Source organism: Hordeum vulgare, chromosome 4H, assembly GCF_904849725.1.
Source record: "Hordeum vulgare subsp. vulgare chromosome 4H, MorexV3_pseudomolecules_assembly, whole genome shotgun sequence".
NCBI classification, from domain to species: Eukaryota; Viridiplantae; Streptophyta; class Magnoliopsida; order Poales; family Poaceae; genus Hordeum; species Hordeum vulgare.
This window is the reverse complement of record NC_058521.1, coordinates 162798043-162870131: the sequence shown is the minus strand read 5'-3', so window position 1 is coordinate 162870131 and position 72089 is coordinate 162798043.

Sequence of the window (72089 nt, the reverse complement as noted above, 5' to 3'; positions counted from 1 at the left end):
CCGGTAAGGCTCCTGAGGCTCGATGCTCAGGACACCCCTTTGACGTTCAAGCGATTCCCCATTCCGTCCCTTGGTCATCGCCCCAGGGCACGCTCAGGCCTCCCAAGAATGTTTGTGGTTGTATCGTCCTTCGATCCGGGGCTCCGAGCGGGGGTCGACCACTGAAAATGTTTGCCCCTGGGACAGCAAGTCCTTGCTTTCACGCTCCTTTGCGCCTAGGGGCGGTGCGGAGCATTCAGCTCCTCAGAAAATGTCATCCAGAAATGGAGGCTTCAAAGCCGGCGAAACAAGAAAGCGCAAGAGAACATCCCCCCATTTTGTTTTTCAAACATCAACTTTTGAAATCGACAAATTTAAGTCCAGAAAAGGATAATTCAAGCTCCACGAAGAAGCAAACAAACGTCATGTCCGGCACCTAGGCCAATCTCCGCCGCCAACTCCCCCCAACACGGAGCATAGGGCTTCCACTAGGCGTGGGAGGGACCCCTCCGCGTCCTCGGGGGGCCCCGGGCGTATACAGCCGTAGATCATTATTACGTGAGTGTGTCATAGGGGGTATCTGGGAGGTCGCGGGGACGCTTTGGCCTTCCGAGTGTCCCTACACCCGAGGCATAGGCGCCTGATTCCTTTTGAGGCTTTGGGACTGAGTTGATTGCCTCCGTCTTCTCCCCAGCGCAGAGTGTAGGGGTGCCACTAGGCGTGGCAGGGACCCCTCTCGGGGGGGGGGGTGTATACAGTCGCAACTCGTTATTACATGAGAGTGTCACGGGATGAAGTAGGTTCCAGAACGATTGAAGGACGATGTAGAGGTGACACGGGTTGATGCCGGTCCCACGGGGACTGTAGGGCGAACGCGAGGGCGCTCCAGCCTCGCGACGTTTCCTCCTTGGGGGCGGTTTGCCCTTGTTTCCTTTTGTAGATGTCGCCCTTCAAGGCCATGCCCGCTCCTTCTCCTGAGAATGGTAGAGGTCTTTTCTACTACTCTACGTTGGCAGATTCCAGTCCCGCGCTTTTCCCGAACGACGTTGCATACGGCTGAATGATGGATGCAGCTACGGGGTCAAGCCCTGCCACCACTGATAACGATCGAATGTCCATGGACGACATCAAGGGTGGCAGGTGGTCTTATGACCGGTAAGGCTCCCGAGGCTCGATGCTCAGGAGCCCCCTTTGATGTTCGAGCGGCTCTGTGTTGCCAAGACCCGGTCCCGCACATTTCCCAACCGCCGTTGCTTGAGACCGAATGGACGAACAAAGCTACGGGGTCAAGCCATGCCACCCCTGATAACAACCGAATGTCCGTGGACAACATCAAGGGTGGCAGGTGGCCTTATGATCGGTAAGGCCCCTGAGGCTCGATGCTCAGAAGCCCCCTTTTGACGCTCAAGCGGCCCCCATTTCATCCTGTTGATTGTGGCCTTGGGAAGCCGCGGGGACTTCCCAGGTCCCTCGAAGGGGTGACGCGCACCAGCTGGAGCCTCCGAGCGGGGGGGGGGGGGGGGGAGGGGGTAGATCGCCCAAAGATGCAAGCAAGGCAAGATGTCAGATTGCCGAATGGATGCAACAGAAGTTATGGAAGCATGCGTAAATGATATGATGGGCAGAGGTGTGGCCTGAACACTTGAAGTTCATGCGGCAAGCCGACACCCCTAGAGCAGTGAACCAAGAAAATTACCTCGCCTAGCTTTATCGCGCCTGAGGGGGCGCCTCGTGAGGCCTCGCCCTCGGCGGCCACACTAGCACCATAGTCGCCGTGGGTGACCCGCGCCACATGTGTCTCGTTGCTTTATCTGACTCGTCCTCCTTAGGCCGGGGACCCGGTTCTTCGCAGTTTCTCCACGGGGGCGGTGGCTGGCGTCATGCGCCACGGCTTGGGGGCGCCTCCCTGCCTGTGCCTCTTGGGCCCAGTGCTCCGCTAGTGGGAGCCCTAGGGTCCGGCTCAAGAGGGGACCCCCGGAGCGTTCTTTACTCCCCAGGAGGGCTAGCGCCTGGGATGGATGCTTGAGGCTCTTCCTCGACGGGAGGGTCAGTAGTGTTACATAACACAGTACGTAAGGCTCCACGTAGGTGTTCGATCGACCTCCAAGGCCGTTTAGCAGCGCGACGGTGGAGGTCCCCCCAGTCGCGTTGCTCGAAGATCTTCTTGCGATGAGCCTCCGCACGAAGTCGCTTGCTCCTACTGCCGCCGTTGGGTGGTCCCGGCATTGCCCGGTGAAGACTCCCCCTTGGTACCCTCCCGTGTCTCCATCGTCGTAGTTCGCCCGTGCCGACCCCACCGCCGCCCGCTAGCTGCGCCTGAGAGAGCGCTTGCGCATCGCCGCGCCGAGTTGTCAGGGGCCGACCTGGTCTTGGTGATGTGCGCCGGTATGTGTGATACGTCTCCATCGTAACTACTTTTCCAAACTCTTTTACCCTTGTTTTGGCCTCTAATTTGCATGATTTGAATGGAACTAACCCGGACTAACGCTGTTTTCGGCAGAATTGCCATGGTGTTGTTATTGTGCAGAAATAAAAGTTCTCGGAATGACCTGGAAACTTACGAGGATTTTTTGTGGAATATATCAAAAATACTGGCGCAAGAATTACCAGAAGACACGGAGCCATGATCCCACAAGCCCAGGAGGCGCGGCCCCCCTAGGCTGCGCCTGGCAGGCTTGTGGGGCCCACGTGGCTCCGCAGCTTCCAACTCCAACTCTATATAGTCTCTTTCGTCCCAGAAAAAAAATCAGGGGAGAGCTTTTGGGAAGAAACGCCGCCGCCATTAGGCGGAACTTGAGCAAACCAATCTAGAGCTCCGGCAGGGCCGTCCTGCCGGGGAAACTTCCCTCCCGGAGGGGTAAATCGTCGCCATCGTCATCACCAGCACTCCTCTCATCAGATGGTACTCATCTCCATCAACATCTTCATCAGCACCATCTCATCTCCAAACCATAGTTCATCTCTAGTAACCAATCTCCATCTCGCGTCTCCGATTGGTACTTGTAAGGTTGCTAATAGTGTTAATTACTCCTTGTAGTTGATGCTAGTTCGTTTACTCGGTGGAAGATCATATGTTCAGATCCCTAATGCTATTCAATACCTATCTGACCATGAACATAATTATTCTTTGTGAGTAGTTACGTTTGTTCCTGAGGACCTGGGATAAGTCTTGCTATAAGTAGTCATGTGAATTTGGTATTCGTTCAATATTTTGATGCGTTGTATGTTGTCTTTCCTCTAGTGGTGTTATGTGAACGTCGACTACATAACAATTCACCATTATTTGGGCCTAGAGGAAGGCATTGGGAAGTAATAAGTAGATGATGGGTTGATAGAGTGACAGAAACTTAAACCCTAGTTTATGCGTTGCTTCGTAAGGGCCTGATTTGGATCCACTAGTTTAATGCTATGCTTAGACTTTGTCTTTATTCTTCTTTCGTAGTTGCGGATGCTTGCGAGAGGGGTTAATCATAAGTGGGATGTTTGTCCAAGTAAGGACAGCACCCAAGCACTGGTCCACCGACATATCAAAATATCAAAGTAGCGAACGCGAATCATATGAACATGATGAAAACTAGCTTGACAGAATTCCCATGTGTCCTCGGGAGCGCTTTACCTTATATAAGAGTACGTCCAGGCTTGTCCCTTGCTACAAAAGGGATTGGCTATAGGATGGTAATTGATTTTAGGTAATTAAATAAAGCCACTAAGAAATATCATTACCCTTTTCCATTTATTGACCAAGTGCTAGAAAGATTGTCAAAACACACACACTTTTCCTTTCTAGATGGTTATTCTGGTTTCTCCCAAATACCTGTTGCACAATCTGATCAGGAGAAAACCACTTTTACCTGCCCTTTCGGTACCTTTGCTTATAGACGTATGCGTTTTGGTTTATGTAATGCACCTGCTACCTTTGAAAGATGTATGATGGCTATATTCTTTGACTTTTGTGAAAAGATTGTTGAGGTTTTCATGGATGATTTTTCCATTTACGGATCTTCTTTTGATGATTGCTTGATCAACCTTGATCGAGTTTTGCAGAGATGTAAAGATACCAACCTTGTCTTAAATTGGGAGAAGTGCCACTTTATGGTTAATGAAGGCATCATCTTAGGACATAAAATTTCTGAAAGAGGTATTGAAGTCGATAAGGCTAAAGTTGATGCGATCGAGAAAATGCCATGCCCTAGAGACATTAAAGGTATAAGAAGTTTCCTTGGTCATGTTGGTTTCTATAGAAGGTTCATTAAGGCCTTCTCTAAGATTTCTAGGCCTCTTTCCAATCTTTTGCAAAAAGATATTCCATTTATTTTTTATGATGATTGTGAGGAAGCATTTGAAATACTTAAGAAGGCCTTGATAACTGCACCTATTGTTCAACCACCAGATTGGAACCTACCTTTTGAAATTATGTGTGATGCTAGTGATTTTGCTGTTGGTGTTGTTCTAGGACAAAGAGTTGATAAGAAATGAAATGTCATGCACTATGCTAGTAAAACTCTAGACAATGCCCAAAGAAACTATGCTGCTACTGAAAAAGCATTTTTAGCAGTCGTGTTTGCATGTGATAAGTTCACATATTGTATTGTTGATTCCAAAGTTACTATTCACACTGGTCATGGTTCTATTAAGTATCTCATGGAAAAGAAAGATGTTAAACCTAGACTTATCAGATGGGTTCTCTTGCTACAAGAATTTGATTTGCATGATATTTATAGGAAGGGTGTTGAGAACCCCGTAGCAGATAACTTGTCTAGGTTGGAGAATGTTCTTGATGACCCACAACCTATCGATGATAGCTTTCCTGATGAACAATTGAATGTCATCAATACTTCACGTAGTACACCTTGGTATGCTGATTATGCAAATTATATTGTTGCTAAATACATACTGATGACCCACAAGTATAAGGGATATATCGTAGTCCTTTCGATAAGTAAGAGTGTCGAACCCAACAAAGAGCAGAAGGATCTAACAAGTGGTTTTCAGCAAGGCAATATCTGCAAGCACTGAAATTATCGGTAGCAAGTATTTGTGTAGTGAGATGATTCGCAGCAAGTAGCAAGTAACAAAAGTAACAACGGTGCAGCAAAGTGGCCAAGCAAGGACAACGGTGCCCAATCGCTTTTGTAGCAAGGGACAAGCGTGGACAAACTCTTATAGGAGGTAAAGCGCTCCCGAGGACACATGGGAATTTCTGTCAAGCTAGTTTTCATCATGTTCATATGATTCGCGTTTGTTACTTTGATAGTTTGATATGTGGGTGGACCGGTGCTTGGGTACTGCCCTTACTTGGACAAGCATCCCACTTATGATTGAACCCTCTCGCAAGCATCCGGAACTACGAAAGAAGAATTAAGACAAAGTCTAACCATATCATTAAACTAGTGGATCCAAATCAGCCCCTTACGAAGCAACGCATAAACTAGGGTTTAAGCTTCTGTCACTCTAGCAACCCATCATCTACTTACTACCTCCCAGTGCCTTCCTCTAGGCCCAAATAATGGTGAAGTGTTATGTAGTCGAAGTTCACATAACACCACTAGAGGAAAAACAACATACAACCGATCAAAATATCGAACGAATACCAAATTCACATGACTACTTATAGCATGACGTATCCCATGTCCTCAGCAACAAAAGTAACTACTCACAAAGCATAATCATATTCATGACTAGAGAGGTAATGAGTAGCATTAAAGATATGAACATAAACTCTTCCACCAAGTAATCCAACTAGCATCAACTACAAAGAGTAATTAACACTACTAGCAACCTTACAGTCCCAATCGGAGTCGCGAGACGGAGATTGGTTACAAGAGATGAACTAGAGTTTGGAGATGAGATGGTGCTGATGAAGATGTTGATGGTGATGAGTCCCCTCCGATGAGAGGAGTGTTGCTGATGATGATGGCAACGATTTCTCCCTCCGGGAGGGAAGTTCCCCGGCACGATCGTCGCGCCGGAGCTCTAGATTGGTTCTGCTCAAGTTCCGCCTCGTGGTGGCGTCGAATCCTTCAAAAAGCCTCCTCTCGATTTTTTCTGGAACGAAACCCTTCTTGTAGCGAAAGAGGGGGAGCCAGAGAGCCAAGTGGGAGCCCACAAGCCCCCTAGGCGCGGCCAGGGGGGAGGCTGCGCCAAGCAGGCTTGTGGCCTCCCGCTGGCGCCCCTCTGGTACTTCTTCGGCCCAGTATTTTTTATAAATCCCAAAAAAAATCCTTGTTGATTTTCACGGCTTTTGGAGTTGCGCAGAATAGGTATCTCAAACTTGCTCCTTTTTCAGGCCAGAATTCTAGCTGCCGGAATTCTCCCTCTTCGTGTAAACCTTGCAAAATAAGAGAGAAAAGGCATAAGTATTGTACCCTGAAGTGTATAACAGCCCATAAAGCTATAAATAACAACATGAAAGCATCATGCAAAATGGACGTATCAACTCCCCCAAGCTTAGACCTCGCTTGTCCTCAAGCGAAAGCCGAGATCAATAAATATGCCCACATGTTTAGGGAGAGAGGTGTCGACAAAACAAGATACAAACATGCATGCATCATGATCATAGTCAGAATAGCAATACCATCATATCATCTCTTATGCTAAAGTGATAATTCCTTCACAAAGTAAAGCATGGATCAAGAACCTTACCGATAATTAACAACCGATAGCCTTTAGTCATTGAAGCAATTGGAATTTATCACAACATCGTAAAGAGTCAAATAAGAGCTTGTAAAGCAAATCCACGTACTCAATCATCCTTTTGTCTTCTACAATTGCTACAACTCACGTGGTACTCATGAGATCAAAGTTTCAGTCGGACACAGAGAAAGATAGGGGCTTATAGTTTTGCCTCCCAACCACTTACCTCAAGGGTAATGTCAACAACAATAATTCATGAATACTTACCTCCAGGTTGACATATGAATATAGATCTTTCCCTAGCATATGACGTTAGCCAAGATAAAGGCGAAATAAGGAATTGGTGTGGATCACCATGACTCTTTCAAGGGAAAAAAGTAAAGGTACAAGATAGGCCCTTCGTAGAGGGAAGCAGAGGTTGTCATGCACTTTTGAGGTTTGGATGCGTGTCCTCTTAGTGTGGAGGAACGTCACTTTATATTGCCTCCTTTGATAAAGAACTTTATTATGCAGTCTGTCGCTTTTATGTCTTCCTCATCACAGGTTCGTACAAAGCTTATTTTCCACACACTAATAGATCATACATATTTAGGGACCAATTTTTATTGCTTGCACCGATGACAACTTACTTGAAGGATCTTAGTCAATCCATACGTAGGTGTGGTGGACTCTCATGCCAAACTGGGTTGAAGGTTTATGGATGCACAAGTAGTATCTCTAGTTGGTGCAGGAGGTTTGGCCAATATGAGGTGGAAGCAATCGTCACATGCTAAGGGATCTCTAGTCAGATAACATTGTTTGGAACCAAGCAAACACAATTCATTATGTTGTCTTCCTTGTCCAACATCTACTTCTAAGCATGCAATAGTTTAGTGAGTGTTCGCAATCATAGATGGTGTCAAAGATGATATATTTATATGTGAACCTCTCCTTATTTATCACTTCCTATTAATTGCAGCAATGACCAAGGTCTACGTTTGTCTACCCTCAACAAGTTTCAATCAACATTCTTTTTATATGTGAAGCCATCACTTCCCATAAGATCATTACATGATCTTTCATGCTTTTGTTCTTTTCTCATTCTCTTGATCATGGCATGAGGCAAGGCCCTTAACTAAGACACTCTTTATTATATGGCTCACGAGCTCGAATACATCGGGGGTGACACAAAGCAAAACTCAAGCCTAAAACACTAAGACCTTTAATCTACTAGAGGAAGATAAAACCAAAAAGGAACAAAATAAGAAAAGGTAAAGGCAAAAGATGTGATGGTGATACGATACCGGGGCAACTCCCCCAAGCTTGGCACAAGCCAAGGGGATTGCCCATACCCATGCTTAGTTGTCTTCCTTTGGAGGTGATGGTGGTGGAGTTGTTGCTGCATGGGTTTGATCCTCCATCTTCCAAGGCATAGGTGCTCCATCATGGAAAGATGACCGAGTCTCCAGAATCCTCAAATCTGCAGCCAACCGTATTGATTTAAATCTATAGTCATACTCACAGTTTTGGTTCTGCAGGTCATAGATTTGGGCTTGGAGGTGATCAATCCTGTCATGGTGCCTGGAGAGGTGCTTCCCAATGTCATTGGTATCGATCTTGTGCTTGTTGGTGAACTCTGTGATCATCATGTGGTTGGCGTTGAGTCCACGCTCCACCATCCCTTGGCACTTGAAGACTTGTTGCTCCATTGCTTCGAGCCTCGCCTCCACGCTTCCGGTCTTCTTCGGCCCCTCAACATCAAGGATGTGCAACATCCCCTCCCGCATCTCGATAGATTGAGGGTGTATCAACACTCCCGCGAGGTAGGGATTCATGACCTTCTCGAAGATCTTGTCCTTCGGAGCTTTTGGGGACGCCATAGTGATACATCTCCATTGTATCTACTTTTCCAAACTCTTTTGCCCTTGTTTTGGACTCTAATTTTCATGATTTGAATGGAACTAACCCGGACTAACGCTGTTTTCAGCAGAATTGCCATGGTGTTGTTTTTGCGCAGAAATAAAATTTCTCGGAATGACCTGGAAATTTACGGGGATTTTTTGTGGAATATATAAAAAAACCGGCGCAAGAATCAACGGAGGAAGTGGAGCGTGGAGCCCACAAGCCCACCAGGCGCGGGCCCCCTGCCGCGCCTGGCAGGCATGTGGGGCCCACGAAGCTCCACCGCCTCCAATCTCAGCTCTATTTAGTCCCTTTCGTCCGAAAAAAATAAGGAGAAGAGTGCATCGCGTTTACGATACGGCGGCGCCGCCACCTCCTATTCTTCCTCTGGAGGGAAGATCTGGAGTCCATTCTGGGCTCCGGAGAGGGGAGAACGTCGCCACCGTCATCACCAAGCTTCCTTCATCGCCAATTCCATGATGCTCTTCATCGTTCGTGAGTAATCACACCGTAGGCTTGCTAGACGGTGATGGGTTGGATGAGATCTATAATGTAATCGAGTTAGTTTTGACGGGGATTGATCCCTAGTATCCATTATGTTCTGAGATTGATGTTGCTACTACTTTGCCATGCTTAATGCTTGTCACTAGGGCCCGAGTGCCATGATTTCAGATATGAACCTATTATGTTCTCGTTAATATATGTGTGTTCTTGATCCTATCTTGCAAGTTGTAGTCACCTACTATGTGTTATGACCCGGCAACCCCGGAGTGACAATAGCCGGAACCACTCCTAGAGATGACCATAGTATGAGGAGTTCATGTATTCACTAAGTGTTAATGCGTTGGTCCGGTTCTTTATTAAAAGGAGAACCTTAATATCGCGTAGTTTCCGTTAGGACCCCGCTTCCACGGGAGGGATGGAAAATAGATGTCCTGCAAGTTCTTTTCCCTAAGCACGTATGACTACATACGGAATACATGCCTACATTACATTGACGAAATGGAGCTAGTTACATATCTCTCCGTGTTATAACTGTTGCATGATGAATAACATCCGGCATAATCATCCATCACCGATCCAATGCCTACGAGTTTTTCCTACTGGTCCTTGCTATGTTACTTTGTTGCTACTGCTGTCACTGCTGCTACTGTTACTCTGTTGCTACTGCTGTTACATTGCTGCTACTGCTGTCACTTTGTTGCTACTGGTTACCGTTGCTACTGTTGCTATCACACTACCTTGCTACTGATACTTTGCTGCAGATACTAAATCTTTGAGGTGTGGTTGAATTGACAACTCAACTACTAATACTTGAGAATATTCTTTGGATTCCCCTTGTGTCGAATCAATAAATTTGGGTTATATACTCTACCCTCGAAAACTGTTGCGATCACCTATACTTGTGGGTTATCAAGACCTTTTTCTGGCGCCGTTGCCGGGGAAGCCAAAGTCAAGAATAGTCTGTCGTCAACATGCCTTTTTCTGGCGTCGTTGCCGGGGAGGCACAACCATATTCTCTGAGTCAGTTGGGATTTACGTCTGCTGGTCGCTATGAGGAGTCCGAAAGATCCAAGAACTAAAGTCTTGCCCTCAACTACGAGGACAGGTAAGGAACTGCCATCTAGCTCTGCACTTGATTCACCTTCAGTTATGAGTAAGTTTGCGACACCACCTCTTGCTAGAAATCTTGATGTGTCGCCTATGCTTGATGATGCTACTTCTGCTGCCCATGATGCTTATGATGATGCTATGCTTGATATTGCTTTTCCACTAGGTGCATTCCTTAATGCACAAATTGCTAGAGTTGCTACTAGATGTTATGATACTTCTAAAACTTTTGATACTATTGAAGTAGAACCTGCTATTTTGCCTGTTAGAACTAGCTCTCCTAGATATGAATTGCGTGTTATGCCTGAGTGTTATGTTATGGAGGTAGAGATAGCTGAGGACTTTCTTGCTTGTAAGGATAGCTATGATGTTGATAAATACTGCGCAAGTGGAAAGAAAAATCTTTGAACGCTAGAATGAAATACGACCCGAAGTTTGCTAGAATGAAATCTTTGATAGCTATGAATTCTGTGTCGACCCTGAGTGAATCACTCTCGTCGAATATGATCCTTTTCATGGTTATGAGTCTGAAATGGTTGTAGCCCATCTTACCAAACTGCATGATATAGCCACCCTATTCACTAGTGAGGAAAAGATCTGCCACTACTCTATCCTTAAGTTGTTTCCTTTCTTGCTAAAGGATGATGCTAAGACTTGGTTCACTTCTCTAGCTCCTGGTTGTGTGCGTAGCCCCCAGGATATGATCTACTACTTCTCTGAGAAATATTTCCCTGCCGATAAGAAGCAAGCTGCCTTGCAGGAAATATACAACTTTGCGCAAGTTGAAGAAGAGAGTCTCCCACAAGCTTGGGGGAGGCTCGTCCAGCTACTGAATGCTTTGCCTGATCACCCTCTTGAGAAGAATGAAATACATGATATCTTCTATAATGGACTATCCGATGCTTCTACAGACCACCTCGATAGTTGTGCCGGTTGTGTTTTTAGGGAACAAACCGTAGAACAAGCTGAGATCCTATTAAATAACATCTTGTGCAATGAGAATGCTTGGACTATTCCCGAACCACCTCCTAAGCCAACTCCGAAGAAAAGAGGTATTCTATTCCTCAGTCCTGAAGATATGCAAGAAGATAAGAAATCTATGAAAGAGAAAGGCATTAAATCTGAAGATGTCAAAAATCTACCACCTATCGAAGAGATCCATGGTCTTGATAACGCGATACAGGTAGTAGAGGTAAATTCTCTGCGTAGATTCAATGAGAGTGATATTCCTTTTGATAAACCTGCTAGCTTATGCCTGGATGAGTTTGATAACTTTGTTGCCAAACAACAAAGTTTCAATGATTATGTTAGCAGACAATTGGAATAGAATGCTCGTATGCTTAGTCATTTAAGTGCTTGTGTGGACAGAAATGTCAATGATCTTAAGCTCTTGAGTAACCATGCCTCCATGGTTACCACTCAAGTAGAACAAGTACTTAAGGCTCAAAATGACTTGCTCAATGAGTTGAATGACAATTCTGTCAGAGTCGTCACTAGAGGCGGTAGAATGACCCATGAACCTTTGTATCCTGAGGGTCATCCTAAGAGAATTGAACAAGATTCTCAAGGAGTTAGTACTGATGCACCTAGTCAACCTAGAAATAAAAAGAAAGATGATAGGAACTTGCACGCTAGCAACCTTGTTACACCTGAGAATCCAAATGACGTCTCTGCTTCTGATGCTGAAACACAATCTGGTGATGAACATGAGCCTAATGATAATATAGATAGTGGTGTTCATGTTGATGCTCAACCTAGGAGTGATAAGGATGTGGAGATTGAACCTGTTGATCTTGATAACCCACAGCCTAAGAATAGGAGATACGATAAGAATGACTTTGCTGCTAGGAAGCATGGTAAAGAAAGGGAACCATGGGTTCAGAAACCCATACCCTTTCCTCCCAAACCATCCAAGAAAAAGGATGATGAGGATTTTGAGCGATTTGTTGAAATGATTAGACCTGTCTTTCTGCAAATGCGTTTGACAGATATGCTCAAAATGTTTCCGTATGCTAAGTACATGAAAGATATTGTGACTAATAAGAGGAGGATACCTGAGGTTGATATTTCCACCATGCTCGCTAATATACCTTCAAGGGTGGAACTCCTAAGAAACTAGGTGATCCCGGAGTGCCCACTATACCTTGCTCCATTAAAGGAAACTACGTTAGAACTGCTATATGCGACCTTGGAGCCGGTGTTAGTGTTATGCCTCTCTCTCTCTTTATCGTAGGCTTGAACTGGATAAGTTGACACCCACTGAAATCTCTCTGCAAATGGCCAACAAATCAACTACTTTCCCTATCGGCATTTGCGAGGATGTGCCTATTGTGGTTGCAAACGTCACTATCTTAACAGACTTTGTTGTTCTAGATATTCTCAAGGACGATGCCATGGAGGTCATCCTTGGAAGACCCTTTTTAAACACTGCATGGGCTGTTATTGATTGCAACAAAGGCAATGTCACTTTCCATGTCAACGGTAATGAGCATATGGTGCACTTTTCGAAGAAGCAATATCGAGTACATTGTATCAATGCTATCGAAAAAACTTCATCGATTCTTATTGGGAGCTTTGAATGCCCTATACCTCCTGTCAAGATGAAGTATGATTTGCTTGTTGGGGAGATACACATCCCAATTGAGGTAACCTAGTGACTATTCGGAAATTCTCCGTTTCGTTTTGCGATTCGAAAAAGTTTGTCAAGGAGACTTGATCAACCTCATTGACGGATTTCTTTCGATGACCATGAGATGGATGAATCAAGGAGTCCCAAACCTCTGTTCCAAGCTTTCACCTTCGGTTGCTTAGAAGAAAAATGATAGATTTAGTTTAGTTTTTCCCTGTTTTCTGCTTTTAGCGTCTCGTAGAAAAGTACACCGAAAATAAAAGTTCTCCGAATGCCGTGAAAATCAAGTATGATTTTTTCTAGAATTTTTGAAAAATATTGAGACGAAGAGCTAGTCAGGGGGCTGCACCAGTTGGCCAGAATCCCTGGAGGTGTGGGCACCCCCCCCCGGTTGCGCCTACCAGGCTTGTGGGGCCCACGTGTCCCCCCTCCACTTATTCTAGCTCCCATCTGCTTCTCCTACCTCCAGAAAAAATCATCCCGCAGCTCAAACCCGTGTTCTTGCTCTTCTTGTTGCGAAACAGCAAGATCGAGCATTGTCACCTCTGCGCACCTGACCTTAGTATTCTTAAGAGTGAAGTAACGGGTGATAGAAGTTTCAACATGGGAGCTATAATAGCAAGGAGGCTGAAAAATAATGCTAATGAAGGGGATTTCTTTGGTGGGATCTATGCCATCCGCGAAGGAGATCCCACGCTCCATACAGCTTTCCTTGATCGCGCCGCTATGACACGCTATCAGTTCCTTGAGAGGGATAATGAATCCCTCCTATACCGGTTAATATTAATCGATAGCGTGTTTTCCATATTACACTTCCTGCTCCTGCCTTCTTTGACTTTCAGGTAAAACGGAGATATTACATAACCAGAGGAGAGGCACAGGAGTATGAGAGGGAGGCAAAGGTTGCTCGCCTTCGTGAGGCAGCTATTCACGCAGGGGCTCCGGCGCTCACGTACAACCCCATTTATGATTTTGGGTATCGCCCGGACCATCCATGGGAGTAGACCAACTTAGGCCAAAAGCCTAATCTTGGGGGAGTACCGTGTTTCTCACCGACTTTATATTCTTTCTTACGTTTTCACTTTGTTAGTCGGTGTTCACACTTTGCCACTGTATCATCCATGCTAGTTTATTTTCTTTTTTCTCGTTTTCTTTTCATGTGTTTGTCTAGTTTGAGAAAACCCAAAAAGATTTTCCTGTTCTTCTTTTGCTTGTTGGGAGCTTTCCCGTGTAAATAGTTTTCTTTTTCTTTGGGTTAAGGTAGAAGACCATGGTTACAATGTTTAGTGGATCTCGCATGCGTATATGTTTATCTGTCAAAGAGCCATATTACTTTGTCTTCTCCTTTGTGTTTGCCTGTAGATTCCAGCTTAGTCCCTTGCACGAGCACTCTTATTATTGTTCACATCATTCCGTCGTGCAAGTGAAAGGCAATAATAACGATATACGATGAAGTGACTGAGCCTGGAAAAGATGGTATGAACTTGATCTATTTTGTTTTTGTAAATATGACTAGCTCATCGTTCCTGATTCAACTTTTTTGTGAGAGAAACATGTTTGTAATGACAACTTACAGATCATAGTTTCTGATGCCATGCTTAATTAGCTAGGAGCTTATAATGGTTTGTCTTGGATGCCAACATGAATTTTGAGATGACTATGATGTAGTATGATCGGATGGTATCCTCCTTCGAATGATTCAAGTAGCTTGACTTGGCGCATGTTCACGCATGTAGTTGAAACAAAATCAACATAGCCTCTATGATATTCATGTTCATGGTGATTTATGTCCTACTCATGCTTGCACTCAATGTTGGTTAATCTCAATGCATCTTGATGACTGTTGTCGCTCTCTAGTTGGTCACTTCCGAGTCTTTTGCTAGCCTTCTCTTGTACTAAGCAGGAATACTGCTTGTGCATCCACTTCCATAAACCCAAAGTTGTTCCATATGAGTCCACCATACCTACCTATATGCGGTATCTACCTGCCGTTCCAAGTAAATTTGCATGTGCCACTCTCAAAATCTTCAAGAAATAATCTGTTTTGCATGCCCGAACCGCTCATGTGGTGACAGGGGGCTATCAGTATCTTCCATGCTAGGCATGTTATCCTTGATATGTGTTTATTCACTATCATTCACGAGAAAGGGGTTGGTAATTGGAATGCCCAGTTCCGTGCTCAAGTCGAAAAGATAATTGCAAACAAAACTCCCCCTGGATTGATGTTGGTATGGACGGCACCCGAGTATCCGGCTAGTCGTGGAGTGTGATTGATCGTAGGTGGGGGAGTCAAAACTTTACTTTTCTGTTTGGGAACCGCTTATAGCATGAGTAGTGTGGAAGATGGTGAGAACTGATGGTCATTGCATAGACAATGAAAGCATGCCACCCAAAATTATTATCTTTGTTTTCAAAGCTTGAGCTCTGGCACCTCTGCAAATCAATGCTTCCCTCAGCGAAGGGTCTGTCAATTTATGTTCCTCTTGAGTCATCCTCTTCTTATAAAAGCACCAATTAGATGGCACCTCTGTCATTTTTATGCTTTGCTTTTAACTGTGATTGAGTATGACTGTGACTGGATATTCTTTGCCATGAATTACAATGTTTAGTCAGCCCTTTCTCTTTGAAGGTGCTCTGCATTTATGTTTTGCGGTCTCAGAAAGAGTTAGCAAGATACCATCTGTTCGTACTGCTTCATGATTGTTTTGATTGAAGTGTTGACGTTTAAAACTTGTTATTATTGCTCGCTAGTTGATTATGCCATTGATATGAGTTTACCGTGAGACCTAGATGTATTTTGCTTATGTAGTTTGCTTGTGATCTTGCTGAAATTCTGGATATGAGTTAGACATAGTTGCAACAACAAGATCAAATAGAGTTCGTAAAAGTTTTTCTTTTGTCTCTTTCAGTTTGTCAACTGAATTGCTTGAGGACAAGTAAGGTTTTAAGCTTGGGCGAGTTGATACGTCTCCATCGTATCTAATTTTCAAAACTCTTTTGCCCTTGTTTTGGACTCTAATTTGCATGATTTGAATAGAACTAACCCGGACTAACGCTGTTTTCAGCAGAATTGCCATGGTGTTGTTTTTGCGCAGAAATAAAAGTTCTCGGAATGACCTAGAAATTTACGGGGATTTTTGTGGAATATATAAAAAATACTGGCGCAAGAATCAACGGAGGAAGTGGAGCATGGAGCCCACAAGTCCACCAGGCGCGGGCCCCCCTCGCCGCGCGTGGCAGGCTTGTGGGGCCCACGAAGCTCCACCGCCTCCAATCTCAACTTTATTTAGTCCCTTTCGTCTAGAAAAAAATGAAGGAGAAGAGTTCATCGCGTTTTACGATACGGAGGCGCCGCCACCTCCTGTTCTTCCTCTGGAGGGCACATCCGGAGTTTGTTCTGGGCTCCGGAGAGGGGAGATCGTCGCCATCATCATCACCAACCTTCCTTCATCGCCAATTCCATGATTCTCTTCACCGTTCATGGGTAATCTCATCGTAGGCTTGCTGGACAGTGATGGGTTGGATGAGATCTATCATGTAATCGAGTTAGTTTTGACGGGGATTGATCCCTAGTATCCACTATGTTCTGAGATTGATGTTGCTACTACTTTGCCATGCTTAATGCTTGTCACCAGGGCCTGAGTGCCATGATTTAAGATCTGAACCTATTATGTTCTCGTCAATATATGTGTGTTCTTGATCCTATCTTGCAAGTTGTAGTCACCTACTATGTGTTATGACCATGCAACCCCGGAGTGACAATAGCCGAAACCACTCCCGGAGATGACCATAGTATGAGGAGTTCATGTATTCACTAAGTGTTGATGCATTGGTCCGGTTCTTTATTAAAAGGAGAACCTTAATATCCCGTAGTTTCCATTAGGACCCCGCTACCACGGGCGGGATGGACAATAGATGTCATGCAAGTTCTTTTCCCTAAGCACGTATGACTACATATGGAATACATGCCTACATTACATTGACGAACTGGAGCTAGTTACATATCTCTCCGTGTTATAACTGTTGCATGATGAATAACATCCGGAATAATCATCCATCACCGATCCAATGCCTACGAGTTTTTCCTACTGGTCCTTACTATGTTACCTTGCTGCTACTGCTGTCACTGCTGCTACTGTTACTTTTTTGCTACTGTTGTTACTTTGCTGCTACTGCTGTCACTTTGTTGCTACTGGTTACCGTTGCTACTGTTGCTATCACACTACCTTGCTACTGATACTTTGCTGCAGGTACTAAATCTTTCAGGTGTGGTTGAATTGACAACTCAACTACTAATAGTTGAGAATATTCTTTGGCTTCCCCTTGTGTCGAATCAATAAATTTGGGTTGAATACTCTACCCTCGAAAACTGTTGCGATCCCCTATACTTTGTGGGTTATCACATAGCAATCTAGATCTGCAGCAGAAACAAGCTCGAAACAAAAACGGAGGAAATTTGCGCGATATGAGGGTCAGACATTACGGGAGAATATATAATGATGTTTTCCAGACCAGAAGGAGTACTCCGCAAGAAAACAGAGTCCGGGAGGCACACGAGGTGGCCACAAGCCCCCCAGGAGCGGCCAGGGGGTGGCCCGCACCTGGCAGGCCTGTCGCCTCCTCGAGCGCTTTCCAGACTACTTCAAAATTTTCTATTTTTTCAAAAATTCTAAAACGGAGAAAAATTCCTACTGGCAAAGTTTTGGAGTCTGTTTACTTACTGGATCATATACCTCTTCGTTTTCGGAGTCTGAAACAGGCTGATAAATATCCCTTAGGTCTTCTTCCGGAGTTATGGTATTGATAATATTGCTTTCAACATTTATGGGAGTACCTGAGATATAATGCTTGATTCTCTGCCCATTTACCACTCTCGGACAATTACCTTCCGTGTTGTTGATATTGATGGCAGCAGAAAGATATACTTCCGCAACAATATAGGGACCTTCCCATTTAGTGAGAAGCTTGCCTGCAAAAAATCTTAAACGAGAATTATATAGCAAGACATAATCACCTACATTGAACTCACGCTTTTGTATCCTTTTATCATGCCACCTCTTAACCTTTTTTTTGAACAACTTGGCATTCTCATATGCGTGAGCTCTCCATTCATCAAGCGACCTAATATCAAATAAACTCTTCTCACCAGCAAGTTTGAAATCAAAGTTGAGCTCTTTGATTGCCCAATAAGCTTTATGCTCTAGCTCAAGAGGTAAATCACATGCATTACCATACACCATTTTGTACGGGGACATGCCCAGGTGATTCTTATAGGCTGTTCTATAAGCCCACAGTGCATCATCGAGCTTCTTAGACCAATTCTGTCCAGACCTGTTGATAGTCTTTTGCAGAATTAGTTCAATCTCTCTATTGCTTAGCTCTACTTGACCACTGGACTGAGGGTGATAGGGAGACGCAATTCTATGGTTGACATCATACTTAGCAAGCGTTTTACGGAAAGCACCATGAATGAAATGTGAACCACCATCGGTCATTAGATATCTAGGGACTCCAAATCTAGGGAAAATAACTTCTTTAAGCGTCCTGATAGAGGTGTTGTGATCAGCACTACTAGTTGGGATAGCTTCTACCCACTTAGTGACGTAATCAACAGTAACTAGGATATGATTATACCCGTTGGATTTTGGAAAAGGTCCCATATAATCAAAGTCCCAAGCATCAAATGGTTCAATAACAAGTGAATAGTTCATAGGCATTTCCTGATGTTTACTAATATTACCTATTCTTTGACATTCGTCACAAGACAAGACAAACCTACGGGCATCCTTGAAGAGAGTGGGCCAATAGAAACCTGATTGCAATACCTTGTGTGCTGTTCTATCTCCCGCATGGTGTCCTCCGTAGGCCTCGGAGTGACACTTCTGTAGGATCTGTCCATGTTCATGTTCAGGTACACAATGTCTAATAGCACCATCTACAACTTCCTTATAAAGGTGAGGATCATCCCAAAAGTAATGTCCTAAATCAAAGAAGAATTTCTTCTTTTGCTGGTATGTGAAACTAGGTGGTATATATTTGGCAACGATATAGTTAGCATAATCAGCATACCACGATGCACTACGTGAAGTATTGATGAAATTCAATTGCTCATCAGGAAAGCTATCATCAATAGGTTGTGGGTCATCAAGAACATTCGCTAACCTAGACAAGTTATCTGCTACGAGGTTATCAGCACCCTTCCTGTCGACAACGTGCAAATCAAATTCTTGTAGCAAGAGAACCCATCTGATAAGTCTAGGTTTAGCGTCTTTCTTCTCCATGAGGTACTTAATAGCAGCGTGATCAGTGTGAATAGTGACTTTGGAATCAACTATGTAAGACCTGAACTTTTCACATGCAAACACGACTGCTAAAAATTCCTTTCCCGTAGTAGCATAGTTTCTTTGGGCACTGTCTAGAGCTTTACTAGCATAGTGAATAACATTCAACTTCTTATCAACTCTTTGCCCTAGGATAGCACCAACAGCATAATCACTAGCATCACACATGATTTCAAAAGGTAAGTTCCAATCAGGTGGTTGAACAATAGGTGCAGTTATCAAAGCCTTCTTAAGTATTTCGAAGGCTTCCTCAAAATCATCGTAAAAAACAAAAGGAATATCCTTTTGCAAGAGATTGGTAAGAGGCCTAGTAATCTTAGAGAAGTCTTTGATGAACCTTCTATAGAAACCAGCATGACCAAGGAAAATTCTTATACCTTTGATATCTGTAGGGTATGGCATTTTCTTGATTGCATCAACCTTAGTCTTATCGACTTCAATACCTCTTTCAGAAACTTTATGTCCTAAGACGATGCCTTCATTAACCATAAAGTGGCACTTCTCCCAATTCAAGACAAGATTGGTGTCTTTACATCTCTGCAAGACTTGATCAAGGTTGCTGAGGTAATCATCAAAATAAGACCCGTAAACGGAGAAGTCATCCATGAAAACCACAATATTTTCACAAAAGTCAGAGAATATAGCCATCATACATATTTGAAAGGTGGCAGGTACATTACATAATCCAAAAGGCATACGTCTATAAGCAAAGGTACTGAAAGGGAAGGTGAAAGTGGTTTTCTCCTGATCAGCTTCTGCAACTGGTATTTGGGAGAAACCAGAATAATCGTCTAGAAAGCAGAAGTGTGTGTGTTTAGACAGTCTTTCTAGCATTTGGTCGATAAAAGGCAAAGGGTAATGATCTGTCCTAGTGTCTTTATTCAATTTCCTAAAATCGATCACCATCCTATAGCCAGTAATAATCCTCTGTGGGATCAATTCATCCTTATCATTAGGGACAACGGTAATACCTCCCTTCTTAGGGACGCAATGCACCGGATTCACCCAATCACTATGAGCAACATGATAGATAATACCTGCTTCTAGGAGCTTTAGTATTTGTTTTCTTACTACCTCTTTCATCTTAGGATTTATTCTCCGTTGATGATCATCAACTGGCTTGGAATCAGGATCAATTTTAATCTTGTGCTCGCATAGAGTGGGACTAATGCCCTTAAGATCATCGAGAGTATATCCAATAGCAGCACGGTGCTTTCTTAGAGTTTTTAGTAACTTTTTTTCTTCATGCTCTGAGAGGCTAGCACTAATAATAACAGGATATATCTCTTTTTCATGAAGATAAGCATACTTAAGAGTATCCGGCAACTGTTTAAGCTTGAACACATGATCACCCTTTGGTGGGGGTGGATCCCCAAGCAGTTCAACATGCAAATTATTCTTAAGGATAGGATATTGTTCTAATAAAACTCTATCTATCTCATCCCTTCCATCCATATGCATATCATTTTCATGCTCAAGCAAGTATTGCTCTAAGGGATCAGTAGGAGGCACGGCAATAGAAGTTAAGGCAATAGTTTTATCCTTACTAGGCAACTCTTTTTCATGAGGTTGTCTACCAAACTTGGAGAACTTGACAGTTTGCTTCTCACACTCAATATGAGCATTGACAGTATTGAGAAAATGTATACCAAATATGATGGCACACAAGCTATCTTGTGTGGTAGCAAGAACGAGGAAATCAGTAGGATACTTCGTTTTACCACACAAGACTTCAACATCACTAACAATTCCCACAAGGCAGATAGTATCTCTATTGGCAAGCTGAATAGTGACATCAATTGGTTCTATCTCGATAGGTGCAATCTCGTATTTAATTTCATCATATAAGGATTGAGGTATTGCACTAAAACTAGCACAAACATCACATAAACCATGAAACAACAGGCGTGCCAACAACAGGCCTATATTCATCTCTAGCATGTGGTTTAGCAATTCTAGAAGCATCTTCACAGAAGTGAATATCATGGTCATCAACATTGTCGGACAGGATATCTTTGATAATAGAAATGCTAGGTTCAACTCTAATTTTCTCAGGGGGTGTAGGTGTTCTAATGTAGCCCCTACGTATCACAGTTGAAGCTTTTGAATGATCCTTTATCCTAACAGGGAAAGGTGGTTTCTCAATGTAAGCACTGGGAACAATAGGATCATTATAGGCAATGACTTTCTCTTCAACTGGATTGGGTTTAACTACATTGACTTCTAAGGGAGGATGATATTTAAACCACTTCTCTTTGGGGGGATCAATACAGCAGCAAATGATTCACACAATGAAGCTACTATCTTAGAGTCAAGTCCATACTTAGCGCTAAAATCACAAAAGGTATTTGTTTCAACAAAGGATTTGACACAATCAAACATGAAATTCATACCTGACTCCTTACCTTCATCAAGCTCCCAATCTTCAGAGTTGCGTTTAATTCTTTCCAATAAATTCCATCTGAAGTCAATATCTCTCTTCATAAAAGAACCGGTACAAGAAGTGTCAAGCATGGTGTAATCATCATGAGAAAGACGAGCATAGAAGTTCTGAATGATAATTTCTCTCGAGAGCTCATGGTTGGGACATAAATATAACATTGATTTAAGCCTCCCCCAAGCTTGATCGTTGCTTTCTCTGTCACGAGGCCAAAAATTATAAATATAATTCCAATCACGATGTACTAAATGCATAGGATAAAACTTTTGATGAAATTCCAATTTCAACCGATTGTAGTTCCATGATCTAGTATCATCACATAGCCTATACCATGTCAACGCATTATCCCTCAAAGATAAGGGAAAGACCTTCTTCTTGATCTCACCCTCGGGCAAACCTGCAAGCTTAAATAAAGCACAAACTTCATCTACATAAATTAGAAGCAAGTCTGGATGTGATGTTCCATCTCCTGTAAAAGGATTAGCGAGCAGTTTCTCAAGCATACCGAAAGGAAATTCATAGAAAATATTTTCTGTAGGTGCAGCAGGTTGAGGAGCATCTCTTTGTGCTTCCGTTTGAGGTGAAGATACCCCAAACAAGCCCCTCAAAGGATTAGTTTCCATAGTGACAAGTGACAATATATTTCAGCATAATATATAAATGTTTCCTTAGCAATTTCCACTTACCAAAGGCGCTTCACTCCCCGGCAACGGCGCCAGCAAAGAGTCTTGATGACCCGCAAGTATAGGGGATCTATCATAGTCCTTTCGATAAGTAAGAGTGTCGAACCCAACGAGGAGCAGAAGGATCTGACAAGTGGTTTTCAGCAAGGTAATATCTGCAAGCACTGAAATTATCGGTAGCAAGTAGTTGTGTGGTGAGATGATTCGCAGCAAGTAGCAAGTAACAAAATTAACAACGGTGCAGCAAAGTGGCCCAATCCCTTTTGTAGCAAGGGACAAGCCTGGACAAACTCTTATAGGAGGTAAAGCGCTCCCGAGGACACATGGGAATTTCTGTCAAGCTAGTTTTCATCATGTTCATATGATTCGTGTTCGTTACTTTGATAGTTTGATATGTGGCTGGACCGGTGCTTGGGTACTGCCCTTACTTGCACAAGCATCCCACTTATGATTAACCCCTCTCGCAAGCATCCGCAACTACAAAATAAGAATTAAGACAAAGTCTAACCATAGAATTAAACTAGTGGATCCAAATCAGCCCCTTACGAAGCAACGCATAAACTAGGGTTTAAGCTTCTGTAACTCTAGCAACCCATCATCTGCTTACTACTTACCAATGCCTTCCTCTAGGCCCAAATAATGGTGAAGTGTTATGTAGTCGACGTTCACATAACACCACTAGAGGAAAAACAAAATACAACACATCAAAATATCGAACGAATACCAAATTCACATGACTACTTATAGCATGACTTATCCCATGTCCTCAGGAACAAAAGTAACTACTCACAAAGCATAATCATATTCATGACCAGAGAGGTAATGAGGAGAATCAAAGATCTGAACATAAACTCTTCCACCAAGTAATCCAACTAGCATCAACTACAAAGAGTAATCAACACTACTAGCAACCTTACAAGTACCAATCAGAGTCGCGAGACGGAGATTGGTTACAAGAGATGAACTAGGGTTTGGAGATGAGATGGTGCTGATGAAGATGTTGATGGTGATGAGTCCCCTCCGATGAGAGGAGTGTTGGTCATGACGATGGCGACGATTTCCCCCTCCGGGACTGAAGTTTCCCCGGCAGGATCGTCCTGCCGGAGCTCTAGATTGGTTCTGCTCAAGTTCCGCCTCGTGGCGGCGACGAATCCTCCGAAAAGTGTCCTCTCAATTGTTTCTGGAACGAAACCCTTATTGTAGCAAAAGGGGGGAGCCAGATAGCCAAGTGGGATCCCACAAGCCCCCTAGGCGCGGCCAGGGGGAGGCCGCGCCTAGCAGGCTTGTGCCCCCCTGCTGGCGCCCCTCTGGTACTTCTTCGGCCCAGTATTTTTATAAATCCCAAAAAAAATCATCGTTGATTTTCATGGCTTTTGGAGTTGCGCAGAATAGGTATATCAAACTTTCTCCTTTTTTAGGCCAGAATTCCAGCTATCCGCATTCTCCCTCTTCATGTAAACCTTGCAAAATAAGAGAGAAAAGGCATAAGTATTGTACCGTGAAGTGTAAGAACAGCCCATAAAGTGATAAATAACAACATGAAAGCATGATGCAAAATGGACGTATCATATACCACCTAGTTTCACATACGAACAAAAGAAAAAATACTTCTTTGATTTGAGACATTACTTTTGGGATGATCCTCACCTTTATAAAGAAGGAGTAGATGGTGTTATTAGACGTTGTGTACCGGAGCATGAACAGGGACAGATCCTACGGAAGTGTCACTCCGAGGCTTACGGAGGACACCATGCGGGAGATAGAACTGCACACAAGGTATTGCAATTGGTCTAAGAAATTTGATGATGCACTGTGGGCTTATAGAACTACTTATAAGAATCCCATGGGCATGTCTCCGTAAAAAATGGTTTACGGTAAAGCATGTCATTTACCTCTTGAGCAAGAGCATGAGGCTTATTGGGCAATCAAAGAGCTCAACTTTGATTTCAAACTTGCTGGTGAGAAGAGGTTATTTTACATTAGCTCACTTCATGAATGGAGATCTCAGGCATATGAAAATGCCAAGTTGTTTAAACAACAAGTCAAGAGGTGGCATGATAAAAGGATACAAAAACGTGAATTAAATGTACGTGATTATGTCTTGCTATACAATTCTCGTTTAAGATTTTTTGCAGGCAAGCTTCTCTCTAAATGGGAAGGTCCTTATATTGTTGAGGAAGTATATCGTTCCGGTGCCATAAAAATCAACAACGCGGAAGGTAATTTTGCGAGAGTTTTAAATGGGCAAATAATCAAGCATTATATCTCAGTTACTCCCATAAACCGAAAAAGATTTCCCGTTCTTGTTTTTCTTGTTGGGAGCTTTCCCGTGTAAATAGTTTTCTTTTTCTTCGGGTCGAGGTAGAAGACCATGATTAAAATGATTAGTGGCTCTCATATGCATTATTGTTTATCCGTCAAAGAGCCATATTACTTTGTCTTCTCCTCTGAATTGGCTTGCAGATTCCATCTTAGTTCAATGCACGAACACTCTTATTATTATTCACATCATTCGGTCGTGCAAGTGAAAGGCAATAATGACGATATATGATGAAGTGACTGAGCCTGGAAAAGTTGGTATGAACTCGACCTATTTTGTTATTGTAAATATGACTAGCTCATCGTTCCTAATTCAACATTATTATTAGAGAAACATGTTTGCAATGATAGCTTAGAGATCATAGTTTTTGATGCCATGCTTAGTTACCTAGGAGCTTATAATGGTTTGTCTTGGATGCCAACATGAATTTCAAGATGATTATGATGTAGTATGATAGGATGGTATCCACCTTTGAATGATACAAGTGGCTTGACTTGGCACATGTTCACGCATGTAGTTGAAACAAAATCAACATGGCCTCTAGGATATTCATGTTTATGGTGATTTATATCCTACTCATGCTTGCACCCAACATTGGTTAATTTCAATGCATATTGATGACTGTTGTCGTTATCTAGTTGGTCGCTTCCTAGTCTTTTGCTAGCCTTCACTTGTACTAAGCGGGAATATTGCTTGTGCATCCACTTCCATAAACCCAAAGTTGTTCCATATGAGTCCACCATACCTACCTATACGTGGTATCTACCTGTCGTTCCAAGTAAATTTGCATGTGCCACTCTCTAAATCTTCAAATAATAATCTGTTTTGTATGCCCGAACCGCTCATGTGGTGACAAGGGGCGGTCAGTATCTTCCATGCTAGGCGTGTTATCCTCGATACATTTTTATTCACTATCACTCACGAGAAAGGGGCCGGTAATCGGAATGCCCAGCTCCATGGTCAAATCAAATCGAAAATATAATGGCAAACAAAACTCCCCCTGGATTGTTTTTGGTATGGACGACACCCAAGGATTCGGCTAGTCGTGGAGTGTGATTGATCGGTGGTGGCGGAGTCAAAATTTTACTATTCTATTTGGGAACCGCCTATAATATGTGTAGCATGGAATATGGTGAAAACTCTTGGTCATCCCATTGACAATGAAAGCATGCCACCCAAAATAATTTATCTCTGTTTTAAAAGTTTGAGCTCTCGCACCTCTGCAAATCAATGCTTCCCTCTGCGAAGGGCCTATCTATTTACATTAATGTTGAGTCATCCTCTTCTTATAAAAGGCACCAATTAGAGAGCGCCTCCATCATTTTTATGCTTTGCAATTAATTGATGTTGAGTATGACTGTGACTGGATCTTGTTTGCCATGAATTACAATGTTCAGTCAGCCCTTGGTCTATGAAGGTGCTCTGCATTTATGTTTTGCGGTCTCACAAAGGGCTAGCGAGATACCATTTGTTCATATTGTATCATGATTTTTTTGATTGAAGTGTTGACGTTTGAAACTTATTATTATTGCTCGCTAGTTGATTATGCCATTGATATGAGTACACCTTGAGATCTAAATGTTATTTCTTATGTGGTTAGCTTATGATCTTGCTGAAAATCCGAATATGAGTTAGACATAATTACAACAACAAGATCAAACAGAGGTCGTAAAAGTTTTTCTTTTGTCTCTTTCAGTTTGTCAACTGAATTGCTTGAGGACAAGCAAGGCTTTAAGCTTGGGGGAGTTGATACGTCTCCATCGTATCTTCTTTTCCAAACTCTTTTGCCCTTGTTTTGGACTCTAATTTGCATGATTTGAATGGAACTAACCCGGACTGATGTTGTTTTCAGCAGAATTGACATGCTGTTATTTTTGTGTGGAAATAAAAGTTCTCGGAATGACCTAGAAACTTCCGAGGATTTTTTGTGGAATATATAAAAAATACTGGCGCAAGAATTACGAGAAGAAACGGAGCCATGAGCCCACAAGCCCAGGAGGCGCCCCCTAGGCCCCACCTGGTAGGCTTATGGGGCCCATGTGGCTCCGCAGCCTCCAACTCAACCTCTATATAGTCTCTTTCGTCCTAGAAAAAATCAGGGGAGATTTTTTGGGAAGAAACGCCGCCGCCACGAGGTGGAACTTGAGTTAAACCAATCTAGAGCTCCCGCAGGGCCGTCCTGGCAGGGAAACTTCCCTCCCGGAGGGGGAAATCGTCGCCATCGTCATCACCAACACTCCTCTCATCGGAGGGGACTCATATCCATAAACATCTTCATCAGCACCATCTCATCTCCAAACACTAGTTCATCTCTTGTAACCAATCTCCGTCTCGCGACTCCGATTGGTACTTGTAAGGTTGCTAGTAGAGTTAATTACTCCTTGTAGTTGATGCTAGTTGGTTTACTCGGTGGAAGATCATATGTTCAGATCCCTAATGCTATTCAATACCTCTCTGATGATGGACATAATTATGCTTTGTGAGTAGTTACGTTTGTTCCTCAGGACATGGGATAAGTCTTGCTATAAGTAGTCATGTGAATTTGGTATTCGTTCGATATTTTGATGCGTTGTATGTTTTCTTTCCTCTAGTGGTGTTATATTAATGTCGACTACATAACACTTCACCACTATTTGGGCCTAGAGGAATGCATTGGGAAGTAATAAGTAGATCATGGGTTTCTACAGTGACAGAGGCTTAAACCCTAGTTTATGTGTTGCTTCGTAAGGGGCTGATTTGGATCCACTAGTTTAATGCTATGGTTAGACTTTGTCTTACATCTTCTTTCGTAGTTGCGGATGCTTGCGAGAGGGGTTAATCATAAGTGGGATGTTCGTCAAACTAAGGACAACACCCAAGCACCGGTCCACCCACATTTCAAAATATCAAAGTAGCGAACGCGAATCATATGAACATGATGAAAACTAGCTTGACAGAATTCCCATGTGTCCTCGAGAGCGCTTTACCTTATATAAGAGTTCGTCCAGGCTTGTCACTTGCTACAAAAGGGATTGGTCATCTTGCTGCACCTTTGTTACTATTGTTACTTGCTACTCGTTACGAAATTATCTTATCACACAACCATCTGTTACTGATAATTTCAGTGCCTGCAGAGAATACCTTGCTGAACACCACTTGTCATTTCCTTCTGCTCCACATTGGGTTCGACACTCTTACTTATCGAACGGACTACGATAGATCCCCTACACTTGTGGGTCATCAACGTGCGTCGAACGTCCTGCCGTTCCCTTCGCGCCCCTGGTGGCTGCCCGCACGCTGCGCCTCGAGGCCAACCACTTGAATCTGGAGGAGGAGGAGGGCAGCATGCGACGCGTCTCTCTCGGCCCCGCCCAGCGCAGGAAGGGCCACGATGCTTGTAGGCCCGGCGACCGGCACGAGGCGCGAGCCCCCGTCGCCCGGTGTCTGCTGCCTTAAAGAAGAGTGGGGTCGGATGGCCTTCTGGGCGATGAGGATCAGCTCCGTGATGTGGTCCGCCCAGGCGTCGAGGCCCCCTTATGTCGGTCGATGGCGGAACATCTCGCTTTCCACGTGCAGTGCGTCGTGTGCGCCAAGGTCCCCCAAGTTGATGCGGCGCATCGTGGATGCCGAGGGCGCCGCCCAGCTGCCGTACGCCTGGGTGGCGCGGGTGGTTACGACGGTGGAGACGATGTTGACGGTCTGGTACGAGCCGCCTGGTACCATAACGCCGATACACGTGCTTCCGACCGTTGTGGTTTGATGGTGGGAAGCCAGCTCGACGAGGCTCGAAGAAGTTTGTTGGGCACCGGCCATCGGAGCAACGGGGCTTAGGGAAGATGAAGCCCGGAGAAGACCTTGATATGCCCCCTACTTGGCGCGCCAAATGTTGGACTTAGGTCTCCATAAAACCGTAAAAATTCAAACTCAGGGGCATGTACGAAGATCTCTTGCGGGCTAGCCTCACCTAACTCGCTAGGATGGCAGGGAACTCACTAGACGGTGAGGAAGACACAGAACACGACAGTTTACCCAGGTTCGGGCCGCTAAGAAGCATAATACCCTACTCCTGCTTTGGTGGATTGCCTCTCGTGGAGGTTGGTGGATGAACTAGTACAGTGTTCGAGGGCCTCCGGAGGCTGGGTGGCCTTTGTATGGTGCGAGTGGGTGAATGAATGGATCGTCAACTATGAAGTAACCTACTCTCTCTATATGTAGCGGCAGCCCCGGTCCTCTTGCCTTATCGTTTCGGTTGGAAGGGATCCCACAACGGCAAATTTTCGGGGACAGGGGAACATGCTTCCCCTGTCCAAAAGTAGTCTTCGCCTGCAAACTGGTTGTCAACGCAGCAGGGATGGGTCCAGGGATGATGTCCGTCCTGTTGGTGGGAGGTGGTGGCCTTGTTGCACCAGAATGGAAACCTTTGGGAGATGCCTTGGAGACCTGCGTGCCTCCTCGCCCCCTTTACACTAAAAGGGGGAACTGCATCATCCTGCTGTCTACTACTCGTGTATCCTTCCCCCACGTCATTCTCGACTCCTGAGGTCGGGTCTCGGCACGGAATATCCACCGCTCTGGAGGGGTCCTCAGGAGGCCTCCTGCGGGTCTTGATGTTGTTCCTCCTCGCGAGGCTTGGCCCCTCGCGAGGGCCTTGCCTTGGGTGGTGCCGGGCCTATTGGTTTTTGGTCGATGAAGTGGGCCAACCCTGGGCCACAGGCAAGCAGGTCTGGGTAACCCCATTCCGAGAATGCCGACAGGGTTCATCATGGAAGTTTTCCACCTGGACTAGCTAGCCAACCCAGTCCTGATACTCAGGAAGAAGAAAATCTAGTGCATGTGCATCGACTACACTAGACTGAATAAGGCGTGACCCAAGGGTCCATTCGCCCTATCACGGATCGACCAGGTGATCTACTCCACCGTCGGCTGCAACTTCTTGTCCTTCCTGGACGCATACTCTGGCTACCACCAAATCAAACTTGACCCCGCCAACCGGCTCAAGGCCTCCTTCATCACCCCATTCGGGGCCTGCTGCTACATCACCATGTCGTTCAGCTTGAAGAACGCTGATGCCTCCTTCTAGTGCTGCATGTAGAAGTGCCTCTTGCCCGAGATCGACAAGAACATGCATGTATACATTGACGATATGGTCATGAAGACCAAGAAGCATTTTCGCCTCCTTGACGATCTCTGGGAAACCTTCACCAACCTGCGCGAGTAGAAGGTGTGTCTCAACTCGGAGAAATGCATGTCAGGTGTGCCAGCCAGCTAGCTCCTTGGTTTCTCTGTCTCCATCCGCGGGATCGAGGCCAACCAGGAGAAGATCAAGGCTGTCGAGTGCATGCACAAGGAAATCAAGCTGTGCGATGTCCAGAAGTTCGTCGGCTGCCTCGCCTCGCTCGGCCGGTTTGTCAAACAGTTGGGCGAGAAGGCCCAGCCCTTTACCAGCTTATGAAGTAAATGGCTCCATTCTAGTGGACCAACCACGCGGACGATAATTTTCCCGACCTCAAGCACATGCTCTCAACCGCACGAATCCTAGTTGCACCAAAGGAGAAGAACCCCATCATCGCGTACATCACGGCCACCACCCGCGTGGTCAGTGTCGTGTTGGTCATGGAGCGGCCCGAAGAGGGCAGGGCTCTGCCAGTCTAGTGCCCCGTCTACTTCCTAAGAGAGGTCCTGTCCAACTCCAAGCAGGACTACCCCCATTACCAGAAGATGTCTTACGATGTCCACTTCATCACCAAGAAGTTGAAGCAATACTTCCAGGAGCATACCATCACTGTGGTGAGCACGTCTCCACTCTCAGAGATCATGGGTAGCCGGGACGCCACTGGCTCGATCGGCAACTGGGACATCGCCCTAACCGACCACGACATCCGGTACGATCCCGCACGGCCATCAAGTCCAAGACGCTGACCGACTTTCTTGTCCACTCGGAGGAGAACTAGTACGTGCCGCCACTCCCCAACTCGAGGCACTAACGCATGCACTTCGACGACTCAAAGATCTATGCTGGCTTGGGAGCTGTCATTGTCTATACTCCCCCAAGGGACATCAGTTCAAGTATGCGCTGCAGATCCACTTCACCGCCTCCAACAATGTCCTCGAATATGAGGCGCTTGTACATAACATTTGGCTCGCCCGGGAGATCGGCATCCGACGCATTCTCTGCTTCACCGACTCGGACCTCATGGTGCATCAGGTCTTGAGAAAGTGGGACGCATGGGACACCAACATGGCCAGCTACAGTTTCCTCGTCCAGCAGGACACCAGCTCCATCGACGGCTGCGAGTTCCACCATGTCCCCCGAGCGGACAATGAGGCTTCCAACGCATTGACCAAGATAGGCTCCACCAGGCCAGCCATCCTAGCTGGAATCTCCCTCAATCGATTGCTCAAGCCTTCAATCAAGACGTCTCGTGAGTGTGAGTCTATCTTCGTTCCGTTTGACCCGACTTCCTCCGTCTCTGGCTCGGGGACTTCCCTATCGTCCTCGGCAATTTCTGGCTCCAATCCAGCTACAACCAGTCCAGTCCCAGATGCATTCGGCTCCGGCTCCACCGCCGTCTTGACGATGGAAGAGGCGCCAAGGCTATCATAGGCCATGGGAATGATGGCTCGTCCCCGGTTCCAACCGACCCCGTGCAAGCACCGGCTCCAACGATGATATCTGCTCCTTCCTAGCTCATCCCATCCTTGCCTTCCTCGCGCGTGGTGAGCTCCTGTCCGACGAGGTCATGAGGCGGCAAGTAAACCACCGGGATCCTGCCTATGTCATCATCAAGCGCGAGCTCGTCAAACGCAATGCAACCGACGTCTTCCATTTGTGCGTGGAGGCGGCCAAGGGGTGCGAAATCCTCAAGGACATCTACTAGGGAGAGTGTGGTCACGACACTGCCTCGAGATCCCTGGTGGCCAAAGCGTTCCGCCATGGTTTCTATTGGCCGACGGATTTGGACGATGCCAAGGCCGTGGTGGACAGGTGCGAAGGTTGCCAGCACTTTAGTAGTCGGAGCCACTTGCCCGCCACAACCTTGTAAACCATCCCCATCTGATGGAACTTTGCCGTTTGGGGACTCGACATGGTGGGTCCATTGAAGACCGCACGAGGCGGCGTGACGCATTTTGTAGTGAGTGTCGGCAAGTTTACCAAGTGGATCGAGGCCAAGGCAATCAAGAAGCTGGACGGCCGAACGACCGTCACATGCACCAAGGACATGAATGTCTTCTATAATGTTCCCCACAACATCATCATCGAAAATGGCACCAACTTCGCCAATGGCACGCTGGCCCATTTATACACTGCTCAGGGCAAACAGCTCGACCTTGCATTGGTGGCCCACCCCTAGTCGAACGGACGGGCGGAGCTGGACAATGATCTTATGCTGACCTTCATCAAACCTTGGCTTGTCAAGCTCCTAGTTCGCTCGATGGACTGTTGGATCGATGAGCTGCCGACTATACTTGGGATCCTCAGGACCACGCCCAACCGGTCAACTGGCTTCGAGTCTTTCTTCCTCGTATATGGGATTGAGGCAGTCATCCTCACGGACATCAAGTTTGACTCGCCTTGCGTGGCACTCTATGCGGAGGTGGAAGCCAAGGAACATGGGAAGATAGTGTCGACTTGCTCAAGGAAGCATGCAATCTAGCCTTGAGCCGGTCGGCCATCTACCAACAGAAGCTGTGGTGCTACCACAACAAGAGGATCCGACCCCTTGCCTTCCGCGAGGGCGACCTAGTGATCCAGCTAGTCTAGCGGACAACCGGTGAGCACAAGCTGGTTCCCACATGGGAAGGCCCCTTCATCATCATCAAAGCGGTACACAACAACGCCTACTATCTCATAGCTGCATGGAAGCCGCAAAAGTGTAAGAGGGATGCCTCCTGCGAGGATACAGAGTGTCATGGAACACGACACTCCTCTGCTTGTTTTACAATTGAACTAGTGTATGTATGTATTTTCTCACCTTTTGGGTTTGATGAACGCAACAGGTACCTCGAGCGACACTCACGGGCTACGTTTCCATCCTCTCTCTCTCGAGCGCCCCTTTCCCTTCTCTCCTAGCGTCTGAGTCTGGCTCATTGGACTCGAGGCTAGTCGGCTGGTCCGAGCCTTCCCTTCTCACGCTGGCCGAGTAGTGTGCGAACTGGCAAAACAGACCCAGCTATAGACCGGCTCTCGGCTGTCCGTCTGGCAAGAGCTAGGGACTGAAGGTGCTCTCAGACGAACGGCGCCTAAAGAAGAGCGACTGGCTCGGGTTCCCTGTCCCACCCTGACCGGCCTTTGTCGCGCTCGTCCTAGCCCAACTCCCACAATCCTAAATACCACGCCACTTATCCTAAGGCCGAGGACATGTCCCAGTCAGAGACCGGCTTTCGGTTGTACGTCTAGCGGGACTGAAGCCTGGGGGGCACGAGCAAAAAGAACAAGGGACAAAGGCAAGAGGAGAGCTAACACACAAAAATTATTCAAGCAAATGCATGCAAATTTTCATTATAAAAAATGTCCACAGCCACGAAGTTCATGACAATAAAACTGCACCGAGTGGGTAGACTTGAGTACTGACAAAAAGCAGGAAAAGAAAATTCAACTGGTGGAGGTGCCATCCACTCCAGCTCGTGCTGCGTCAGCTGTAGTGCCAGTGTTCGCCTCCCCCTCTCTGTCAGCGTACGCATCGGAACTGGAGCTGTTCTCATTCTCGCCCATCTCATTGGCCCTGCCGTATGGGTGATCGAAGGCTAGAGTAGAGTCATCCTCCAGGAGAGGTGTGCCATCAGCGGCCCGCTCAAGGACATACGCGTCCCACGCGACGAAGGACACAAGATCATTCGCTCGTCTGACTAAGAGCAATTACAATAAGGTACAGTCAGCAGACTGTAAGGATTAAAATACTATATTTTTGCTGAGTTGGATGAGAGAGAAGAGGAGAGAGAAGGGAAGCGGGCTCTTCGTGAAGAGCCAGCTCTAGCACGTGCTCCTAGGTGCTTTGTGAGATTGAAAGGTTGGCCATATATGATAAAAGTAGTACTCTTCTATAGCTAACTGTTGTATAAGCTAGCTATAAGATGGACTATAAGACTGCTTATAGCCAGCAGTTGGCTATACTATTAACCATGCTCTAAGGATGGCCATAGTGGGGGTATCGTAGCTAGTAACATAGTCTTGGGACTAGCAAACATGGTGATGTGGCAAGTAATTAAAGAAGAGAGAGAGAGGATTAGAGTAACATAGGTAGATACCATAACATGTTAAATGTTATGCTACTACTCCCTCTGTTCCTATATATAAGTCTTTGTAGAGATTTCACTAAGTGACTACATACGTAGTGAAATGAATGAATGTGCATTCCAAAGTATGTCTATATACATCCGTATGTAGTCTTCTAGTGAAACCTCTTCAAAGACTTATATTTAGGAACGGAGGGAGTATGTGTCATGCATGTCAATAAATGAGATCGTCTACAATACTAGTTTATGTTACTATGCATTATGAAGGTAGTATTACACAATAATAAAATATGCATGATACTTATATATGTTACTCTTCACTATAAGCAGCCTAAAGGCTCTGCTGCCATCGCCAGCTCCGCCTCCGTACCCGTGCGCCGGGTGGCTAGCAACCATTGATGAAAGTCCGTATACCAGGAAATTAAAAAGTTGAGTGCGATCTCCATGCCGGCTCGCACTTCAAAGGCTCTCCATGCATTGAATCGCATTAACCCGCACTTTAGCCACAGTGCCAGCTGGCTCACGAAGCAGGGATGCACCGCATTCGGCCAAAGAGTGCTGACCATACCCAGGCCGGTGGTCTGGAGTTTGTGCATGCCCTCACCACCGTCTTCAAGAGGGCCTCGGTGGCGATGCTGACATCCTCCACATTCCAACCAATAAGCGACCCAATGTGGACTCCTTCCGCATGCTGCTCCTCTCGGTGGACCTCCACGGACGCATCTCCCTCCCACATGCATCTTGGGGAATACCCCTGCGTAGAGGAGGAAAAGGAAGAAGGACAGAAAGAAGAATCCAAAGCCAAAGCAAAATGAACAAGACAAAGAACTCACGAGCGATGAGCTGGTTAATCTGGTGAGCCTCCTGCAGCATCCCCTACTCCTTCACCATCCAGGCGCAAGCTCGTCGGTCGTTGTCCTCCCTCGGCACGCGTGCCTCCTCGAGGGTCTTCTCCAACACCGCGTCCTTCTTCTCCAACGCCTAGCGATGAGCCTCCGCCAATCGGTCCAACTACCATTGGTGGACCTGCCGGCTCCAGGCCTCGTGGGCGGCCTGCTGCATCTTCGTCTGGCATCCAGTGAACTCGGTGCAGACCACGATCATTGTAGCCGCGAGAGAGATTGGAGCTCTCCCACTGGTGGCATCACTGGCCACCACCCAGGTTTCCCGCGACTGGGTCTTGGACCCGATGCTGACATCATTTGGGTCCGACCGCCCCTACACGACCATAAGGGGTCCAACCCCATTTTGGGCACGCCTCCTAGCGCCACGGTGACGAGTCCCGGGGCGCGGGCATGGAGCCACCCTGAGGTTCCCCCTCCGGCTCGGGCACCTGAACCTCCGGGGCCCCACCGCCTCATGCCCCGTCCCCGCCGGCTCCTCCATAATTCGTCTAGATCACACCGGTATCCTTTAGGTCTGTTTGGTTAGAGACTAATTTTGCCAAGCCAAAGTGTGGCAAGCCATCAAAGTGTGGCTGAAAAAACGAATGCCAAACTTTGGCAAAAGTTGGCAAAAAATTTGACTCTATGACAAATGGGCCATAGGGACAATCAAGTGTGGCAATCAAAAGTGTGGCAAAAACCAAACATATGCAACCTAAACTGTGGCTGCCAAATTTTGACTTGGTAAAGTGTGGCTGGGAACCAAACAGGCCCTTTGTGTCAGTGACCTCTGGCTCCCAGGGCACTTCCGTGTCTAGCGTTGTTTGGCTGGTGACCATCTCCACGTCAGCAGTCGTGTGCCTCGTCCGCGGCTCGGGCGTCGGCTTCGCCCGCCGCTCCGGGTCATGCACCTGCTTCAACCGCTTCTCCCGGCACGTCGGAGATGGTGGCAGGCTATCCCCCCATGACGGCCAGCCATTGGCACTCGTTCAATGCAGTACAACATGGGCTTGCCTCCTCTTGCAACTTCTGCCCAACGATGGCGCTCCTCCGCCATTAGCTCCAGCTCGACAGTCTCCGGGTCCCGCCAGGTGGCGTGCTCCCGCTCCTCCTTGGTTCCCCTATTACGCTCCAGTGCCTCCACGTCTCCGCCGATGGTCCCCTTCGCCGGAGCCGCCTTCCCTAGGGTGCGTGTTCCCTGCCCGGCACAAAGGGCGGGTTGATAAGAATAGAAGGGAAAAATAGAACAGAAATGAAGATCAAGAAGTAAAAAACAATGACTCACCCGTCACTCGTGGGAACCGCCCGCTTGTGGGCTATAGCTGGCCAAACGGGCAGGGCTAAACAGGCCGGCCCACGGGCCCGCCAGCACGGCACGTCTTGGGTCAGGCACGACACGAATTAAACAGGACCGTGCCAGGCACGCAGCCCGCCTCGGGCCGTGTCTGGGCTTGAAGGATGGACATGTGGACCCGCACGATACGTTCCGTTTATATTTTTTTATTTACATATTTATATATATAAATATGACATATAAAATAGCCAAATAGGCCAAATCCGGCCCAAAAACTACCTAAAATAGGTCTAAAATCGTGCTTAGCGTGCCGACGGCCCGGTCCGTTTAGTTCCCGTGCCGTGCTTGGGCCGGGAGGCTGCGCACATGGGCCGGCCCGGCATGGCCCGACCATTATTCATGCCTGGACGGGCTGTGTGGTGCCGTGCCGGGCTGGGCCGGGCCGGCCCGTTTGATCAGGCATGTTGTGGGTTGGTGCTGAGGGGGTGATGCACGCCTTCTTCATGCCTCCTCCGTGGTTGTTGCTCGGGTACACCCCAGCCGCATGCTTTACAGTCGGTCGGGTGCTGACTGGGTGCAGCTTCCCTCACGTGCATTTGGCCGCGTCCGACTCGCTGGGCACCATCACATGGACGATTTGCCAAAGCCACCTCCTCGGGTAGAGGCGTCGTCCTCTGGAGCCTCCAGGTCTGCTGATCGTGCACCTCTCCAAGATCAGTGTCATCATCATGCGTATAGTCGTGCAAAGAACATGAGGAGGGGGGCTCACCGGCTAATCTGGACCAGCCAGCTCGAGCTTCCTCGTTCACCGGCTCCACTTCATCGATGTCCTCCCCTTCTTCAGCGTCCGACTTATCCCTATCGCCCGCCTGCTCCCCATTCTCCTGTAGGTTCGCGAACAGCTGCGTTCGGGTCGGATCGCCGGTTATTCGAGGGATGAAACAATGAAAAACAACAAAGGCAGCTCGCCACATACCTAAGGAGCTGGATTCGCCCGACTATAAGTAGCCTTTCCCCACTACCAACCGTCCTCCGAGAGCTTGGTGGTGGTGATCAAGTTCATGTGCCTCACGATGGCGATGGGCTTCAAATCCTTCATGGAGAGCTAGGTTGGGTCGTGTCATCCGCTCATGTCGCAGATACGATGAGGGAAACACCATAGCGGTAGCACCCGGCGGGCAATCATGGTTGTGATGAGGTCGACGGCCTTGAGGCCCTCCTCATCGATTAGCTCGGTGAGCTGGGCACACTTTTGGTTCACCTTGGCGTTGGTTTGCTGTGGGTTCATCCCTCAGTTCACTTGTGTGCGAGGCGGACGGTTCACTAAGGGGGGCAGGTTGACCAAGTCTTGTGTCGGGTCCGTGTTCTTCACGTAGAAGAACGAGCGCAGCTAGTTCTTTACCGACTCCTGTAGTGGGAGCTTTGGGAAGCCGGCTCCCAGCCGGTTGTAGACGAGGGCCGCCCTGTAGGGGGTTATTTCCTTCACCCTCTCGCCTTCTCCTCGACCGTCCACTTCTTGAGGTAGAAGAGCCACACCATAGTTCAAGCTGCGGCTCGACTCGAAGGTATCCTTCACACAATGCTAAGAAGGAGGAAAGCTGCAGGATGGAGTTGGCACGGAGGTGATGCGGGTGCAACCCAAAATGGGTAGGGAGATGCTCACCGGTAGTCCAAACCCGCGGGCGAAATGCTCGGCGAAGAGGACCACTTAGGCTTCCCTTGGGGCCAGGATGCACTCTGGTCCGGCGATGTATGCCTCCACTAATTTCGTCGGTGGCAACTTGCTCCCATCCAATGCGCCCTTGCTCCCCATCTACGGGATCGGGGCGGGCTTGGGCGCGGCAGCGATGCGGATGGCACGAAAGAAGTTCCCAATAGGGTTCCAGAAGTTGCGGGCGGTGGGCGAAGTCGTGCTGGTCGGGCACTCTTTCTCTCTCTCTACAGAGGGGGAGTGGCGAGGAAGACGAGTGTCGGCGGGGGGGGGGGGGGGGGCAAAGAGGATGAATGGACTTCTCCGTACCCCTCTCCTACATTTAAACCCCTCGTGGGAAGTGGGGGTGATAAGTCCATTCTGCATCATGCTTTCATGTTGATATTTATCGCTTTTTGGGCTGTTATTTCACTCCACGGTACAATACTTATGCCTTTTCCCTCTTATTTTGCAAGGTTTACTTGAAGAGGGAGAATGCCGGCAGTTGGAATTCTGGCCTGAAAAAGGAGCAAGTTCGAGATGCCTATTCTGCGCAACTCCAAAAGCCGTGAAAATCAACGGGGAATTATTTTGGATTTTATGAAAAATACTGGGCCGAAGAAGTACCACAGGGGCGCCTCCTCGAGGCCACAAGCCTGCCAGGCCCGGCCTACCCCCGTAGCCGGGCCTAGGGGCTTGTGAGCCCCCTGCTGCCCCTCCGGCGCTCATCTTTTGCTATATGAAGGGTTTTGTCCGAAAAAAAATCAGAAGGGAGCTTTCCGCAGGATTTGCTGCCGCCACGAGGCGGAACTTGAGCAGAACCAATCTAGAGCTCCGGCAGGACGATCCTGCCGGGAAACTTCCCTCGCGGAGGGGGAAATCATCAACATCGTCATCACCAACACTCCTCTCATCGCAGGGGACTCGTCACTATCAACATCTTCATCAGCACCATCTCATCTCCAAACCCTAGTTCATCACTTGTAACCAATCTCCGTCTCACGACTCCGATTGGTACTTGTAAGGTTGCTAGTAGTGTTAATTACTCCTTGTAGTTGATGCTAGTTGGATTATTTGGTGGAAGAGTTTATGTTCAGATCCTTGATGCTACTCGTTACCTCTCTGGTCATGAATATGATTTTTCTTTGTGAGTAGTTCCTTTTGTTCTTGAGGACATGAGATAAGTCATGCTAATAGTAGTCATGTGAATCTGGTATTTGTTCGATATTTTGATGTGTTGTATGTTATTTTTCCTCTAGTGGTGTTATGTGAACATCGACTACATAACACATAACCATTATTTGGGCCTAGAGGAAGGCATTTGGAAGTAGGAAGTAGATGATGGGTTCCTTGAGTGACAGAAGCTTAAACCCTAGTTTATGCGTTGCTTCGTAAGGGGCTGATTTGGATCCACTAGTTTAATGCTATGGTTAGACTTTGTCTTAATTCTTCTTTCGTAGTTGCGGATGCTTGCGAGAGGGGTTAATTATAAGTGGGATGCTTTTCCAAGTAAGGTCAGTACCCAAGCTCCGGTCCACCCACATATCAAACTATCAAAGTAACGAACGCGAATCATATGAACATGATGAAAACTAGCATGACAGAAATTCCCGTGTGTCCTCGGGAGCGTTTTTCCTCCTATAAGACTTTGTCCAGGCTTGTCCCTTGCTATGAAAGGGATTGGGCCACTTTGCTGCACCGTTGCTACTTTTGTTACTTGTTGCTTGCTAAGAATCACCTCACCATACAATCACTTGTTATCGATAATTTCAGTGCTTGCAGATATTACCTTGCTGAAAACCACTTGTCAGATCCTTCTGCTCCTCGTTGGGTTCAATACTCTTACTTATCGAAAGGACTACGATTGATCCCCTATACTTGTGGGTCATCAAGACTCTTTTCTGGCGCCATTACCGGGGAGTGAAGCGCCGTTGGTAAGTGGAACTTGGTAAGGAAACATTCATATAGTGTGCTGAAATTTATTGTCACTTGTCACTACGGATACTAATTCTTTGAGGGGCTTGTTCGGGGTATCTTCACCTCGAACGGAAGCACAAATAGGTGCCCCTCAACCTGCTGCACCTACTGAAAATATTTGCTTTGAATTTCCTTCGGGTATGCTTGAGAAACTGCTGGCTAATCCTTTTACAGGAGATGGAACATCACATCGAGACTTGCATCTAATCTATGTAGATGAAGTTTGTGGTTTATTTAAGCTTGCAGGTTTGCCCTAGGATGAGGTCAAGAAGAAGGTCTTTCCTTTATCTTTGAAGGATAAGGCGTTGACATGGTATAGGCTATGTGATGATACTGGATCATGGGACTACAATCGGTTGAAATTGGAATTTCATCAAAAGTTTTATCCTATGCATTTAGTACATCGTGATCAGAATTATATTTATAATTTTTGGACTCGTTACAGAGAAAGCATCGCTCAAGCTTGGGGAGGCTTAAATCAATGTTATATTCATGCCCCAATCATGAGCTCTCAAGAGAAATTATCATTCAGAACTTCTATGCTCGGCTTTCTCATGACGATGGCACCATGCTTGACACTTCTTGTACCGGTTCTTTTATGAAGAGAGATATTGACTTCAAATGGAATTTATTGGAGAGAATTAAACGCAACTCTGAAGATTGGGATCTTGAAGAAGGTAAGGAGTCAGGTATGTATTTCCAGTATGATTGCGTTAAATCCTTTCTTGAAACAAATACTTTTTGTGACTTTAGCGCTAAGTATGGACTTGACTCTGAGATAGTAGCTTCATTGTGTGAATCATTTGCTGCTCATGTTGATCTCCCCAAAGAGAAGTGGTTAAATATCATCCTCCTTTAGAAGTCAATGTAGTTAAACCCAATCCAGTTGAAGAGAGAGTCATTGCCTATAATGATCCTGTTGTTCCCAGTGCTTACATTGAGAAACCACCTTTCCCTGTTAGGATACAGGATCATTCTAAAGCTTCAACCGTGATACGTAGAGGCTACATTAGAACACCTACACCCCCTGAGCAAACTAGAGTTGAACCTAGCACTTCTATTATCAAAGATCTTCTGTCCGACGATGTTGAGGGACATAATATTCACTTCTGTGAAGATGCTGCTAGAATTGCAAAACCTCACGCTAGAGACAAACATAGGCGTGTTGTTGGCACGCCTGTTGTTTCCGTTAAGATAGGAGATCATTGCTATCATGGTTTATGTGACGTGGGTGCTAGTGTTAGTGCAATACCTCAATCCTTATATGATGAAATCAAAGATGAGATTGCACCTATTGAGATAGAGCATATTGATGTCACTATTCATCTTGCCACTAGAGATAGTATCTGCCCTTTGGGAATTGTTAGGGATGTTGAAGTCTTGTGTGGTAAAAGGAAGTATCCTGCTGACTTCCTCGTTCTTGCTACCACCCAAGATAGCTTTTGTCCCATCATATTTGGCAGACCTTTTCTTAATACCGTCAATGCTCATATTGACTGTGAGAAGCAAATTGTCACTGTTGGTTTTGAAGGTGGATCACATGAGTTCAATTTCTCCAAGTTTGGTAGACAACCTCATGAAAAGGAGTTGCCTAGTAAGGATGGAACTACTGCCTAAGCTTCTATTGCCGTGCCTCCTACTGATCCCTTAGAGCAATACTTGCTTGAGCATGAAAATGATATGCATATGGATGAAAGGGATGAGATAGATAGAGTTGTCTTAGGACAATATCCTATCCTTAAGAATAATCTTCATGTTGAACTGCTTGGGGATCCACCCCCGCCAAAGGGTGATCATGTGTTCGAGCTTAAACAGTTGCCTGATACTCTTAAGTATGCTTATCTTGATGAAAAAGAGATATATCCTGTTATAATTAGTGCTAGCCTCTCAGAGCATGACGAAAAGAAATTACTAAAAACTCTGAGGAAGCACCGTGCTGCTATTGCTCTTGATGATCTTAAGGGCATTAGTCCCAGTCTATGCCAGCACAAGATTAAAACTGATCCTGATTCCAAACCAGTTGCTGATCATCAAAGGAGATTAAATCCTAAGATGAAAGAGGTAGTAAGAAAAGAAATACTAAAGCTCCTGGAGGCAGGTATTACCTATCCTGTTGCTCATATTGATTGGGTGAGTCCGGTGCATTACGTCCCTAAGAAGGGAGGCATTACCGTTGTCCCTAATGATAAGTATGAATTGATCCCACAGAGGATTATTACTGGCTATAGGATGGTGATGGATTTTAGCAAATTGAAGAAAGCCACTAGGAAAGATCATTACCCTTTGCCTTTTATCGACCAAATGCTAGAAAGGCTGTCTAAACACACACACTTCTGCTTTCTAGACGGTTATTCTGGTTTCTCCCAAATACCAGTTGCACAATCTGATGAGGAGAAAACCACTTTCACCTGCCCTTTCGGTACCTTTGCTTATAGACATATGCCTTTTGGCTTATGTAATGCACCTGCCACCTTTCAAAGATGTATGATGGCTATATTCTCTGACTTTTGTGAAAAGATTTTTGAGGTTTTCATGGATGACTTCTCCGATTACGGGTCTTCTTTTGATGATTACCTCAGCAACCTTGATCGAGTCTTGCATAGATGTAAAGACACCAATCTTGTCTTGAATTGGGAGAAGTGCCACTTTATGGTTAATGAAGGCATCGTCTTAGGACATAAAATTTCTGAAAGAGGTATTGAAGTCGATAAGGCTAAGGTTGATGCAATCGAGAAAATGCCATACCCCATAGATATCAAAGGTATAAGAACTTTCCTCGGTCATACTGGTTTCTATAGAAGGTTCATTAAAGACTTCTCTAAGATTTCTAGGCCTCTTACCAATCTCTTGCAAAAGGATATTCCTTTTGTTTTTGATGATGATTGTGAGGAAGCCTTCGAAATACTTAAGAGGGCTTTGATAACTCCACATATTGTTCAACCACCTGATTGGAACTTACCTTTCGAAATTATGTGTGATGCTAGTGATTATGCTGTTGGTGCTGTCCTAGGGCAAAGAGTTGATCAGAATTTGAATGTTATTCACTATGCCAGGAAAACTCTAGATAGTGCCCAAAGAAACTATGCTACTACGGAAAAGGAATTTTTGGCAGTCGTGTTTGCATGTGAAAAGTTCAGGTCTTACATAGTTGATTCCAAAGTCACTATCCACACTGATCACGCTGCTATTAAGTAGCTCATGGAGAAGAAGGACGCTAAACCTAGACTTATCAGATGGGTTCTCTTGCTACAAGAGTATGATTTGCACGTTGTCGACAGGAAGGGTGCTGATAACCCCGTAGCAGATAACTTGTCTAGGTTGGAGAACGTTCTTGATGACCCACAACCAATTGATGATAGCTTTCCTGATGAGCAATTGAATATCATCAATGCTTCACGTAGTGCGCCGTGGTATGCTGATTATACAAACTATATTGTCGCCAAATATATACCACCTAGTTTCACATACCAGCAAAAGAAGAAATTCTTCTTTGACTTGAGACATTACTTTTGGGATGATACTCACATTTATAAGGAAGGAGTAGATGGTGTTATCAGAGGTTGTGCACCTGAACATGAACAGGGACAGATTCTATAGAAGTGTCACTCCGAGGCCTACGGAGGACACCATGCGGGAGATAGAACTGCACACAAGGTATTCTAATTAGGTTTCTATTAGCCCACTCTCTTCAAGGATGCCCGTAAGTTTGTCTTGTCTTGTGACGAAATTCAAAGAATAGGTAATATCGGTAAACGTCAGGAAATGCCTATGAACTATTCACTTGTCATTGAACCATTTGATGTTTGGGGCTTTGATTATATGGGACCTTTTCCAAAATCCAACGGGTATACTCATATCCTAGTTGCTGTTGATTATGTCACATAGTGGGTAGAAGCTATCCCCACTAGTAGTGCTGATCACAACACCTCTATCAGGATGCTGAAGGAAGTTATCTTCCCTAGATTTGGAGTCCCTAGGTATCTAATGACCGACGGTGGTTCACATTTCATTCATGGTGCTTTCCGTAAAACGCTTGCTAAGTACGATGTCAACCATTCAATTGTGTCTCCCTATCACCCTCAGTCTTGTGGTCAAGTAGAGCTAACCAATAGAGAGATTAAACTGATTCTTCAAAAGACTGTCAACAGGTCTAGAAAGAATTGGTGTAAGAAGCTCGATGATGCACTGTGGGCTTATAGAACTGCCTATAAGAATCCCATGGGCATGTCTCCGTACAAAATGGTGTACGGTAAAGCATGTCATCTACCTCTTGAGCTTGAGCATAAAGCTTATTGGGCAATCAAAGAGCTCAACTTTGATTTCAAACTTGCTGGTGAAAAGAGGTTATTTGAGATTAGCTCGCTTGATGAATGGAGAACTCAGGCATATGAAAATGCCAAGTTGTTCAAAGAAAAGGTTAAGAGGTGGCATGATAAGAGGATACAAAAGCGTGAGTTCAATGTAGGTGATTATGTCTTGTTATATAATTCTCGTTTAAGATTTTTTGCAGGCAAGCTTCTCTCTAAATGGGAAGGTCCCTATATTGTTGAGGAAGTATATTGTTCCGGTGCTATCAAGATCAACAACACGGAAGGTAACTGTCCGAGAGTTGTAAACAGGCAGAGAATCAAGCATTACATCTCAGATACTCCCATAAATGTTGAGAGCAACATTATCAATACCATAACTCCGGAGGAGTACATAAGGGATATTTATCAGCCAGTTTCAGACTCCGAAAATGAGGAGGTATGTGATTCAGTAAGTAAACCGACTCCAAAACTTTTCCCATAGCAATTTTCCTTTGTTTTGGAATATTTGAAAAAATAGAAAAATTTAAAGTAGTCCGGAGAGTGCACAAGGAGGCGACAAGCCTGCTAGGCCCGGCCTACCCCCCTAGCCGGGCCTGGAGGGCTTGTGGCCACCTCGTGCGCCTCCGAGACTCCTTTTTCATGTGGAGTACTCCTTCTGGTCTGGAAAAAATCATTATATATTCTCCCGAAAGGTCTGACCTCTGTATCACGCAAATTTCCTTTGTTTTTGTTTCGAGCTCGTTTCTGATGCACATCTAGATCGCTATGACGTCCCCAAAAGCTCCGAAGGACAAGATCTTCGAGAAGGTCATCAATCCTTACCTAGCAGGAGTGCTGCAACACCCTCAATCCATCAAGATGCGTGAGGGGATGTTGCACGTCCGTGATGTTGAGGGGCCCAAGAAGACCGGAAGCATGGAGGCGAGGCTCGAAGCAATGGAACAACAGGTCTTCAAGTGCCAAGGGATGGTGGAGCGTGGACTCAACGCCAACCACATGATGATCATGGAGTTCACCAACAAGCACAAGATTGCTGCCAATGACATTGGGAAGCACCTCTCCAGAATCTATGACAGGATTGATCACCTCCAAGCCCAGATCTACGACCTGCAGAACCAAAACTGTGAGTATGAGTATAGATTTAAATCAATACGGTTGGCTGCAGATTTGAGGATTCCGGAGACTCGTTCATCTTTCCATGATGTAGCACCTATGCCTTGGAAGACGGAGGATCAAACTCACATTGCAACAACTCCACCACCATCACCTCCAAAGGAAAACAAGTGAGCATGGGTATGGGAAATCCCCTTGGCTTGTGCCAAGCTTGGGGGAGTTGCCCCAGTATCGTATCACCATCATAACTTTTGCCTTTACCTTTGTTTTAGTTTGTTCCTCTTCAGTTTTCTATTTCTCTAGTAGAATAAAAGTCTTAGTGTTTTAGGCTTGAGTTTTGCTTTGTGTCACCCCCGATGCATTCGAGCTCGTGAGCCATATAATAAGAAGTATCTTAGTTGAAGGTCTTTGCCTCTTGCCATGATCAAAAGATCAAGAAAGAACAAAAGCATGAAAGATCATGTAGTGATCTTATGGGAAGTGATGACTTCACATATAAAAAGGATGATGATTGAGACTTGTTGAGGGTAGACAAACGTAGACCTTGGTCATTGTTGCAATTAATAGGAAGTGATAAAGAAGGAGAGGTTCACATATAAATATATCTTCCTTGACACCATCTATGATTGTGAACACTCACTAAACTATTACATGCCTAGAAGTAGAACTTGGACAAGGAAGACAACATAATGAATTGTGTTTGCTTGGTTCCGAACAATGTTATATTATTAGAGATCCCTTAGCATGTGACGATTGCTTCCACCTCATATTAGCCAAAACTCCCGCACCGAGTAGAGATACTACTTGTGCATCCACACACCTTCAACTTAGTTTTGCCATGAGAGTCCACCATACCTACCTATGGATTGAATAAGATCCCTCAAGTAAGTTGTCATCGGTGCAAGCAATAGAAATTGCTCCCTAATATGTATGATCTATTAGTGTGTGGAAAATAAGCTTTGTATGAACCTGTCATGAGGAAGACATAAAAGAGACAGACTGCATAATAAAGTTCTTTATCACAGGAGGCAATATAAAGTGACGTTCCTCCGCACTAAGATGACACGCATCCAAACCTCAAAAGTGCATGACAACCTCTGCTTCCCTCTGCCAAGCGCCTATCTTGTATCTTTAGTTTTTGCCCTTGAAAGAGTCATGGTGATCTTCACCAATTCCTTGTTTTGCCTTTATCTTGGCTTACGTCACATGCTAGCGAAAGATCAATATTCATATGTCAACGTGGAGGTAAGTATTCATGAATTATTATTGTTGACATTACCCTTGACGTAAGCAGTTGGGAGGCAAAACTATAAACCCCTATCTTTCTCTGTGTCCAGCTGAAACTTTGATCTCATGAGTACCACGTGAGTTGTAGCAGTTGTAGAGAATGAAAAGTTGATTGAGTATGTGGACTTGCTTTACAAGCTCTTATTTGACTCTTTCTGATGTTGTGATAAATTGCAATTGCTTCAATGACTAAAGGCTATCGGTTGTTGATTCTCGGTAAGGTTCTTGATCCATGCTTTACTTTGTGAAGGAATTGTCACTTTGGCATGAGAGATTATATGTTCGTATTTCCGTTCTAATCATGATCATGATGCTTGCATGTTCGTATCTTTTTTTGTCGACACCTCGCTCCCTAAACATGTGGGCATGTTTATTGATTTAGGCTTTCGCCTGAGGACAAGCAAGGTCTAAGCTTGGGGGAGTTGATACGTCCATTTTGCATCATGCTTTCATGTTGATATTTATCGCTTTTTGGGCTGTTATTTCACTTCATGGTACAATACTTATGCCTTTTCTCTCTTATTTTGCAAGGTTTACTTGAAGAGGGAGAATGCCGACAGCTGGAATTCTGGCCTGAAAAAGGAGCAAGTTTGAGATGCCTATTCTGCGCAACTCCAAAAGCCGTGAAGATCAACGGGGAATTATTTTGGATTTTATGAAAAATACTGGGCGGAAGAAGTACCAGAGGGGCGCCACCTGGAGGCCACAAGCCTGCCAGGCCCGGCCTACCCCCTGGTCGGGCCTGGTGGGCTTGTGGGCCCCCTGTTGACCCTCCGGTGCTCATCTTTTGCTATATGAAGGGTTTCGTCCGGAAAAATAATCAGAAGGGAGCTTTTTAGAGGATTCGCCGCCGCCACGAGGCAGAACTTGAGCAGAACCAATCTAGAGCTCCGGCAGGACGATCCTGCCGGGGAAACTTCCCTCCCGGAGGGGGAAATCGTCGCCATTGTCATCACCAACACTCCTCTCATCGGAGGGGACTCGTCACCATCAACATCTTCATCAGCGCCATCTCATCTCCAAACCCTAGTTCATCAATTGTAACCAATCTCCATCTCACGACTCTGATTGGTACTTGTAAGGTTGCTAGTAGAGTTAATTACTCCTTGTAGTTGATGCTAGTTGGATTATTTGGTGGAAGAGTTTATGTTCAGATCCTTGATGCTACTCATTACCTCTCTGGTCATGAATATGATTTTGCTTTGTGAGTAGGTAGTTTTGTTCCTGAGGACATGAGATAAGTCATGCTAATAGTAGTCATGTGAATCTGGTATTCGTTCGATATTTTGATGTGTTGTATGTTGTTTTTCCTCTAGTGGTATTATGTGAATGTCGACTACATAACAGTTCACCATTATTTGGGCCTAGAGGAAGGCATTGGGAAGTAGTAAGTAGATGATGGGTTGCTAGAGTGACAGAAGCTTAAACCCTAGTTTATGCGTTGCTTCGTAAGAGGCTGATTTGGATCCACTAGTTTAATGCTATGGTTAGACTTTGTCTTAATTCTTCTTTCGTAGTTGCGGATGCTTGCGAGAGGGGTTAATCATAAGTGGGATGCTTTTCCAAGTAAGGGCAGTACACAAGCGCCGGTCCACCCACATATCAAACTATCAAAGTAACGAACGCGAATCATATGAACATGATGAAAACTAGCATGACAGAAATTCCCGTGTGTCCTCGGGATCGTTTTTACTCCTATAAGACTTTGTCCGGGCTTGTCCCTTGCTACAAAAGGGATTGGGACACTTTGCTGCACCGTTTCTACTTTTGTTACTTGTTTCTTGCTACGAATCATCTCACCATACAATCACTTGTTACCGATAATTTCAATGCTTGCAGATATTACCTTGCTGAAAACCACTTGTTAGATCCTTCTGCTCCTCGTTGGGTTCGTCACTCTTACTTATCAAAAGGACTACGATAGATCCCCTATACTTGTGGGTCATCAGGGGGACAGTTCAGTTGCATATGGGCCCCATTTCCCCGCCCTACACGGGTGTGTTGACACGCGTGGGGAAACACAACAGTTGGCCTCAGTCGCAGCGGATCCCATGGCGGGTCAAGATTGCAGCCACGTGGCCCTCGAGCCATTGTCATCTATTGTCGCCCGTATGGCCTGGCAGGATCCGGCCTGCTGTGGGCAAGCCGACAAAGCTCGTCGCCTTGAGCCGGCGGGCCTCCCTAGCTTCGCAAAGTACTTTCGGGGGGATAACCCAGGGGTAGGCTCATGACCACTAGTGCCCCTTTGAAAAACATCATGGCAGATCTCGCCCCTAAAGGGCCGGCTCCTCTTGGCCGGCTCCCGCCGCATGTGCCGGCTCGATGCAAGGATCCTCACGGACCGGTTCCAGACTGAACCGCTAGCCGACAGTTCAGCGCCTCTCCCATCACTGTGTACGACAAGACACCACCACTACTGGAAACAGAAAATTTGCGATGTGCCTAATTTTTGCCGTGTGCTGACGGTCGGCAAAGAAGTTCTTTGCCGTCAGCTTACAACTGCCAGACGGTAAATAAAAAACTGATGGCATAGAGATGATTTGCCATCTGCCTTTTATTTACCGTCTGCTAACATATGGCAAATATCCCAAAGGCAGACGGCAAAGAGGTGCCAGCTCTTTGCCGTGTGCCCACAGATGGCAAATGAAATTAAGGCAGACGGCAAAGGCCAGTACCCAGCTCTTTTTTTTTTGTGTCGACAGTATTAGCTCTCTCTGTGAACGTTAACGCAAATCGAATTAAGCAGACGGCAAAGGCTCTCTCTCAAGTCTCAACGTTAACCCAGCTCTCTCTGCGCCGTCTGCCGTACCCAGCTCGCGTCCCTTTCTGCCGCCACCGCCGCCGCCCCGCCCCGTCTGCCGCCGCCGCCGCCCCGCCCCGTCTGCCGCTGCCGCCGCCCAGCCCCGTCTGCCGCCGCCGCCCCGTCCCGCCGGCCGCTGCCGCCGCCCCGTCCCGTTTGCAATCGAGCGCCGCCGCCCCGTCCCGTCTGGCATCGAGCGCCGCCGCCCCATCCCGTCTGGCATCGAGCGCCTCCCCGAGCTCCTCAGGGTGAGCTCCTGTTCCTTCCCTTCCTTCCAGTCTTCGTTCTGTTAATTGGTGCTAAGAGCTTAAGAAGAGGTTGACTCTAGGTTAGATTCCTCTGTTGGATGGAAGGAACTGTTATTTGTGGGGCTTAATTAATTAGGACCTGGTATGAACTCAATGCTCCAAATATTTTGCCTGGTGCTACCTCTCGTATCTGTTTGTGTGCAGTTGTTCAATTGTTCTTCCATTGTTTCACTTCGCAATGCAGTCTGGTGCTAGCAAAAATCGGTTCAGACCTTTCTTGAGTTCTTCTTCTTCTGAATTGAGCCCTGCAACTGAATCGTTGAATATATGCGATTCTGTGCAGGATTTGTTTATTTTTCAGCAGCAAATGTAGGGTCTGTTTTTGTGCTTCTTCCTGAATCTGGTTCTGCCATTGAACATTTGTCGCGCAGCTGGTAGTTCTCCGAAGGTTTTGTTTCTTGTTGGATTTGTCATATCTGATTGCAGCTCAACATTATGTTAAGATGTGGAGTGCATATGCAAATTTCTTGTGATTGCTGCTTCTAGAGGGGTTTCGTAGATTCAGATGTTTTACAATGTTTTTGCGAGGCATGCAGTGTAGTTTCACATATATGTTGTGTACTGTTTCAGAAGATAAGTGTGTACTGATTAAAGTTGGTTCCGGGTTATTCCCTTCCTTCCCCGATCTTCCTGTGCGTGTTTGTCCGCCGCCATTGAGCTCCCTTCCGGCCGGAGCAGTGGCCGCGTCGAGCCACCGCTACGGGCTCCCTCCCGTGGAGTTAGGCACGGGAATGGAACCTCTAGGGTCCCCGCATCCCCACCGGTCCCTAGATGCAGTTGCCCTGGCCGCATCATCGCGTGAGCCGAGCTCCTCCTTCCCTGATCTGGAGGTAGAAGAGATAGGTTACAGTGCGTCATAGCTTATCTGGTTCAGAATTCTTATTATAAATTACTATGAAGGAAATAAACAAATTATTATAAATAATAGTTTTTTAAATATAATACTGCCTAAATAAGTTTTGTTTTGGACACTCACATGGACTACGTGATGTAACATTAGCTATTTATTTCTAGAATGAGTGCATATGATTTTACATGTCCAATCTAAATAATACAAAAAGACATAATCAATTTTTTAAAAACAAGTTTTAGCTAGTTGGAGCTGAACTAGCTCCCAAAGTATCCAAACACATGGGCTAGTTTGGGTTAGATGCAAACTAACCCACCAAAAAAACTAGCCCTGAGAAGAGGTGCTAATTGGAGCTAGTTGGGGATGGATAGATAAAAAAAATATTTTGACCGCATCAGATCCTGGAAAGTTTTATAGGTAACCTGGAAAGTAGTTATAGGTAACCTGGAAAGTTTTATAGGTAACCTGGAAAGTTTTATAGGTAACCTGAAAAGTTTTATAGGTAACCTGAAAAGTAGTATAGGTAACCTGGAAAGTTTTATAGGTAACCTCGACCCCCGACCCCCGACCCCCGACAACACTCACCCTCAACCCCCGACCCCCTACCCCGACCCCCGACGCCACTGACCCCCGACGCCCGACGCCACTGACCCTCGACCCCCGACCCCCGACCCCCGACAACACTCACCCTCGACCCCCGACCCCCTACCCCGACCCCCGACAACACTCACCCCCGACCCCCTACCCCGACCCCCGACGCCCGACGCCACTGACCCTCGACCCCCGACCCCCGACCCCCGACAACACTCACCCTCGACCCCCGACCCCCTACCCCGACCCCCGACGCCACTGACCCCCAACCCCCGAGCCCCGACACCTCTTCTCCTCCTACCCCCTTAATGTGTTGATCGGGTGAATTTCAATGTGCAGTTGTTCGACGACCTCCACGTGCGTTGGACGAGCTCCGCCCTTGCGTTTGTTGGTGAGCACAAATGACTTCTCCTCCTACCCCCTTAATTTGCTCCGTCCCGGTCTTCGTGCCGATGAAACTTGCTAGCTATAGGTTTCTTCAATCATGAGTATGCGTGACCAGTATGCGTCTCCCGTTCGAAAGGGCGACATCTATAAATATGCATTTCTTTGCATATTTATAACCGCCATCCTTTCGAATTGTCCAACATTATGCATGGACAGCCCGAGTATGTGTAGATTGGGTTTGTTTTCCCATATGCTGTGCTCCGGATCCGATGCGGAATTTCGTCAGTGCCTCCCCTGTTGTTCTCCGGGTACACATCCTCTCTGCTTATTGCCGAGACGTATATCAGGAGAACAGCGGGGAGGTGCTGCCGAAATTCTGCGTCGCATCTGGAGTAGAGCATGGGAAAACGAACCCAGTCTACACATACTCGGGTGGGATTAGGACCTATGTTTACCTATTAGCGTGTAGGTTGCATGGACGTAATAAAACTGACAAACTTGATTAGCGTATGAATATAGATGATGAATTATGTATTTATTTCTTGTGCCCCCATAGGTAGCTAGGAAACATGAGTGATCGTGCTTGGATGTACACTGGTCACCCTAGTCAGAAACCCATGACCCATGAATGGTTAACAAAAACCAGGGGGTTTGGGAGAGCCGCATTTGCAAATGGCCAGCAAAAAACATGGTGCCCCTGTCCCAACTGCGACAACTGGAAAAAGCAGACAGAGTTTGAAATGGGTAAACACTTGCAGAAGTGGGGTTTTACGCCTAATTATACGGTGTGGACTTTTCATGGTGAGTCTGACCAACGTGCCAGAGCTGAGGTGATTCGTCGTCGCACCGACGAGCATGGTCCCGGGATTGAAGACATGGTGCAAGACTTTGATGATGCTCGGGATTCGGACGATGAGATGGAGGAATCTGCAAAGGCCTTCTATGAAATGCTGGAGTCTTCAAAACGTCCTCTCCACGAGCAGACTGAGCTTTGTCAGCTGGATGCCATCGCGCAAGTAATGGCTCTGAAGGCTCAATTCAACCTAGGCAGAGAATGCTACGACGCGATGATGACGATATTTGGACGCTTTCTACCCAAAGGCCATGTACTGCCTGCAAACCTGTACCAGTCAGAGAAAATCCTCCGTGTACTTAAGATGCCCTATGAGAAGATACATGCCTGTGAGAATGGATGTGCCTTATTTAGGCTTGAGTATGCGGCCTAGAACTATTGCCCCATTTGCAATTCTTCCAGGTATATTGTGGTAGATAACGGCATGGGTGAGAAGAATCAGACCAAAATCCCCATTAGTGTTCTTCGATATCTGCCAATCGTACCAAGACTTCAACGTCTTTTCATGGTCGAAGAGACGGCCAGACAGATGACATGGCACAAATTGGGCAAAAGAACCGAACTAGATGCGGATGGGAACAAGATGCTGGTACACACTTCAGATGGTTTTGCGTGGAGGCACTTCGATGCATTACATAAGGATAAATCGGAAGATCCAAGGCAACCTAGAGTTGCCATCAGCACGGATGGGTTCAATGTGTATGGTATGACGGCAGCACAATACAGTTGTTGGCCTGTATTTGTCATTCCACTAAATTTGCCACCCGGAGAGATTATGAAAAGAAAGAACATTTTCCTGACGTTGATAATTCCAGGGCCCAATTATCCGGGGAAGAATATGAATGTGTACATGCAGCCGCTTAAGGATGAGTTGCAAGAAGCCTGGGATAATGAGATCAAGACCTACGACGCGGCTACCAAAACAAATTTCAAAATGCATGTGTGGTACATGTACTCAACGCATGATTATCCGGCGTTTGCGCTATTCGCTGGCTGGTGTGTGCATGGAAGGTTCCCGTGCACCACATGCAAGGCAGCTCTTCAGTTCCGTTGGCTGCAGGCTGGTCGCAAGTATTCTTGCTTCGACATGCATAGACAATTCCTGGATCCTGACCATAAGTTCAGAAAAGACAAGAAGAATTTCATCAAAGGTAGAGTTGTCAAAAACACTGCACCAGCTGCGTTGACTGGCCAACAGACCCTTGATCAGTTAAACGCTCTCGAGCCCGATCCTTTGCGTCCAGGATACTTCAAAGGGTATAATACGGAACACGCCTGGACTCACAAGTCATGCTTATGGGATCTCCCTTACTTCAAAGACCTCCTTTGCCCACACAACATTGACGTGATGCACACTGAAAAGAATATTGCGGAAGCCATTTTTGGTACATTGTTCGGCATAGAGGGGAAGTCAAAAGATAATCCTAAGGCTAGAATCGACCTGGAGGCTCTATGTGATAGACCGTTGCAAAACTTGCGACAACGGATAGGAAAGCAAAGCATAGCGAAGCCAAAGGCATGGTTCAATCTTGAAAGGCCAGCTATGAGGGAAATGCTATTGTGGGTGAAAATGCGGTTGATGTTCCCCGATGGGTATGCTGCGAATCTAAAGAGGGGAGCGAGTCTTGAGAAATTGAAAATATTTGGGCTCAAGAGTCATGATTGGCACATATGGATTGAGCGGGTAATGCCGGTGATGTTGCGTGGCTTTATCCCTGAGGATGAATGGCTAGTACTGGCAGAGCTGAGCTATTTCTTCCGTTCTCTTTGTGCGAAAGAACTATCGCCTGGCGTGCTAGATGAAATGGAAGAGTTGGCGCCGGAGTTGATCTGTAAATTAGAAAAGATCTTTCCACCGGGCTTCTTTAATCCAATGCAACATTTGATTTTGCATCTCCCGACCGAGGCAAGAATGGGGGGGCCCGTTCAAAATCGATGGTGCTACTCAACTGAGAGGATGCAGAAGACGCTTCGATCTCAGTGTAAAAATAAACGTAGAATTGAAGCATCGATGGCCGAGGCATTCATTACTGAGGAGGCGGCAAACTTCGTGACAGCACACTACGAAGCCAAAAATTATCATTTGCATAACCCGAAGCCTCGGTACAATGATGGCGATCGAGAAAAAGTTCGATCCAACCTCAGCCTATTCAAAGGTAAGCTCGCACCATCCGGTGCTTCGAAAGGGAAATCGTTGGATGTCGAAGAATGGCGGACCATTTCATTGTATATCTTCACCAACCTAACAGAAATGCGGCCGTACATCGAGTAAGTTCTCGGTAATTTATTGTTCCGCAACTTCTAATTGCTTTGAACCACTCTTATTCCCGGATATTTTATATAGTCGAGACGTCGCCGAATTCTCGGATGGAGCGGTCATCGAAAAGGATTCCGTCGAAGAGTATGAGCTTCTCGCAAAGCATGGAGGCGACTATCCTGGTTTCATCTCTTGGTTCAAACAAAGGGTAATTAATTACCATTAAGGGCCCATTTGACTTATTGGTCTAATTTGCGGCTAATGCATCCATTCTTTCGTATTAAACTTGTAGGCTGATGCAGAGTCTATGGACGCCGAGTTGAGACAAGTCGCTAATGGTTTTGACTATAAGGTCCGTTCATTTGACAAATACAACATCAACGGGTATCACTTTCGTACCTTTGGAAAAGAGCTATCTATGCCCGACCTAAAGACTACAAATTGTTCTGTCTCTGCTATCGGCGAAGGAGACACCGAGTATTATGGAAGGGTTGAAGCAATTTATGAACTTCTATTCTATGGTGAAAACCCACCGACCGTCGTAGTCTTCAAATGTTATTGGTTTGAGCCGAGGGAGACTAGAAGGACTCATGAACATATAGGACTAGTCGAAATCAACCAAAACACCCACTTAGATGTTCCCGATGTCTATATTACGGCTCAACAGGCGACACAAGTTTTCTATCTACCATGGGCCTGCCAAACTGATCCAAATCTCAAAGGTTGGGATGTCGTTTATGAAGTGCCACCACATTTTAGACCACCTACCCTCAATGAAGAGGATTACGAACCTCACATTAACCCAGACACATATGAAGGAGAATTCTTCCAAGAAACATGTATGTCCAAGAAACGTTTCAAGAACCGCTCTACTTCACCCCAGAACATTGAAGTAGACAGCGACAGTGAATCTGTCTTAACCCTGAGCCCGAACAGGAAGAGCTGGAAGAAGAAGAGGTTACTGTTGCGGATGACCTGTCACTTCTTGACCGATTACATAATGGTGGCCTTCCACATGTTCTTCTAGATAGTGATGATGATGATGCATTTATTGATGATAGTGATGATCATGATGCATTTATTGATGATAGTGATGATCATGATGCATTTATTGACCCCGAAGCATATATAGACGAGGACGATTGTTATTAGTTCATGTCAGGTATTCAACTATTATACTATATATAATTTTTGAGTTCATGTTAGGTATTCAATTTTTATTAGTCATGTTGGTATTTATGTTGTACTAATTTCATCTACTCTTTGTCATGACAGGTGTTGAAAGATGGTGGGAAAGGGTCGAAAGCATGCCGCGGCTGCTTCTTCGTCGGCGGGTGATGGGATGGGTACTTCCATTCCTGCCTCGCCTCTTCGGAGAGTGTTGCTCTCTACTATGCAAGGAGCGGCCCCCGTGAGAGGAGGTCGACCACCCGCGAAGCCGAGAGGCACTAAAGGTACACGTTGTATTCATGTTGGTATTTATGTTGTACTCATGTTGTATGCATATTGGTATTTATATACATTTTATTACTCATGTTGGTATTTATGTTGTACTAAAGGTACACGTGGCCGCGGGAGAGGTAGGGCTACACGGTCTCCGCCACCACCCCAAGCTGATTCACCTGAGCACAGGAGGACTTCTAGGGTGGATTCATCTGAGGTGGAGGCTACACGGTCTCCGGTTCACGAGCCTCGGGTCGACGAGACTCAGGTCGACGAGCCTTTGACCCACGAGACTCGTGTCCCAGAGGCTTCCTTCCACACGACTGCGGAGCACAGCAGGGATGAGGGTACGTCCCAAGAGACCCAGTGGGATACCTGGCCTGAGCCAACTGGCCATGCTGGTAGAGACGAGGAGCTGGGTGAGGGGGATACCCAGTGGGATACCGTCTACCAGCGTGGTAGTTCGGGGCTCCCGCTCGTGCCAGCGACCCCCGACCAGAGGTGGTCGATTAGGCCAAATGGGGACAAGTAAGTTAATTTACTCTTATTTAACCTTTTGCCTTCGCCTTTTCTCAAATATCTAATGTTTTGGCTTCAATTTGTCATACTATAGGGGTTGGATTGTTGCCAAGGGTGTCCGCAAGCCCAACAGCGTCCTCGGTGTTCTTTGCCGTCAAAACTTCCCAGGGTTTGTTACGTTGCCCGGTCGGGAGCGAGAGGTAGGGATGACCTGGGAGCACTACTTGGGTGCCCCGGCCCCGCCGGAGGAGGAGATCGACGGTGTTTTGTGTAACACGAGGGCAGACATGGTGATCCGAAAGTTTTGGGTAATTTCTCTTTCACACAATTATAAATTAACCATAGCTATTTATTGTACTAATCGGTGTTGTCTCGTTTGCAGACCTTCTACAGGTGTGAGGAGGGATACGAGGACGACGCGGCAAAGGTTATCGAAACCGAATGTCGCCGCCTACTTCAAAACTTTCGGCACGAGGCTCGGGTGCAGGCTGTTCGAGACTACTATGCCACGCGGCGTATTAGGATTGATAAGGCGAAGTGCCGTGATGCTAAGATGGAGAAGGAGCATTACATGAAGGTAATTACATATTATTAAGGCTTTGTAGTTAGTTTCCTTGATTTGTTTCTTACGCACGCAATTTTCTCTTTATTAACTTAGGTGCCCCCGAGATGGTGTGTGGATAAGATGGATTGTTGGGAGGCCTTGGTGGACCAGTGGTGCTCCGAAACGTGGGAGACCAGCCACAACAACGCCAAGGAGAGGCGTGGCAAAATGGTTGGCGTGCCACACCATCAAGGGAGCGTCAACTTAATCCAATTTGGCGAGAACTGGGTATGTGGTTTGCTTCATGCCTCATGCAATTCATTCTTAATGCTATCTTGAGCCCTTTACCAATACAATTTTCTGCTCTCTCTCTTTTAGGCGCGTCACAATAAGACGGAGGCGCCACAGATGTACGACCTGTATGCGATGGCCCATACTGCCTCGTACAAGAAGGTCAAGGCATTCTCTGAGTCTGACCTCGAGCATCCAGAAAACTTCACCAACATCTCCTCCCACGACAAGCTCGTGAAGTACAGAGATCACGGGAAGGCGAGGAAAGGGGAGGACTTTAACCCGAGCGAGGGGCCTATTGATCCAGAGCTGGTGATGATAGCTGGCAACGGGAGGCCCCATGGCCCGCTCGCCATTGGAGACGGCCTTATACGTTGTCCTAGCACTCTCTGGCAGATAAAGGCACGCCAAACGAGCTCTTGTCCGGAGATAACACGTCGTCCACGGCCAGTCGAGCTCGCCATCGAGGTTAGTTTAATGGACTCAACTATCTTTCCGCATTATGTTGTGCGTTGGAACCAATATGATTACATTGCTAACAATGAGTTGTGTTGCAGGCTGCTATTCAGAAAGAGAGAGCGGCAATGCACGCGGCTATGGCGGAGAAGGATAAGGAAATTAGGGAGCTGGAGGAGAGGACGACTGCATTGGTGGAGGCGGAGAGGGCACGGAATGAAGCGTCTACCAGGGCCATATACGAGCTCTTCGTGGTAAGTTTGTTCTTCATGTTATTTCAAATCTTGAATTTGAATGTCCGTTTCATTAATAAATAAAAAGTTTGACTTGTCGAAACCAAATGTACAGTCTATGTGCGAGAAGAACGGCCAAGTCCCTCCGCCGATGCCAGTCATTAACGTGGCGGGGACGGTGAGTTTCATTTCAGTGGAGTGATCTTAAGAGTGTCCTCCTGCTAACTACACATTGCAAACAATGTTTGGTGCAGAATATGTCCCGAAACGCATCGCACGACCCTTCTACAGTCGAGCCTTCTCCAGGGCGGCCTTCTCCAGGTGAAACAAGCCAGAGCCACCGTGCTTCACCCTAACTTAGGTATGTTATTTCTAGTGTTTTAATAAAAAATAGCTAGACTTCCATCTAATGACATAATTAGCTTGGTTAGCTGCAAAATAGCTAGACTTCCATCTAATGACATAATTAGCTTAGTTAGCTCCCGCTCCTTCTCCTTCTTCTTCTCCTTCCTCTTCTCCTTCTTCTCCTTCTTCTCCTTCTCCACTTCCTTCTCCTTCTCCTCCTCCTCCTCCTCCTTTTTCTTCTTCTTCTCCTCTTCCTTCTCCTTCTCCTCCTCCTCCTCCTTCTTTTACTTCTTCTTCTCTTTCTCTTCTCCTATAGTTAGCTAGGGTTCCACCTAAATGACATAATTAGCTTAGTTAGCTCCAAAATGGCCTATTTAATAAAAAATGACCTATACTTAGCTAATTATCCTCGAAATGACATAATTAGCTCCAAAAAGGCATTCTTAGCCAATTTAGCCCGAAGAAGGGGACAAGAAGAGAAAAAGAGGAAAATGAAAGCAAGGAAGAGGAAAAAGGAGAAGAAGAAGGAGGAGAGGGAGGAGGAGAAGAAGAAGGGGACAAAAGGATAAGAAGAAGAAGGAGAAGAAGGAGAAGAAGAAGGAGAAGGAGCTCCCGCTCCTTCTCCTTCTTCTTCTCCTTCTTCTCCTTCTCCTCTTCCTTCTCCTTCTCCTTCTCCTCCTCCTCCTCCTCCTCCTTTTTTCTTCTTCTTCTCCTCTTCCTTCTCCTCCTCCTCCTCCTCCTCCTTCTTTTACTTCTTCTTCTCTTTCTCTTCTCCTATAGTTAGCTAGGGTTCCACCTAGATGACATAATTAGCTTAGTTAGCTCCAAAACGGCCTATTTAATAAAAAATGACCTATACTTAGCTGATTATCCTCAAAATGACATAATTAGCTCCAAAAAGGCATTCTTAGCCAATTTAGCCCGAAGAAGGGGACAAGAAGAGAAAAAGAGGAAAAATGAAAGGAAGGAAGAGGAAAAATGAGGAGAAGAAGGAGGAGAGGGAGGAGGAGAAGAAGAAGGAGAAGGAGAAGGAGCTCCTCCTTCTCCTTCTTCTTCCTCCTTCTTCCTCCTTCTCCTTCTCCTTCTTCTTCTCCTTCTACTTCTTCTTTTCTTCTTCTTCTCCTCTTCCTTCTTCTTCTCCTCCTCCTCCTCCTCCTTATTTTACTTCTTCTTCTCTATATCTTCTTCTACGTAGCTTAGACTCCTCCAAGAAAGGTTAAATTGGCTAATTATCCTACGAAATGACATAATTAACTTAGTTAGCTCCAAAATGGCCTATTTAATAAGAAATAACCTATACTTAGCTAATTATCCTCGAAATGACATAATTAGCTCCAAAAAGGCATTCTTAGCCAATTTAGCCCGAAGAAGGGGACAAGAAGAGAAAAAGAGGAAAAATGAAAGGAAGGAAGAGGAAAAATGAGGAGAAGAAGGAGGAGAGGGAGGAGGAGAAGAAGAAGGAGAAGGAGGAGAGGGAGAAGGAACTTCTTCCTCCTTCTTCCTCCTTCTCCTTCTACTTCTTCTCCTTCTCCTTCTTCTTTTCTTCTTCTTCTCCTCTTCCTTCTTCTCCTCCTCCACCTCCTCCTCCTCCTTCTTTTACTTCTTCTTCTCTATCTCTTCTTCTACGTAGCTTAGACTCCTCCAAGAAAGGCTAAATTGGCTAATTATCCTACGAAATGACATAATTAGCTTAGTTAGCTCCAAAATGGCCTATTTAATAAGAAATGACCTATACTTAGCTAATTATCCTCGAAATGACATAATTAGCTCCAAAAAGGCATTCTTAGCCAATTTAGCCCGAAGAAGGGGACAAGAAGAGAAAAAGAGGAAAAATGAAAGGAAGGAAGAGGAAAAATGAGGAGAAGAAGAAGGAGGAGAGGGAGGAGGAGAAGAAGAAGGAGAAGGAGCTCCTCCTTCTCCTTCTTCTTCCTCCTTCTCCTTCTCCTTCTTCTTCTCCTTCTCCTTCTTCTTTTCTTCTTCTTCTCCTCTTCCTTCTTCTTCTCCTCCTCCTCCTCCTTATTATACTTCTTCTTCTCTATCTCTTCTTCTACGTAGCTTAGACTCCTCCAAGAAAGGATAAATTGGCTAATTATCCTACGAAATGACATAATTAGCTTAGTTAGCTCCAAAATGGCCTATTTAATAAAAAATGACCTATACTTAGCTAATTATCCTCAAAATGACATAATTAGCTCCAACAAGGCATTCTTAGCCAATTTAGCCCGAAGAAGGGGACAAGAAGAGAAAAAGAGGAAAAATGAAAGGAAGGAAGAGGAAAAATGAGGAGAAGAAGAAGGAGGAGAGGGAGGAGGAGAAGAAGAAGGAGAAGGAGAAGGAGCTCCTCCTTCTCCTTCTTCTTCCTCCTTCTTCCTCCTTCTCCTTCTCCTTCTTCTTCTCCTTCTACTTCTTCTTTTCTTCTTCTTCTCCTGTTCCTTCTTCTTCTCCTCCTCCTCCTCCTCCTTATTTTACTTCTTCTTCTCTATCTCTTCTTCTACGTAGCTTAGACTCCTCCAAGAAAGGTTAAATTGGCTAATTATCCTACAAAATGACATAATTAACTTAGTTAGCTCCAAAATGGCCTATTTAATAAGAAATAACCTATACTTAGCTAATTATCCTCGAAATGACATAATTAGCTCCAAAAAGGCATTCTTAGCCAATTTAGCCCGAAGAAGGGGACAAGAAGAGAAAAAGAGGAAAAATGAAAGGAAGGAAGAGGAAAAATGAGGAGAAGAAGGAGGAGAGGGAGGAGGAGAAGAAGAAGGAGAAGGAGGAGAGGGAGAAGGAACTTCTTCCTCCTTCTTCCTCCTTCTCCTTCTACTTCTTCTCCTTCTCCTTCTTCTTTTCTTCTTCTTCTCCTCTTCCTTCTTCTTCTCCTCCACCTCCTCGTCCTCCTTCTTTTACTTCTTCTTCTCTATCTCTTCTTCTACGTAGCTTAGACTCCTCCAAGAAAGGCTAAATTGGCTAATTATCCTACGAAATGACATAATTAGCTTAGTTAGCTCCAAAATGGCCTATTTAATAAGAAATGACCTATACTTAGCTAATTATCCTCGAAATGACATAATTAGCTCCAAAAAGGCATTCTTAGCCAATTTAGCCCGAAGAAGGGGACAAGAAGAGAAAAAGAGGAAAAATGAAAGGAAGGAAGAGGAAAAATGAGGAGAAGAAGAAGGAGGAGAGGGAGGAGGAGAAGAAGAAGGAGAAGGAGCTCCTCCTTCTCCTTCTTCTTCCTCCTTCTTCCTCCTTCTCCTTCTCCTTCTTCTTCTCCTTCTCCTTCTTCTTTTCTTCTTCTTCTCCTCTTCCTTCTTCTTCTCCTCCTCCTCCTCCTCCTTATTATACTTCTTCTTCTCTATCTCTTCTTCTACGTAGCTTAGACTCCTCCAAGAAAGGATAAATTGGCTAATTATCCTACGAAATGACATAATTACCTTAGTTAGCTCCAAAATGGCCTATTTAATAGGAAATGACCTATACTTAGCTAATTATCCTCGAAATGACATAATTAGCTCCAAAAAGGCATTCTTAGCCAATTTAGCCCGAAGAAGGGGACAAGAAGAGGAAAAGAGGAAAAATGAAAGGAAGGAAGAGGAAAAATGAGGAGAAGAAGGAGGAGAGGGAGGAGGAGAAGAAGAAGGAGAAGGAGGAGAGGGAGAAGGAACTTCTTCCTCCTTCTTCCTCCTTCTCCTTCTACTTCTTCTCCTTCTCCTTCTTCTTTTCTTCTTCTTCTCCTCTTCCTTCTTCTTCTCCTCCACCTCCTCGTCCTCCTTCTTTTACTTCTTCTTCTCTATCTCTTCTTCTACGTAGCTTAGACTCCTCCAAGAAAGGCTAAATTGGCTAATTATCCTACGAAATGACATAATTAGCTTAGTTAGCTCCAAAATGGCCTATTTAATAAGAAATGACCTATACTTAGCTAATTATCCTCGAAATGACATAATTAGCTCCAAAAAGGCATTCTTAGCCAATTTAGCCCGAAGAAGGGGACAAGAAGAGAAAAAGAGGAAAAATGAAAGGAAGGAAGAGGAAAAATGAGGAGAAGAAGAAGGAGGAGAGGGAGGAGGAGAAGAAGAAGGAGAAGGAGCTCCTCCTTCTCCTTCTTCTTCCTCCTTCTTCCTCCTTCTCCTTCTCCTTCTTCTTCTCCTTCTCCTTCTTCTTTTCTTCTTCTTCTCCTCTTCCTTCTTCTTCTCCTCCTCCTCCTCCTCCTTATTATACTTCTTCTTCTCTATCTCTTCTTCTACGTAGCTTAGACTCCTCCAAGAAAGGATAAATTGGCTAATTATCCTACGAAATGACATAATTACCTTAGTTAGCTCCAAAATGGCCTATTTAATAGGAAATGACCTATACTTAGCTAATTATCCTCGAAATGACATAATTAGCTCCAAAAAGGCATTCTTAGCCAATTTAGCCCGAAGAAGGGGACAAGAAGAGGAAAAGAGGAAAAATGAAAGGAAGGAAGAGGAAAAATGAGGAGAAGAAGGAGGAGAGGGAGGAGGAGAAGAAGAAGGAGAAGGAGGAGAGGGAGAAGGAACTTCTTCCTCCTTCTTCCTCCTTCTCCTTCTACTTCTTCTCCTTCTCCTTCTTCTTTTCTTCTTCTTCTCCTCTTCCTTCTTCTTCTCCTCCACCTCCTCCTCCTCCTTATTTTACTTCTTCTTCTCTATCTCTTCTTCTGCGTAGCTTAGACTCCTCCAAGAAAGGCTAAATTGGCTAATTATCCTACGAAATGACATAATTAGCTTAGTTAGCTCCAAAATGGCCTATTTAATAAGAAATGACCTATACTTAGCTAATTATCCTCGAAATTACATAATTAGCTCCAAAAAGGCATTCTTAGCCAATTTAGCCCGAAGAAGGGGACAAGAAGAGAAAAAGAGGAAAAATGAAAGGAAGGAAGAGGAAAAAAGAGGAGAAGAAGAAGGAGGAGAGGGAGGAGGAGAAGAAGAAGGAGAAGGAGAAGGAGCTCCTCCTTCTCCTTCTTCTTCCTCCTTCTTCCTCCTTCTCCTTCTCCTTCTTCTTCTCCTTCTCCTTCTTCTTTTCTTCTTCTTCTCCTCTTTCTTCTTCTTCTCCTCCTCCTCCTTATTTTACTTCTTCTTCTCTATCTCTTCTTCTACGTAGCTTAGACTCCTCCAAGAAAGGCTAAATTGGCTAATTATCCTACGAAATGACATAATTAGCTTAGTTAGCTCCAAAATGGCCTATTTAATAAGAAATGACCTATACTTAGCTAATTATCCTCGAAATGACATAATTAGCTCCAAAAAGGCATTCTTAGCCAATTTAGCCCGAAGAAGGGGACAAGAAGAGAAAAAGAGGAAAAATGAAAGGAAGGAAGAGGAAAAATGAGGAGAAGAAAGAGGAGAGCGAGGAGGAGAAGAAGAAGGAGAAGGAGGAGAGGGAGAAGGAACTTCTTCCTCCTTCTTCCTCCTTCTCCTTCTACTTCTTCTCCTTCTCCTTCTTCTTTTCTTCTTCTTCTCCTCTTCCTTCTTCTTCTCCTCCACCTCCTCCTCCTCCTTATTTTACTTCTTCTTCTCTATCTCTTCTTCTACGTAGCTTAGACTCCTCCAAGAAAGGCTAAATTGGCTAATTATCCTACGAAATGACATAATTAGCTTAGTTAGCTCCAAAATGGCCTATTTAATAAGAAATGACCTATACTTAGCTAATTATCCTCGAAATTACATAATTAGCTCCAAAAAGGCATTCTTAGCCAATTTAGCCCGAAGAAGGGGACAAGAAGAGAAAAAGAGGAAAAATGAAAGGAAGGAAGAGGAAAAATGAGGAGAAGAAGAAGGAGGAGAGGGAGGAGGAGAAGAAGAAGGAGAAGGAGCTCCTCCTTCTCCTTCTTCTTCCTCCTTCTTCCTCCTTCTCCTTCTCCTTCTTCTTCTCCTTCTCCTTCTTCTTTTCTTCTTCTTCTCCTCTTCCTTCTTCTTCTCCTCCTCCTCCTCCTCCTTATTATACTTCTTCTTCTCTATCTCTTCTTCTACGTAGCTTAGACTCCTCCAAGAAAGGATAAATTGGCTAATTATCCTACGAAATGACATAATTACCTTAGGTAGCTCCAAAATGGCCTATTTAATAAGAAATGACCTATACTTAGCTAATTATCCTCGAAATGACATAATTAGCTCCAACAAGGCATTCTTAGCCAATTTAGCCCGAAGAAGGGGACAAGAAGAGAAAAAGAGGAAAAATGAAAGGAAGGAAGAGGAAAAATGAGGAGAAGAAGGAGGAGAGGGAGGAGGAGAAGAAGAAGGAGAAGGAGGAGAGGGAGAAGGAACTTCTTCCTCCTTCTTCCTCCTTCTCCTTCTACTTCTTCTCCTTCTCCTTCTTCTTTTCTTCTTCTTCTCCTCTTCCTTCTTCTTCTCCTCCACCTCCTCCTCCTCCTTATTTTACTTCTTCTTCTCTATCTCTTCTTCTACGTAGCTTAGACTCCTCCAAGAAAGGCTAAATTGGCTAATTATCCTACGAAATGACATAATTAGCTTAGTTAGCTCCAAAATAGCCTATTTAATAAGAAATGACCTATACTTAGCTAATTATCCTCGAAATTACATAATTAGCTCCAAAAAGGCATTCTTAGCCAATTTAGCCCGAAGAAGGGGACAAGAAGAGAAAAAGAGGAAAAATGAAAGGAAGGAAGAGGAAAAATGAGGAGAAGAAGAAGGAGGAGAGGGAGGAGGAGAAGAAGAAGGAGAAGGAGAAGGAGCTCCTCCTTCTCCTTCTTCTTCCTCCTTCTTCCTCCTTCTCCTTCTCCTTCTTCTTCTCCTTCTCCTTCTTCTTTTCTTCTTCTTCTCCTCTTCCTTCTTCTTCTCCTCCTCCTCCTCCTCCTCCTTATTATACTTCTTCTTCTCTATCTCTTCTTCTACGTAGCTTAGACTCCTCCAAGAAAGGATAAATTGGCTAATTATCCTACGAAATGACATAATTACCTTAGTTAGCTCCAAAATGGCCTATTTAATAAGAAATGACCTATACTTAGCTAATTATCCTCGAAATGACATAATTAGCTCCAAAAAGGCATTCTTAGCCAATTTAGCCCGAAGAAGGGGAGAAGAAGAGAAAAAGAGGAAAAATGAAAGGAAGGAAGAGGAAAAATGAGGAGAAGAAGGAGGAGAGGGAGGAGGAGAAGAAGAAGGAGAAGGAGGAGAGGGAGAAGGAACTTCTTCCTCCTTCTTCCTCCTTCTCCTTCTACTTCTTCTCCTTCTCCTTCTTCTTTTCTTCTTCTTCTCCTCTTCCTTCTTCTTCTCCTCCACCTCCTCCTCCTCCTTATTTTACTTCTTCTTCTCTATCTCTTCTTCTACGTAGCTTAGACTCCTCCAAGAAAGGCTAAATTGGCTAATTGTCCTACGAAATGACATAATTAGCTTAGTTAGCTCCAAAATGGCCTATTTAATAAGAAATGACCTATACTTAGCTAATTATCCTCGAAATTACATAATTAGCTCCAAAAAGGCATTCTTAGCCAATTTAGCCCGAAGAAGGGGACAAGAAGAGAAAAAGAGGAAAAATGAAAGGAAGGAAGAGGAAAAATGAGGAGAAGAAGAAGGAGGAGAGGGAGGAGGAGAAGAAGAAGGAGAAGGAGAAGGAGCTCCTCCTTCTCCTTCTTCTTCCTCCTTCTTCCTCCTTCTCCTTCTCCTTCTTCTTCTCCTTCTCCTTCTTCTTTTCTTCTTCTTCTCCTCTTCCTTCTTCTTCTCCTCCTCCTCCTTATTTTACTTCTTCTTCTTTATCTCTTCTTCTACGTAGCTTAGACTCCTCCAAGAAAGGCTAAATTGGCTAATTATCCTACGAAATGACATAATTAGCTTAGTTAGCTCCAAAATGGCCTATTTAATAAGAAATGACCTATACTTAGCTAATTATCCTCGAAATGACATAATTAGCTCCAAAAAGGCATTCTTAGCCAATTTAGCCCGAAGAAGGGGACAAGAAGAGAAAAAGAGGAAAAATGAAAGGAAGGAAGAGGAATAATGAGGAGAAGAAAGAGGAGAGGGAGGAGGAGAAGAAGAAGGAGAAGGAGGAGAGGGAGAAGGAACTTCTTCCTCCTTCTTCCTCCTTCTCCTTCTCCTTCTTCTTCTCCTTCTCCTTCTTCTTTTCTTCTTCTTCTCCTCTTCCTTCTTCTTCTCCTCCACCTCCTCCTCCTCCTTATTATACTTCTTCTTCTCTATCTCTTCTTCTACATAGCTTAGATTCCTCCAAGAAACGCTAAATTGGCTAATTATCCTACGGAATGACATAATTAGCTTAGTTAGCTCCAAAATGGCCTATTTAATAAGAAATAACCTATACTTAGCTAATTATCCTCGAAATGACATAATTAGCTCCAAAAAGGCATTCTTAGCCAATTTAGCCCGAAGAAGGGGACAAGAAGAGAAAAATAGGAAAATGAAAGCAAGGAAGAGGAAAAAGGAGAAGAAGAAGGAGGAGAGGGAGGAGGAGAAGAAGAAGGGGACAAAAGGATAAGAAGAAGAAGGAGAAGAAGGAGAAGAAGAAGGAGAAGGAGCTCCCGCTCCTTCTCCTTCTTCTTCTCCTTCTTCTCCTTCTCCTCTTCCTTCTCCTTCTCCTTCTCCTCCTCCTCCTCCTCCTCCTTTTTTCTTCTTCTTCTCCTCTTCCTTCTCCTTCTCCTCCTCCTCATCCTTCTTTTACTTCTTCTTCTCTTTCTCTTCTCCTATAGTTAGCTAGGGTTCCACCTAGATGACATAATTAGCTTAGTTAGCTCCAAAACGGCCTATTTAATAAAAAATGACCTATACTTAGCTGATTATCCTCAAAATGACATAATTAGCTCCAAAAAGGCATTCTTAGCCAATTTAGCCCGAAGAAGGGGACAAGAAGAGAAAAAGAGGAAAAATGAAAGGAAGGAAGAGGAAAAATGAGGAGAAGAAGGAGGAGAGGGAGGAGGAGAAGAAGAAGGAGAAGGAGAAGGAGCTCCTCCTTCTCCTTCTTCTTCCTCCTTCTTCCTCCTTCTCCTTCTCCTTCTTCTTCTCCTTCTACTTCTTCTTTTCTTCTTCTTCTCCTCTTCCTTCTTCTCCTCCTCCTCCTCCTCCTTATTTTACTTCTTCTTCTCTATCTCTTCTTCTACGTAGCTTAGACTCCTCCAAGAAAGGTTAAATTGGCTAATTATCCTACGAAATGACATAATTAACTTAGTTAGCTCCAAAATGGCCTATTTAATAAGAAATAACCTATACTTAGCTAATTATCCTCGAAATGACATAATTAGCTCCAAAAAGGCATTCTTAGCCAATTTAGCCCGAAGAAGGGGACAAGAAGAGAAAAAGAGGAAAAATGAAAGGAAGGAAGAGGAAAAATGAGGAGAAGAAGGAGGAGAGGGAGGAGGAGAAGAAGAAGGAGAAGGAGGAGAGGGAGAAGGAACTTCTTCCTCCTTCTTCCTCCTTCTCCTTCTACTTCTTCTCCTTCTCCTTCTTCTTTTCTTCTTCTTCTCCTCTTCCTTCTTCTCCTCCTCCACCTCCTCCTCCTCCTTCTTTTACTTCTTCTTCTCTATCTCTTCTTCTACGTAGCTTAGACTCCTCCAAGAAAGGCTAAATTGGCTAATTATCCTACGAAATGACATAATTAGCTTAGTTAGCTCCAAAATGGCCTATTTAATAAGAAATGACCTATACTTAGCTAATTATCCTCGAAATGACATAATTAGCTCCAAAAAGGCATTCTTAGCCAATTTAGCCCGAAGAAGGGGACAAGAAGAGAAAAAGAGGAAAAATGAAAGGAAGGAAGAGGAAAAATGAGGAGAAGAAGAAGGAGGAGAGGGAGGAGGAGAAGAAGAAGGAGAAGGAGCTCCTCCTTCTCCTTCTTCTTCCTCCTTCTTCCTCCTTCTCCTTCTCCTTCTTCTTCTCCTTCTCCTTCTTCTTTTCTTCTTCTTCTCCTCTTCCTTCTTCTTCTCCTCCTCCTCCTCCTCCTTATTATACTTCTTCTTCTCTATCTCTTCTTCTACGTAGCTTAGACTCCTCCAAGAAAGGATAAATTGGCTAATTATCCTACGAAATGACATAATTAGCTTAGTTAGCTCCAAAATGGCCTATTTAATAAAAAATGACCTATACTTAGCTAATTATCCTCAAAATGACATAATTAGCTCCAACAAGGCATTCTTAGCCAATTTAGCCCGAAGAAGGGGACAAGAAGAGAAAAAGAGGAAAAATGAAAGGAAGGAAGAGGAAAAATGAGGAGAAGAAGAAGGAGGAGAGGGAGGAGGAGAAGAAGAAGGAGAAGGAGAAGGAGCTCCTCCTTCTCCTTCTTCTTCCTCCTTCTTCCTCCTTCTCCTTCTCCTTCTTCTTCTCCTTCTACTTCTTCTTTTCTTCTTCTTCTCCTGTTCCTTCTTCTTCTCCTCCTCCTCCTCCTCCTTATTTTACTTCTTCTTCTCTATCTCTTCTTCTATGTAGCTTAGACTCCTCCAAGAAAGGTTAAATTGGCTAATTATCCTACAAAATGACATAATTAACTTAGTTAGCTCCAAAATGGCCTATTTAATAAGAAATAACCTATACTTAGCTAATTATCCTCGAAATGACATAATTAGCTCCAAAAAGGCATTCTTAGCCAATTTAGCCCGAAGAAGGGGACAAGAAGAGAAAAAGAGGAAAAATGAAAGGAAGGAAGAGGAAAAATGAGGAGAAGAAGGAGGAGAGGGAGGAGGAGAAGAAGAAGGAGAAGGAGGAGAGGGAGAAGGAACTTCTTCCTCCTTCTTCCTCCTTCTCCTTCTACTTCTTCTCCTTCTCCTTCTTCTTTTCTTCTTCTTCTCCTCTTCCTTCTTCTCCTCCTCCACCTCCTCCTCCTCCTTCTTTTACTTCTTCTTCTCTATCTCTTCTTCTACGTAGCTTAGACTCCTCCAAGAAAGGCTAAATTGGCTAATTATCCTACGAAATGACATAATTAGCTTAGTTAGCTCCAAAATGGCCTATTTAATAAGAAATGACCTATACTTAGCTAATTATCCTCGAAATGACATAATTAGCTCCAAAAAGGCATTCTTAGCCAATTTAGCCCGAAGAAGGGGACAAGAAGAGAAAAAGAGGAAAAATGAAAGGAAGGAAGAGGAAAAATGAGGAGAAGAAGAAGGAGGAGAGGGAGGAGGAGAAGAAGAAGGAGAAGGAGCTCCTCCTTCTCCTTCTTCTTCCTCCTTCTTCCTCCTTCTCCTTCTCCTTCTTCTTCTCCTTCTCCTTCTTCTTTTCTTCTTCTTCTCCTCTTCCTTCTTCTTCTCCTCCTCCTCCTCCTCCTTATTATACTTCTTCTTCTCTATCTCTTCTTCTACGTAGCTTAGACTCCTCCAAGAAAGGATAAATTGGCTAATTATCCTACGAAATGACATAATTAGCTTAGTTAGCTCCAAAATGGCCTATTTAATAAAAAATGACCTATACTTAGCTAATTATCCTCAAAATGACATAATTAGCTCCAACAAGGCATTCTTAGCCAATTTAGCCCGAAGAAGGGGACAAGAAGAGAAAAAGAGGAAAAATGAAAGGAAGGAAGAGGAAAAATGAGGAGAAGAAGAAGGAGGAGAGGGAGGAGGAGAAGAAGAAGGAGAAGGAGAAGGAGCTCCTCCTTCTCCTTCTTCTTCCTCCTTCTTCCTCCTTCTCCTTCTCCTTCTTCTTCTCCTTCTACTTCTTCTTTTCTTCTTCTTCTCCTGTTCCTTCTTCTTCTCCTCCTCCTCCTCCTCCTTATTTTACTTCTTCTTCTCTATCTCTTCTTCTATGTAGCTTAGACTCCTCCAAGAAAGGTTAAATTGGCTAATTATCCTACAAAATGACATAATTAACTTAGTTAGCTCCAAAATGGCCTATTTAATAAGAAATAACCTATACTTAGCTAATTATCCTCGAAATGACATAATTAGCTCCAAAAAGGCATTCTTAGCCAATTTAGCCCGAAGAAGGGGACAAGAAGAGAAAAAGAGGAAAAATGAAAGGAAGGAAGAGGAAAAATGAGGAGAAGAAGGAGGAGAGGGAGGAGGAGAAGAAGAAGGAGAAGGAGGAGAGGGAGAAGGAACTTCTTCCTCCTTCTTCCTCCTTCTCCTTCTACTTCTTCTCCTTCTCCTTCTTCTTTTCTTCTTCTTCTCCTCTTCCTTCTTCTCCTCCTCCACCTCCTCGTCCTCCTTCTTTTACTTCTTCTTCTCTATCTCTTCTTCTACGTAGCTTAGACTCCTCCAAGAAAGGCTAAATTGGCTAATTATCCTACGAAATGACATAATTAGCTTAGTTAGCTCCAAAATGGCCTATTTAATAAGAAATGACCTATACTTAGCTAATTATCCTCGAAATGACATAATTAGCTCCAAAAAGGCATTCTTAGCCAATTTAGCCCGAAGAAGGGGACAAGAAGAGAAAAAGAGGAAAAATGAAAGGAAGGAAGAGGAAAAATGAGGAGAAGAAGAAGGAGGAGAGGGAGGAGGAGAAGAAGAAGGAGAAGGAGCTCCTCCTTCTCCTTCTTCTTCCTCCTTCTTCCTCCTTCTCCTTCTCCTTCTTCTTCTCCTTCTCCTTCTTCATTTCTTCTTCTTCTCCTCTTCCTTCTTCTTCTCCTCCTCCTCCTCCTCCTCCTTATTATACTTCTTCTTCTCTATCTCTTCTTCTACGTAGCTTAGACTCCTCCAAGAAAGGATAAATTGGCTAATTATCCTACGAAATGACATAATTACCTTAGTTAGCTCCAAAATGGCCTATTTAATAAGAAATGACCTATACTTAGCTAATTATCCTCGAAATGACATAATTAGCTCCAAAAAGGCATTCTTAGCCAATTTAGCCCGAAGAAGGGGAGAAGAAGAGAAAAAGAGGAAAAATGAAAGGAAGGAAGAGGAAAAATGAGGAGAAGAAGGAGGAGAGGGAGGAGGAGAAGAAGAAGGAGAAGGAGGAGAGGGAGAAGGAACTTCTTCCTCCTTCTTCCTCCTTCTCCTTCTACTTCTTCTCCTTCTCCTTCTTCTTTTCTTCTTCTTCTCCTCTTCCTTCTTCTTCTCCTCCACCTCCTCCTCCTCCTTATTTTACTTCTTCTTCTCTATCTCTTCTTCTACGTAGCTTAGACTCCTCCAAGAAAGGCTAAATTGGCTAATTGTCCTACGAAATGACATAATTAGCTTAGTTAGCTCCAAAATGGCCTATTTAATAAGAAATGACCTATACTTAGCTAATTATCCTCGAAATTACATAATTAGCTCCAAAAAGGCATTCTTAGCCAATTTTGCCCGAAGAAGGGGACAAGAAGAGAAAAAGAGGAAAAATGAAAGGAAGGAAGAGGAAAAATGAGGAGAAGAAGAAGGAGGAGAGGGAGGAGGAGAAGAAGAAGGAGAAGGAGAAGGAGCTCCTCCTTCTCCTTCTTCTTCCTCCTTCTTCCTCCTTCTCCTTCTCCTTCTTCTTCTCCTTCTCCTTCTTCTTTTCTTCTTCTTCTCCTCTTCCTTCTTCTTCTCCTCCTCCTCCTTATTTTACTTCTTCTTCTTTATCTCTTCTTCTACGTAGCTTAGACTCCTCCAAGAAAGGCTAAATTGGCTAATTATCCTACGAAATGACATAATTAGCTTAGTTAGCTCCAAAATGGCCTATTTAATAAGAAATGACCTATACTTAGCTAATTATCCTCGAAATGACATAATTAGCTCCAAAAAGGCATTCTTAGCCAATTTAGCCCGAAGAAGGGGACAAGAAGAGAAAAAGAGGAAAAATGAAAGGAAGGAAGAGGAATAATGAGGAGAAGAAAGAGGAGAGGGAGGAGGAGAAGAAGAAGGAGAAGGAGGAGAGGGAGAAGGAACTTCTTCCTCCTTCTTCCTCCTTCTCCTTCTCCTTCTTCTTCTCCTTCTCCTTCTTCTTTTCTTCTTCTTCTCCTCTTCCTTCTTCTTCTCCTCCACCTCCTCCTCCTCCTTATTATACTTCTTCTTCTCTATCTCTTCTTCTACATAGCTTAGATTCCTCCAAGAAAC